The following is a 72,089-nucleotide window of genomic DNA, read 5'->3' as shown; positions in this document are numbered from 1 at the left end:
TACCCTCAAGATGGACACCCTACTTAAATTATTGTACCTATACCAAACCATACCAATCGTTGTCCCCAAATATTTCTTCTCTGCCCTGCGCTCCCTTTCCATTCGCTTTATATGGAATAAAATATTGTCTAGAATTAGATACAAATTACTCACAAGACATAAATTACAGGGAGGCGCAGGCCTACCAGACTGTGAACCATATTACAAAGCCACACTCATGGCTCGCATACTAGAATGGTTCCCATGACCCCTCCAAAAACCTCGGTGATGGTCGAGCAGGACCTATCGCCGGTTGAGCTGTGGGCCCTTCTCTGGGGTTACAGAGGTAATCTCCCAGATTTATCAAGCTCCTCACCTCTAACCACAGCTGCCCTTGTACTCTGGTATAGGAGGGGGTTATGCAAGATCCTATCCTCCGACCCGTCCCCCTTATCACCCCTATTCGATAACTCAGCCTTCCCACAAGGTATAGGTACCAAGGCTCTAGGCTCATTCCATCGTACCACCTGGCCTCAGGCACGCACCTTTATTCACTCTGGGAATGGAACCCCGATCATTCTGACGGGAACGCACGACTGGCTCACCTCCCTACACCTTACAATTTTCATCAAACACTTATTTAGTTCAGCCTAGATCCACCGCCCACTTACTGAATTTGAACATCTAAGCTCCCTTCAAGAACTGCCCAGACACTTGCTCTCACATATCTATGGCCTGATTCAGGCTCTCACACAAACTGACTTACCCACTTACACCAGGATATGGTCGGCAGACTTGGGAAAGACCACCTCTAGAGCGGAATGGCAGACAGCATTCCATTTCACGCACAAGTCCTCCATCTCTTGCTACTCACAAGAAAAGAACTTTAAGGTCATGTCGAGGTGGTACAGAGACCCCGCCACATTACAGAGAATGTTCCCATCTATCCCATCAACCTGCTGGCAATGCAATGCGGCCACAGGCACATATCTACATGTCTGGTGGGAGTGTGACTGGATTCGACCCTTTTGGAGACAGATATTCCAGGTATATGAAAAGGTATACGATGAATCGTTACAATTGACCCCTGAAATAGCCCTCCTCTCTATCCTACCAGGCTCAATAACTTCCCAAAAGCGTTGCCCGCTACACTTTTTTCTATCCGCAGCCCGCAAACTCATACCTCTTTTTTGGAAAACAACCACTACACCCCCATTATCCCTTTGGGCTTCCACCATGAGTGATATCATGTGAATGGAGTAGATACTGGCACTGGACAATAACACCTATGACAAATACACGGTTCTGTGGTCGGTCTGGCAGCACTTCTCCTCAGATTCTCTGGCTGCATTGCTCCCTGCTCCCCCGAGCTCAATCCCCTCACCGCCCTGATCTCTTCCCGCACCCCGTTTACAACCCTCAATTGCAAAATGAATGTCCTTTCTCTCCAATCCCTGTCAGCAGGTCCTCCCCTCTCTAGACCTCCTTCTTTCCATCTTTCCCCTTTCTTTCCTCTCCTCTCATACCTTCTTGTTACTTGACATGAAATAAACATATGACAATGTATGTAAAATCAGACACCGGTGTTGCTGTGGGCGATAGCCATTGGTCACGCTGGTTGTCTATGCCTTGTAAACATTCTGTCAACTGTATTTTTTCCTTTTGTTACCTTTAGAAATAAAAACATTTTCAACCCTAAATATTTTTATGGGTAAGCCCACGCAGTTATATAATTTAATTGAATGTTAAAATTCTGGCATAAGTATAGTTGTGACCTGTGCAGTCACAAGTTGTGTAGCAGGTTTTCTCGTGACACATTTTCTCTTCTTTAACAAATTATTTGTTATGTGTATTGGAAGATATCCAGAAAAATAATTGTCTCTCTGCAGCGAAATTTAATAGCGTTGGTAAATAGGATGTTAACCACTTCAGCCCTGGAAGATTTGGCTGCTGAATGACCGGGCCATTTTTTGCGTCACTGCGTCACTTTAACTGACACATTTTTGGGACCATTGGCATTTATACAGCGATCAGTGCTATAAAAATGCACTGATTACTGTAAAAATGTCACTGGCAGGGAAGAGGTTAACACTAGGGGCGATCAAGGGGCTAAATGTGCTACCTGCTACGTGTTTCTAACTGAAGGGGGAGGAGATTGACTAGAGGAAATGACAGATCGTGATTCTTAGCTATTAGGAACACACGATCTGTCAAGCCTCACAGAACAGGGACGTGTGTGTGTTTACACACACACGTCCCTGTTCTGCCCAGCATTGGCACCCCCGCAGTGCAGTATAGCTACAACGGTACATGGGATCATGCCGACCTGCCGCAGTAAAATGATGGCGGCTGGTTGGCAAACGGTTAACAAATGTCAGAGTACACAAGGCAATCACCCCCCTATTTGTGAACAAATATACTTCTGATTTAATAGGTGAAGAGCTGTGTCTGGGGGGTTGTAGTAACACATGGCCACCAGGTAATCTCTCACAAAGGTTAATGTATCAAAGTTCCAGCTTTTCCAAGCTAGATGTTCACTACCCAGAGCTGCTACAATATGCACGGAAGCATGAAAAATGGCCAATCACAAGGCTCAAAAACTGCCACATGAGAGTGGCTGTGCACATCTCTGAGAAAATTTCAACTTCCTCAGAAAACACATTTTATGGGGTGCAGAGATCAATAGATTAGCACATCAAATTTAAGAGCAAGCTCCTCATTGAGTGTGCTATCAAGACTGTTACTTTGCCTGGTCCAGATTCAAACTGCAAAGACTCAAAAATTCTCCTCTGTGTGTTCCTTGCTGTTAGAGGTACACAAAACATTCTGCCCACTTTGTGCTGCTTTATAGCACTGATACAGTCAAGACCATAGAATGATTCCTCCAGTTAGCTATTTTCTTCCAGCAACATCATTGAGATCAATAGCACAAGTATTGGTCCCTCCACACATGCCAGGATATTAGGTGTAATCCTAGAGAATGACCCCTCCTTTGGGCCCCACATCCAATCACTGTCTAAAGCTTGCCATCTTAATTTCTGCAACATTTCCAGAATTTGGCCCTTCTTAACTGCTTCTGGACTGCCCACCGCATATATACTGCGGCAGGGCAGCCCGGCTGCACAAAATCACATACCTGTACATGATTTTGTGAATGCGGTTTAGGGGGTGCTTGGACACAGCAGGAGCCAATCAGCGGGTCCGGTGGCTGTGATGGCCGGTGCGACACACCTATCATTCAGAGGAGAGACGGAAATAAAGCAAACTGCTGATCTGTAAGGGAGCAAAACAGAGATCTTGTGGTTCAACTAAGCTGAAACACGGATCTCTCTTTTCCTCCAGTGTATCCAGCCCCCAAACAGTAAGTAAGCACCTCCCAGGAACAAACTTAACCCTTTGATCGCTCCTGGTTTTAACCCTTTCCCTGCCAGTGTCATATTTACTGTGACAGTGCATTTTTTTTTTAGCATTGATCAATGTATTGCTGTCATTGGTCCTCAAAAAGTGTCACCTAGTGTCCAATTTGTCTGTCACAGTCCTGCTAAAAATAGTTGATCTCTGCCATTACTAGTATATAAAAATGCCAAATTATCCCATAGTTTGTAGACCGAAATAACTTTCGCGCAAACAATCAATGCACTTTTTGGGATTTTTTTTTTTTACTAAAAATATGTAGCAGAATACATATTGGCCTAAACTGAAGAAACTGATTTTTTTACATTTTGTATTGGGAATATTTTATAGCAGAACGTTAAAAAATATTGTTTTTTTATTCAAAATTTTCTGTCTTTTTTTGTTTATAGTGCAAAAAATAAAAACCACAGAGGTGCTCTAATACCAACAAAAGAAAGCTCTCTTTCTGGGAAAAAATGGACATCAATTTTATTTGGGTACAGCATCGCACGACCGTGTAATTGTCAGTTAAAGCAATGCAGTGCTGTATCGCAAAAAATGGCCTGGTCATTAAGCAGTAAAACGTTCTGGGGCTGAAGTGGTTAACTAACGACACCACAAAACAGCTTATTCGCTCCCTGGTTATCTCTCATCTTCAAAGGCTTCAAATCCCTTCTCATTGGTTACCTTTACACAGGCTATCCTCTCTTCAGTCCATCATGGTTGCTGCTGCCAGACTCATTCCCCTTAGTAATACGATCCACAGCTGATACCCCTCTCTGTCAATCTCTTCACTGGCTTCCACTAGCCCCACATATAGAATTTAAAATACTAGCCACAAAATACAAAGCCATCCACAACACTGCCCCCAGCTACTTTACCAACCTCATTTCAGGATATCACCCAAATCATTCACTCTGCTTGTTCTGCATCCATCAAGATATTAATTAGTTGTTTGCCTGCAATATCAGATTTAACCACACGATGGAGCCAGTGGTAAATTTACAGTTTTGCAGAAACTACAAAACTGTTTACCTTTAATAAACTTCCCATCATTCTTCAGTCTAAGAAAAGAAAACAGGTGCCTCATAGGAGTTTAGATTCCATCTTGGGGACTGAGAGAGAAGGAACCTACTATCAGAGCACATGTTGATTGAGACTTTTATTATTTTGTGCCCTTATTAGCAGCAACATTGGTATGAACCTTACTGCCATCCACTGCTTTATTGCACTGTATTTCTATGTGTTTCACATACTGATTATGTGTACTTTGTTTTCTTCCCATAGTTTCACCCACCTGGTTTGTTACTAAAACTTCAAAAAGAGCTGCATGTCGAGCTACACACAGGGAAATGCATAACAGAAGAGGGAAACAGCAGCTGCTAAAACAGGGGCCGCAATAAAGGTGCTACCCAGCAGGATACACAGTGACTACACAGGGGACAGGAGGATGTAATGTACAGAATGCAGGGGGCAGGAGTATGTAATGTACAGAATTCAGGGGACAGGAGTATGTAATGTACAGGATGTAGGGGGCAGTTCTATCCATTCCCCAAATCCCATCCCAGCTCCATCCATTCCCCCTAATTGCATCCCGGCTCCATCCACCACCCTGATCCAATCCCAGCTTCATCCATCCCCCAATCCCATCCCAGCTCCATCTATACCATTGATTGCATCCCGGCTCCATCCCCCTGATCCCATCTCAGCTCCATCCATTCCCCTGATCCCATCCTGGCTCCATCCACCACCCTGATCCCATCCCAGCTCCATCTATACCATTGATCGCATCCTGGCTCCATCCCACTGATCCCATCCCCAGCGCCATCCACTCCCCTGATCCCACTCGGCACCATTTATTGCACTGATCCCATTACGGCAACATCCATCCCCCGATCCCATTCCAGCAGCATTCATCCCCCTTATCCCACCTGGCTCTATCCATTCCCTTGATCCCATCCCGGTTCTATCCATCCCCCGATCCCGTCCCAGCTCCATTCTTCCCCGTGATCCCATCCCAGCTCTATCCTTACTCCTCCCCCCTCCTTCCAATGCCTCCCTCCTGCAAGTCTTGTGTGCACAGAAATAATCACAGAAGCCGTGGGGGGGGGGGGGGGTAGGTGTTGCTGGCAGAAGAGAGAGAGCACATTCAGCTGTAGGAGCGGGGAGCAGGACTTGGGAAGGCGGAGGACACATATAAAGCAGGAGGAGGGAGAGGGGAGTCTGCTGCTGGTGGGACTCGGGAGAGTGGAGGACACATTCAGAGCAGGAGGGGGGGTCTGCTGTTGGCTGGGGCCTGGGGGTATGAACACACACTTTCCACAGGACTGTCGGTAGTCTAGGCAGCTGTGGTAACCCTACCTCAGATCAGTGGCGTCACTAGGGTTGGTGTCACCTGGTGCGGTAAAACATGGTGTCACCTCCCCAATATTTTTTTCCCCACATAACACTGTATATATTGGCAATAGGAGTTCCATTATGGTGATCTCTGGATCTGATATGTCCCTCTGGACAGCAGACAATGGCATCATTGGCACTGATGATTTGATTTGGATTTTGGAACTGACTTGCTGACATGGTTTGTTGCTTGCTGGATGGAATCTGATCACTGCAGGGAAGATGGCAAGATGCTGTGACCAGGCTGCTGAAAAGGTATGTTGCTTGCTGGACCATGGCCAGTATCTGATGGCCACAGCCAGGGAAGATGGCAAGATGCTGCTGTGACCTGCTGCTTGCAGGATGGATCTAATAGGCACAAGATGTGGGTGTGGGCAGGGCTGGCACTCCTGCTAGATGAACTAGGCAACTGTCTGGGGAACAACTCCTGCCTAGGGAGCACAGCTATGGCAGCTGAATTCCGCATTAGCCTGGCTGGGAAACAGGAGGTGCCCTACACAGGGCTGGGGCTCTGACTAACTCTGCAGAGAAAGCAGCAGCTGTGAAGGACATCCATCACGGCTGCTGCAGAGGATGGGCGGAGTCAGGTGATCAGGGTTCTGTGGCACCTGGACAGCTGTCTGTGTGGACGTGTGTTATGCTGCCCTGGGCTGCTAGGCCGTAAGGTCTGAGGCCTATTCCGGGGACATGTGGCTGCTAGGCTTTCTGAAGGCCTATTCAGAAGCAGGAGAAGCAGCGCAGGGTTGGGACTGCGGGCTTGTAGTCCAACCAGAAGTAGCGGTTCAGCCAGATGGGGAACCAGCTGTGGTCGGAGGTAGAAGGGCAAGCTGTTGCCACTAAGGTACCATCCATCTTTTTACCGGAGACCACTGTGAGTAAGCTGAGGACAGTACCAGAGAAGACTTCTCACCAGTCGGGGACAGTGAATAAGTGGGAAAACTTCAGCAAGTGCCAGGGATCCAGTGGGACAGCAGATGTGTCATTGCCAAGCATCAGTGATTGCCAAGCCAGGGACCAGCGTGTCAGTGGGGGTGACGATTGAAGAGTGAGTGGCAAGGGACCCAGCAGGGATGTGGGGTGACGCTTGAGGAAGATATTGAGTGCTAAAAGTGGAAGAGTTCAGGGGATCTAGTGCCTATTGGATCCAAGGTCTAGTTAAACACTGGGAGTTCGTTGAGTAAAGATCCACAGTGGGTGACTGTGGATTAAGGATTAAGGAGAACAGTGGGTGACTGGATTAAGGAGAACTGTTTGTGTTGCCAATAGTTGAATACAACTACCGTTAGTAATTGCTACAAGAGTGTTGCCATAGGAGACAGCAGTCCTACCTATACAGAAGCAGTGTACGGCTGGAGGTCTGTCTGCCTATAGAAGTCGGAGTTTGCCAATTATCTTTGCCAATTATCTTTGCATCTACCTAAGGGTGTCCTGGCCCTAACCCTAGAACAAAATATTACAGCGCACACATGCAAAAAAGACATTTACCTCCTGCAAGACTTATTTAAAACACCTAAGCCCCGTACACACGAGAGGACTTATGTCCGACAGACTTCCGAAGGAGTTCCGTCGGAGTTCTGCTGGAATTCCGACGGAGTTCTGACAGACTTTTCGGCTGAGCGGACTTGGCCACACACGATCACACTAAACTCCGACGGATTCGAACGTGATGACGTACGACTCGGCTCGAATAAGGAAGTTCATAGCCAGTAGCCAATAGCTGCCCTAGCGTCGGTTTTAGTCCGTCAGACTAGCACACACACGAGCGGATTTTTCGAAGGGGACCGGGTCCGGCGGAGTTCCTTCGGAAAAATTTGAAGCATGTTCCATATTCTAAAGTCCTTCGGACTTTGGCGAGTCAAAAGTCCGTTGCAGCCCACACACGATCGGATAGTCTGACGGACTCAATCCTTCGGACTTTGGATGTTGAAAAGTCCGCTCGTGTGTACGCGGCACTAGACATTTTCAAAAAACATTATCAAAAAATATGGGTATTTGGTCACACCATATTACTATATGGTGCCTAAGCCCACTTACTGCAACAAAGTACCCTTACACTATCCATAGACTGGGATATCCTGCTTGTCTGAACCATGGAAGCCATACACTCAGGGCTCAAGTCCTGCGGGAACGCATGGGAATGGAGTTCCTGTACTTTTTCCAGAACAGGAACTCAGTTCCCGTTAGCAGCCGTGTCCTGCAAGACTTTGAAGTATGTGAGATGTGTGGCAGGTGCTACACCAGCAGCTGCTAACACAGCTTGCAATAGTAAGTGCCGCACACCTGACCATTCAGGCATTGCCAGTAGGGGGCCCCATGACAGCTTCCGCTTCGATCTACCTGTCAATCACAGCTAGCGGGTAGATCAAGTCCCTGCTGCTAAGAGATTGTATTTAGTCAGACCTATCGTGATGCGCTCCTCCCCGCCGGCCCCTCCTGATTTTCTGTCTCCTCATCCCCCCCAGTCTCCTTCATACTTGCTCTGTGTGTCCCGCTGAATCCCCCCCTCCTCTATCTTCAGTGCCATATGATAAGAGAACCCAGAGGAGGAGCACAGCTATTCTGCTCACAGGACATGCAGGGAGAGAGGTGAGCTGAGGGAGGAACATCAGTTTGGGGTGGTAAGCTGAGCACAATACCTGGCAAAGTTTAATGCCAGGAGGGAAGTTTATGTGGAAATATGTGAAGGGTTGGAATAGCAGCGAGTGTGTGTTGGAGCCCTGCAGAGTTTGCAGCCCCCCAAGCTAACATACATCTCCTAAGCAGGAACACATCACTATCTCCCCAAGAATTCTGTCCAGATAATGTGCAGTTCATTTATGACCTTTCCGTTTAACCCTGTGTTATCCAAACTCTGTTCAATGAAAAGTGTAAACTCACCACATAAACACTCTATATACAAAATAAAATTCCCCAATAAAGATCAGAACATGATGTTCACATTTGCATGGAAGCACAATTGAATGAATGCTGATTATTCAGAGAATTACCGTATTTATGTTTTTTGAGGATTGTTTTTTTTTTTCATGTACTAACAGTTAAGCTTCATACACACAATATGAAAATTGGATGAAAAATACCACTTTTGAAGCGTTCGTGCATATGAGCGTATCATTTTTTATTTTTTTTGGTGGGCGAGTGGATCTTGGGTGGGAGTTCCCACACTTTTTTCCCCAGGAATTGACCCCTGCATACACTCCTCTATATAGGAGAACTAGTGGTCTCCACCCATGACACAAGTGGACACTAATGAGAGGCACTGATGAGGGAGTGGGATGCTCCATGCCCAAAAGGATTTGGTCAGAATACATACAATAGACAAACAAGATATTTGACAGAACATACAACAGAACAAAATATTACAACGCACACATGCAAAAAGCACTAGACTTGTGCACAATGGAAAATTTTGTTTAGTTTAATTTTGTTATATTCGTTATGTTACGTTAGTACGTTTTCGGATAATTCGTTATTATTTGTAAGGTATCGATATTCATTATACTGAATCTCGAATCATGTTGAATTTCATTCATTATATGTGCTATAATTTCGTTCGTATTCCTTGAAATTCGATATTTATGTATGTATATATATATATACATTTGTGATAGTGATTCATAGTTTGGAAAGTCGTTTGTTTATTGAATCTTTTAACACACACAATGACAACGTCTCTTCTCCTTGGGTCAAATACAATGCATCACCCTTCTAACTCAGTTCTCAGGAATGCACTTCGCCAGTAATCCAACCTCCGGCACAAAATTAATCAGCTGATTGGACTATAAGATTTACTTTGAGCTGACCTTTTGTTTCATTCGATGGTTAAAGAATTACCGAATCATGTCGAATTTATTTGTTATATCCGCTATAATTTCTTTCGCATTCGTTGTAATTCGTTATTTTTTTATTCGGACATTCGGATGCATCCGAATGTCCGAAAGATGCAAAATTCGGCCGAATTTTTAATTTGTTACGAAACGAATCGCACAAGCCTAAAAAGCATTATATAGCAATATGGTGTGACTAAATCCCCATATGTTTTGATAATGTTTTTTGAAAATGTCTAGGTGTTTTAAATAAGCCTTGCAGGAGGTAAATGTCTTTTTTGTATGTGTGCGCTGTAATATTTTGTTCTGTTGTATGGTCTTATGGCTGCACCATCTTTAATCCATCTTTTACGGTGTGCCCCCCAAATATCTTGTTTGTCTGGCCTTAACCCTCTCTCCCACAGTTCTGTTCGAGAATCAATAAATCTCTTTGCATTCAAAAAGTGTCTCGCGCCCACCATTTCATCTTACAGTACACCAGGCCCGGACTGGCCATAGGGCACACCGGGCACTTGCCCGGTGGGCCGGGCCCGCCGGGATCAACCTTGGGGCCGCAGTCCAATACCTGGTGATGACCAGCGGTAGGTAAGCGCTGACCACGGCCTGTATAGGGTTAACACAGGCCTCCCGCTGTGCGGCTGTGCCTGTGTCTCCTCTCCAGGCTCTCCTGCCCTGCCGACAATGTAATCTATCAGCAGAGCAGGGGCGGGAGGAGCCGGAGACACTGAACAGCATGAGTGCAGGGATCCGTGGTTGCTAGGCAGCAGGTCGGATCCAATCAAAACAGCGATTGCTGTCCGCGCACGTGTGCTGCTGCCGGCGATAGCTAGGCAACGGGGACGCTGCCAGGGCTGGGGCCGCTCATGTAATGGAAACGTATGACGTCTGGAGACCCCGCCCACCCAGGCAGATTACGTCCATTCAAAAAACCAACAGGAGTGAGAAGACAGTAAACGTGAGAAGTGTAAGTGTATAGAGAGAAGTGAAGCCATCAGATCAGGAGACAAGGAAAGGAGACACAGAAGGAAAACAGGTAAACGAGAAAAGGAGTAATGGAGGACACAGGAAAGTGTAAATAGATAAAAATGAATGGCGGCAAAAAGGACAAGGAGGAAGAAGAGGGGAAGGAAGGAAGGAAGGAAGAACAGATAGAAAAAAAGGGGGGATATATAAAGAGAAAGAGAAAAACAAGGAAAAAATAAACAGAAAAAGGAGAGAAAAATATGAGTGAAAAATAAAAAAGGATAAAGATGATAGAGAAATGAAAATAGGAAAAAAGGAAGAAATGAGTGGGAAAAGGAGACAATTTAAGAGGATAAGGTGCAACTGAGAAAAATGGATGAAAATACACTTAAAAAAAACAATTAACTAAGTAATAAAAAATAAATATATAAATAAAGTGTGGAAAAAAAATAATAAAACATAAATATAAAAATAAATATAAATAATAATAAAAGAAAAGGAAAAAAAGGAGAAAAAAATAATAATAAAGGATAAAATAATAAAGGATAAAAATGAAAGAACATGAAGAGTAAGAAACCGGAATAAGGAAAAAAAGAAAAATGGAAAATGGGAAAACCTAAAATATTATATGTGAAAAAAGAAGAGAACAAAGCCTTGGTGCAGAAAGACCTAATCAATGGTAATACAGGTTCAATAAAGTGGGAGTCTTAATATCAACAAGAAGGTAATCACCCGTTAATATAATCCTGATCTACAGCTCCTCCCGCCCCCTACTCTGCTTATAGGAGGACATTGTTGGAGGGGTGGGAGAGACAGTAGAGGACACACAGGCTGAATCCTGCCTCTGTCCTGCCAAAGGTAGGACTGTGCAGGGGAGGAGAGAGTAAAAGGGGCCACTGTGATTACAGAGAAAAATGAGGGGGCATGACTGCAAGAGGCACTGTAATGGAAGGCTGTGATTGGTAGGGGCACTGTGCACTGGGCACTGAAAAGGGAACTGCACTGTTAAGGGGGACTGTAATCATTACAGTTTCATTTACAGTGCAGTCCCCTTTATATCACAGTGCCCCCATTACATTACAGTGCAGAGGACTGACTCCGTGATTATTCCGTCACCAACTGCCCTCGCGAACGGGCGGTTGCTGGAAAATTGGCTGCTCAGTCTAAATTGCCCGGGCCTATTTTTTGTCCCAGTCCGGGCCTGCAGTACACCCACCATGTCTTGTAACCCCACTCTACCCAGAAGGATGTCAGCTGTTCCTAACTCTAGAGGTCACCATGAGGCCTCAAGGGACCCTGGCCTTTGCTACATATCTACATGTGTTTACAAACTATAACTGTCCCTGATTTCAAGGAACTGTCCCTCTGTCCCTCTTTCCTTCTCATTTGTCCCTCATTTTGGTCTGATCTATATAGTTGTATATAAATTCACTATTTATCTTTCAAAAAGTGTTTCCCAGTGCAAAATCTTTCATCCAATTTCTAATTTGCTGCATTTGTAAATTTCAAAAGCCAGTATAAGGGTAGTGGTGAAAAAAAAAAAAAAAAAAAGCACTTGTGGGTTTAACTAATCTTTTTTTGTTTAATTCTCCTTCAATGGTACGTGGCAGAAATGTGTCCTATGCCTACATACTTTTGCTAATAGGTGTCCCTCGTTCCCATCTCAAAAATATGGGAGGTATGATAATGTATATGTGTTATGTGATGTTTTTGCATACTTTTTTTCCATTACCTAGTGTAAATATTGAAAAGGTCCTGAAGAAGCATTTATCGCAAAACATGTTGAACTTGCATCTCTAAAAATGCTATTTCTCTTTCACTCTGAAAAGAGACATCTCCAGTGGTTAATATCCACTGACTCTGACTCAGTGGTTAAAATTTGTTCACATTCATTGTTGTTTAAATAAGTCTGTAACTCTTTTATATGGTTTTAATGCATTTTTTGTAAGTTTGTTATAAATAAAATCATATTTTTATATATTGGTGTCTATAAAGTCCATAATTTCTTCCAAACATATTCTATCTCAGTCATCAGGATGTGCCACTTTATATTTTAGCTTAAACACCCACAGCTCCATACTGTGGTGGTGTATTTCTGTTAATGTCTTCTGTCAATTCAATATTGAACCCTATGGATGAAGACTAGGATGCCATTAAAGTTCATGTGTGTGTAAAGGCAGGCGTGCCAATACTTTTGCCAATATAGTGTATGTACTGCATATGTTTGTTTTTATTTTACTCTGACATACACTTAAACTTGACCAGCACAGTATCGTGGAAGTGACGATTGTGGTGTCTGTAAGGAAAAGCACGATTCCAACTGACGGCTGAATACGGTGGTAGCGCCCTCTGGGTCACTTTTATATGCTTGTTGAATCTGCTTTTATGTACCTAGCTAGTATTAAGGGGTCTTCTACTGTGTGTGGGAATTTGATCATAATAAACAGGATTACGCTATGTGCATCTATCCTTGTGTTTTATGACATTATTGGATCACCAGTGGATCTCTTGGATAGTGAGAACCCAGTGCATAGATATTGATGTACACACAACTCAAGGCTTACTTATTAGAAGCTTCTGGTGAGTTTTGACCCCCTGGGGGAGTGTGCTTCACAAGGTGGATTACGGATTTTATTCTTTGGTGGAAGGTGCATGCTAGAATAACTGATCAAACACCTATTACGCTTTGAACTGTCAACACTACCATCTACTAAATAGAGACTATTGCCTGTGGTGTTTGCCACATGTCTACGAGTTCATCATCATTTTTAATTTATAGCGCTGTTTTAGTATTTGAATGATCCAAGAACTGAATTGTTTTATTGAGATACAATCTTTAATAAACTTAAACTTGTTCATATAACTTCAGCTGCAGATGACGTCAGCTCCAGATGACGTCCGAGTGACGAAATGCGTAGGGCGTGGCCTAATCGACATACACCTTCAGTATAGACGGCGGGGAAGCCGAACGGAACGCTCGTAGCTGCTTTAAAGCAATAAGAATAACTTAACAAAACCGCTACTATTCCTATTCACAATTGTAAGTAGTTTTAATCTTTTTCAATAAAACTGGTTCTCATACGGTATCACACTATGGATGGTCCTCTTTTTTAACATACATACCGTGGCACACTCCACCTGGAAATAACGAGGGATCCCCAGCACTTTACCAGAAGCAAGCCAGAGAGCGACACAATAGCTAATATTGTGAAGGCTGATCCACCCCGGATGGGGTCTTCTTTCCGGTGAGAGCACAACCTAGAAGTGACCACAATGCATGGAGAATAAGATCTGAATTTATTACACCCCCTCCCCCCATTCACGGGACAATCCCATCAATCCTATTTCACCAGAGACTTTTTATTTTTTATATTTTATATTTTTTATACTTTTTCATTTTTCAATTTTTATTTTGCACGGTTCACTTGAAGCATTGATATTTACCACTTATTTATTGTATCATTCTACTTGTTGCATGAATTTTGTATAAACTTCACCGTCACGTTAGTGCACTAACAGTTTTGAAGACAGCACAGTCTGTCTCGGTTTTATACTTACTGGTACTAATTTATCAGCAATGGAATAGCACTAGCACTTTGTTTGTACTAGCAATTGTCACAACCCTTTTGGGAATATCAGTTTTCATTATTTTTCTGTTTTTTCACTTACATAGCCAGCACGCTGGAAAATATTTACTGGTTTTGAAAAAAAAAATTTTTAATTTTTTTAATTTTTCTTATTAATCTTTTTATTATATTTCACCAGTCCTACACTAAGTGGTAGGATGTTGTACACTTTAATTGAGCTGGTTTAACACTTTTTATTTTCATTGGTACACTGATATAACCAATCCCATTTCAAATTACCACCCGCCATTATGCTGAACACTTCGGATAAATGAGTCCCTAGTGACACATTTTCTGACAATATATAGGTATAGCGCCAGATCTATTCACTGCAACCCCCTTTAATAAACTTAAACTTGTTCATATAACTTCAGCTGCTTTGAATGTTGTTTTGGCACTAAAGAAAACCTCTTCCTAGGCATTCTTTCTATATTTTGCCCAAATTCAAACAGGTTTAGTGTAAGGAATCTGTTACATGCTTACGTGGAAGAAATCTGTAAGAAATGGAAATGTTACAGTTGGGGACAGCCCCTTTGGTTGTTGTGTAGTTATATAAACAGAAGTAGGAGGATCCACTCTGTCTTGGTGCTCAACTGAACATCTCAACTTGGTTTGCCTATCCAGAAGATCAGGATTCAGGAATAGGTGAAACAGCCGTACACTGCAGAGTAACAAAGATGGGGGCAATTATCATTGGTCTTCTTATATTGATTTCCTCTCTCTGGATAACAGCTGTTAAAGGTAAGACCTATTATTATTATTATTATTATTATTATGATTATACAGGATTTATATAGCGCCAACAGTTTACGCAGCGCTTTACAACATTAGGGTAGACATTACAATACAATTCAGGATGGGGGAATCAGAGGGCGCTGCTCGTTAGAGCTTACAATCTAGAAGGGAGGGTCAAGTTATACAAAAGGGTAATAGCTGTGGGGGATGAGCTAATGGAGAAAATAGTGCAGTTGTTAGATGGAGGCAGGATAGGCTTCTCTGAAAAGGAACGTTTTCAGGGATCGCCTAAAAGTGGATACATTTGGAGACATTCTGACAGATTGGGATCATGAGTTCCAGAGGATGGGCGAGGCTCAGGAGAAGTCCTGGAGGCGGATATGGGAGGAGGAGATGAGGGCGCTAGAGAGCAGGAGGTCTTGGGAGGAACAAAGTGAGGCGATTAGGTTGGTATTTTGAGACTAGGCTAGTGATATAGCTGGGGGCAGAGTTGTGGATGGCTTTGTAAGTAAGTGTTAGCCCTTGTACACACGGTTGGATATTCCGATGGACTATGTCCGATAGGACCGTGTTGTCGGATAATCCAACCATACGTGGGTTCCATCGGACTGTTTCCGTCAGAGTATCCGACGGACCAAGTTTTCCAGCTGGGCTATAACATTTTCCGACAACATGATCTGATCGGACTTTGTCCGATTGTGTGTAGACAATTACAATCGGACAAAGTGCCACACATGCTCAGATCAAATTCCTAGACCAAAGCTATTGGCTACTAGCCTGAACGTAGTCCCATCGTAACGAAATTATGTCATCACGTTCTGAACGATCGGATTTTCCGACAACTTTGTCCGACCGTGTGTATGCAACAATTTCGGACAAAATCTGTCGGACAAAATCCGTCGGACAAAATCCAATGGATTTGGTTGTCAGAATGTCCGACCGTGTGTACAAGGGCTAAGTAATTTGAATTTAATTTGTTGGTCAAGTGGCAGCCAATGGAGGGATTGGCAGAGAGGGGTAGTAGACACTGTGCGGTTTGTAAGGTGTATGAGTCTGGCAGCAGCATTCATGATGGACTGAAGGGGGGATAGTCTATTTAAAGGTAAGCCAATGAGGAGGGAGTTGCAGTAGTCAAGGCGAGAGATAACCAGGGAGTGAATCAGGAGCTTTGTGGTTTCATTGGTTAGAAAGGGACGTCGTTTAGAGATGTTTCAGAGGTTGAGGTGGCAAGCTTTGGAAAGTGATAGGATGTGGGGCTGAAAGGAGAGTTCAGAGTCCAGGATAACACCTAGCACCCTGATATGTGGGGATGGGTGGATGGTTGTGCCATTGCTCTTGACAGAGAAGTCAGAGGAAGAGGCGCGTGGGGGAGGAAATACTATAAGTTCGGTTTTGGACAAGTTGAGTTTGAGGAAGTGTTGTGACATCCATATAGATATGTCTGTTAGTAAGTTGGTGATGCGTGAGGAGACTGATGGAGTGAGTTGAGGGGTGGAGAGATAGATTTGTGTGTCGTCAGCGTAGAAAAGATATTGAAAACCGTGAGTGGCTATCAGCTGACCCAGGGAAGAGGTGTAGATTGAAAATAAAAGAGGTCCAAAAACAGAACCTTGGGGGACTCCGACAGAGAAGGGAAGAGGAGTGGAGGAAGGAGAATTGTAAGTGACACTGAAGGTGCGTTTGGATAGGTAGGATGAGAGCCACTGAAGAGCACTGTCACAGAGATCAAGGGAGTAAAGTTTTTTGAGGAGGAGAGGGTGGTCAACCGTGTCAAAGGCAGCTGAAAGGTCCAGAAGTAGGAGTACAGATTAGTGTCCGTTGTTTTTTGCAGTTAGTAGGTCATTTGTGAGTTTTAAAAGAGCAGTTTCTGTTGAGTGTTGAGGGTGAAATCCAGATTGAAGGGGATCAAGAAGGTTGTTTTTAATGAGCTAGTCACTCAGTTGGTTGTAAACCAGGCGTTCAAGGAGTTTAGAGGAAAATGGGAGCAAGGAGATAGGGCGTAGGTTGTTAAGATTGGTAGGGTCCAAGGATGGCTTTTTAAGTATGGGGGTGACCAGTGCATGTTTTAGAGCATTGGGGAAAATGCCAGAGGTGAGGGAGAGATTGAAGATGTGAGTTAGAGAGTGTAGGATAGAGTCAGATGGCAACCGTAGTGTTTGAGAGGGAATAGGTTCCAGGGGGCAGGTGGTTAGGTGAGCATTAGAAAGGAGTTTAGCAACTTCGTCTGTAGTAGCAGTTTTGAATAAGGGGAGCGTTAAGAGTACCTGTTGTAGTGGGGTCTTAACTGGGGGAGATACCTGTAGAGTGGAGATTTCATTAGGTATTGTATCAATCTTGTTTTTGAAGTGATTATCAATCTCCTGGGCAGTGAGTGAGTCATTGGGTGGAGGCGGTGGAGGACGGAGTAGAGTTGAAGGTAGAGAAAAGTTTATGGGGACTGGATGAGAAGGTGTTAATAAGAGTTGTAAAATAGGTCTGCTTGGCAGTGTGGAGGAAAGAGTAGTATTTTTGGAGGGCATATTTGTATTGGTTGAAGTCTTTGAGAGACTTGGTCTTGTGCCACAGATGCTCGAGAGCTCGACTAAGTTTTTTGAGAATTCAAGTGTCATCTGTTTGCCAGGGTTGTAGGAGTCAAGGCCTGATTCTGTTTGTAGTGAGGGGAGTGAGCTTGTCCAGGGTGGATGACAGGGATTTATTGTAGATGGAAGTGGCTTGGTTGGGGCAGGACAGGGGAGAGATTTTGTCGCAGAGGTGATCAGCAGCAGAATAAAGGAGAGAAGAGTTGAAGTTGCGAAAGTTTCTACGGGTGATGGTTAGGCGATTGGAGGGAAAGGTGTTGGAAGACAGGGAGAGAGAGAAACTAATTAGGTGATGGTCGGAAAGAGGAAAAGGATTATTTGAGAAGTTGCATGGAGTGCAAAGGTAGGAGAATACAAGGTCAAGGGTGTTGCCAGCAGAATGAGTAGAAGCCTGTACCCATTGCTTCAGATCAAATGAAGAGGTTAGACTAAGACGTTTAGAAGTAGCAGGAGTGTTTGTATTAGCCGGGATGTTGAAATCACCGAGAAGGATTGTGGGAATTTCTGAAGACAGAAAGTAGGGTAGCCAGGCAGAGAACTTATCAAGAAAAGTTGATAATGGTCTAGGGGGCCGGTAGATCACAGCAATTCTTAGGGAAGTAGGAGAGAATAGACGTATACAGTGAGCTTCAAATGATGAGAGAGAAAGGGAGGGAGGGGAGTGAATAACCTGGAAGGTGCATTGGGGGGATAGGAGGAGTCCCACTCCACCTCTCTTGCATCCAGTAGGCCTGGGGGAGTGAGTCCAGTGAAGGCCACCCTGGGAGAGGGAAGCAGGAGAAGGGGTATCAGATTAGTGGAGCCAGGTTTCGGTGAGAGCAAGTAGATTAAAGGAATTAGTGACAAAGAGGTCATGAACAGCCGTGAGTTTGTTGCAGACAGAGCGAGCGTTCCAGAGGGCGCAGGAGAGGGGGAAGCTGGTGTTGGGAAGAAGAGGAACGGAGACTAAATTGCGTAGATTGTGACTACTGCCAGAGGGTGTAAGGTGTTGGGTACAGTTAAAGAAAGGAGGACCAGAGTTAGGGGAAATATCTCCAGCGGTTAGGAGAAGTAGAAAAGTAAGGGAGGTAATATGAGAGTACGATTTGTATGAGGGGACATGCTTCAGTACCCTGGGGGGGGTGTTAGAAAGTGGGCTTAGAGTTAGAAAGAGGTGATGAGTGCAGTAATAAGGAGAGGGGAGAAGTGATGACGATATGCACAGATTGTGGGGTGGAGCAGGGGGGTGAAGAAAAGGGAGTTTGAGGAGTGAGGCTGCAATTGTGAAAAGGAGGAGAGGTAAAGAGTGCATGTTTCAGAGAGGAAGGAGAGATAATTAGGAAATTAGGTCACCTGCAGTCTGCTGTGGGTTGCTTTGTGCAAATTGCTGAAGTGCAAAAGCAGAAGTGCCACTTATTTAAAGAACCCCATTTCTTTAGAAGAACCCCTGTATGTGCAGCCCCCTGTATGTGTTCCCCCGTAAAGAAGGCCTTGTTTTTTATACTGTGTTGGGCGTGGGTTGAATCTGGCAATTAATCAATCAGGAGGTAATATTGGGCACACAGCCAGCAGTGTAAATCTTTTCACATCACATTCAAATTGAAAGAGGAGCAAACGGACAAAATTGTAAGTAAAGTAATTTAGGTAAGACTTAATAGCTAAATAAACATTGAAATAATGTGAGCATGCCTACAGATTGAGTTGAAACAGCAGTGACAAACAGATTTACCAAATAAGCATGTGAGCAGTCAGTCAGTGTTCAGTTTGAAGTAGATGGGGAGTATAAACGCAGATTTACCAAATAAGCATGTGACCAGTCAGTGTTCAGTTTGAAGTAGATGGGGGGTATAAACGCAGATTTACCAAATAAGCAATAAGGCCTATCTTCTGGAAGATCGCCTTTTGCGTTGTGCAATTGTGTAAAAAAAAAAAAATGCAAAAATTGTGAAAGTTACACTATTGTAATGTGATGAAGAAATTAAAATAGGTTGGCAGACAGAGATGAGCTGTGATGTTACTTGCCAGGTTGAGCTGCTCTGTGTTTTTTGTTTGAGGGATAGGTCTGTAGTTTGGGGGGCAGGATTAAAATGTTATAGATTGTAGCTCAGCAGTGACAGTGGGAGCTGTGGAATGGAGATGACAGTGGGGCAGTGGTGGTCCGTGCATTGTGGGCTCATGGACGCCGCCCCCTCAACACCTCCACTGCCCTACCTATTCATGTGCCCAGACACATGAAATACAATGGTGGTTGTGTGTATTTTGAAGTACGTAATAGAGCCAGAGGCTGTAATAGGCTTCAAAATAGCCTATTCCACCCTGTTGTGTGACATAGCAAATGCATTTTTGCTATTTTCACACTAACGTTCCTCCCTGCCAATCTGGAGGCAGGTTAATGAGACCTGCCCCCCAATTGGCCACAGCATTCGGTGTTCCTATTGGATGCCTAACGCTTTGGCGGAAGAGGAGACACAGCGGAGGAAGCCTGAGGAGCCAAGCGGACACTGAAGCCGATGCTTCCTGCCGCTGCAGAAGAGAAGCAGAGCCCCACCACATGAGCGGAAAGTGCTGCCGGACCGGCCATGCGGGGGGGGAGTTGGTCAAATGACAGCCGGGGACAGGCCTGGCTGCATGTGATGGGCACAGTGGCTGCATGTGATGGGCACAGTGGCTGCATTTGATTTTTTTCTTTTTTTTAAAGTATTTTTCAGTTTGTTTAGACCCCCTTCAAGAATTTTGAGCACCAGCCGCCCCCGGGGACTGTGACACTGTGGTCATAGTGGGGATTGTGGAGCAGCAGTGTCAGTGGGGATGTGAAGCAGTGGTGATAGTAAACTATGGAGCTGCAGTGGCAGTGGGGACTGTGCTGGTGGGGACTGTGTGGTGATGACAGAAGTGATAGTGGGGATAGTGCATGGCAGAACTGTAGGTCAATAAAATACTATTTGTAAAGATATCATTACATAGTTAGTCTGCTTGAAAAAAGACACATGTCCATCTAGTTCAACCAATAAAAGGGGGAAAATAAATAAAAATAACCTAAAATAAAAATAAAAGAAATCATACAATCCTATATACACACAGTGATCCAGAGTAAGGGGGAGAAAAAAAAAACTGAAAACCATGATCCAATTTGCCCCAGTAGTGGAAAGAATTCCTTCCTGATCCCCCAAGAGGCAATCAGCTATTTCCTGGATCAACTTTACCTATACATGGTTATATTATATATGTATGTATCAATTGTGTAATGACTTTCAATTGTGCAATAAACAATTTTGATCATTATATTTTCTATACAATATATTTCTGCTGCAAGGAAAATAGGTATTTGACTTACATTAGTTGTCCAATAGATATTTGACTTACATTACCCTACTTTTTTTCACACAGCAGGTAAATAATCATAATATGGAAAATCAAATGTGTAATAAATTGTATGTACACTATCCGAAGGGTTGAAAAGTCTGTTTTACCCGATTGGTGATGTCAGCCTGGTGATATGAATGCTTGGCTAAAATTCATGTAAATTCTTTTAGATGGATTATCTTAAAATTGTTGTTTTGGATACAGCCATTTATGTCTAAGATTGGTTTGCAAAGAAAAAGATTTGTTTATTAATAATGTGAAAATAACAATAAAAGCAGATACTGAACGTCAAAAGATGAGACATGTTAGAAGCTTGTACAGAAAGTCTTTCTAAGTTTATTTTTTTGATTTATACTGTCACGTGATGATCATTGTTTGTCGTCATTCGGTTCCCACAGAAAATGATTTAATACAAAACCCTTTCAACCGTAATGAAGCCACTTTCACCTGCAAAGTTGTCAGAGGAGAATCTCATCAACAATTAGGTAAGTAATTCTAAGATTAAATAATGTCTGCAAAATACTAAACCTCATTTTACAGGTGTTCATAACATAAATTGTCATCAATATATCTCCACTGCAGAAAATCACATCCTGCATAATAGTCCTTCACTTTGAGGCTGGGTTCACACCATTGTGAATTGGATGCAGGCTCTTTTAGTCTTTCAGGTCCGGTTCCCCGCATCCAATTCGCAATAGCAGGAGATTTTGATCGGTTCTCTATGGAGCCATTTCACATATCTCCAGTGTGGCTTCCAGTGCGTCTTTTGGTCTCTTTCAGGTCCGGTTCCCTGCATTCAATTCGCAATAGCAGAAGATTTTGATTGGCTCTCTATGGAGCCGGTTCACATATCTCCGGTGTGGATTCCGGTGCATCTTTTGGTCCCTTTTGGGTCTGAATTCAACCAAAAATTCATGTTGAAATTGGACTAAAACGGTGAACGGGGATGCTCAGGATCCCTGCCGGGAGCCGCATTGGTATTAGGTGTGAACCCAGCCTAACTGCAGTAAAAAGCTTGGGCTCACAGTTTTCATGGGTTCAATGTGAATCCTGAGGAATTGAGATTTGCAATCCTGTCAAATTTTGGTGCAGATTCACCAAGGTGATTTTTCTTAATTTGAAACAAAGGAAGTCACTGATCAAATTGAAACAAACTTGATTTCAGCAGTTTGCATTCAGGATTGATAAATTAATCCACCAAACACCTGCAGTGAATATATACCTCCCAACTTTTGTGAAAGGAATGAGGGACACCTATTGGCAAAAAAATAAAGGCACAGGACACCCAAACCCACCACTCCCACACCCCCTTAAAGGAGAATTATACATAACAATTATAGTTAACCCACAAGCGCTGTTTTTACCACTACTTTTCCTTTATACTGGCTTTTGAAATTTAGAAATTGGATGTCTTTTTAGATACCCCACATATACATCTACTCCTGAGGAAGCGAGTGGAGCTCACGAAACGCATTGAGTATGCAAGCTGTATATGTATACTATGTACTTTTAGTATTGTAACATATATGTTTATGGTCAAGCTATGGTTCATGATGTTTTTTATATTTATTTACGACTATGTTTGTGAAATGCAAATAAAATCTTTATCAATTTATTACACTGATTTGTTATGATCTCTATGAACAACTCATTTAAAGTCCCATGGGCTAACTCATTTTGTATTATATGTGCATATAATGCAGCGCTTCTACAATATTAACCACTTCCCGTCAGGAGGACATCCCTCGGTTTCAGTGGTTATACCTGAATGATGTCTGCGCCAACATCATTTAGCATCGGCAATGATATTGTAGGCCACACCCACATCAAAATACCTTACCCAAATAAACAATGAATTACCACAAAAAACACCTGTCTTGGCAAAAAAATTGGCCGTGGCACCTTTATTTATATTTTAAACAATGTATTATCCATTACTCTTTTATTATTATATAACATCATAAATTTAACAAAACCATTTTCTTTCTGCTCAGTTTTTAGAACTCGAGCAGTACTCCACATATTTAAATATAAATAACAGTTCCCCTTAGAAATCCAGGGTGACCAAACCACATAAACGTGCTCGTGGCTGGGGCGGGAGGGAGGGAGCTGCTGTCTTCCTTCTGTGGCCACCGGAAAAGAGGGAAAACTATCCCAGGTATTCCAGAACCTTCCCAGGGCTCTGATTGGGTCATCCTGCAATCCTAACTACAAATACCCCTATAGCTATAAATGTATTTAAACTAACCTGTGGTGGGGAGGCCACAATCTCAGGAAAGTGGGCCCATATTGTGCCCCCTATATTCATGAGATTGTAGTCCACACCAACATCAAAATACCTTACCCAAATAAACAATTAATTAACACACTAAACATCCATCTTGGCAAAAAAATTGGCACCTTTATTGTTTTAAACAATGTATTATCCATAACTCTTTTAACATCACAGAACATCATAAATTCAACAAAACAGTTTTCTTTCTGCTCAGTTTTTAGAACTCGAGCAGTAATCCACATATTTAAATATAAATAACAGTCCCCACAAGGCGGGCTTGAAAATAAAAAAGACCGGCCCACCCCCACTGCCACAGCCAACTCAATACTGTACTGCATCCCCAGATTGAAAATATCGAGACCCACATCCGAGACGTGAACTCCGTCAGGCCTGTATAACCCTGGAATGCCACCTTCAAGACCCACGTGCTGATATGACAAACCACCAATCCCGGCATGAATTTTTTTTTTTTTAGAGCCCTATTAATTATTTTCCTAATTTTTTCCATAACCCTCCTCTGAACAGAGGAGAGCCAGGAAAGACAAGGGACAACTTCAGCAAAAGACTATCCTTGTACCTGGAAAAGTAATACTAAAACGATTTAGGTCCCACTTTATCATGAACAGCAAGTCTAATGTTCTCATGTTCCCCAAATCATTACCTCCTAATTGAATGACTAAAATAGTAGGTGCGGGCCAACTTTTACATAACCTGGATAAATAAAAATAAAGCTGATACCACTGAAGGCCTCTTATACCCCTTCCAATATAACTGAAAAGATTCCGGCTGTAAGGACAAATTCAATGAGCTGCTCTTTTTCGAGCCCAATACACAAACAAATGTCCCAGAATCCACATCGTATGTTGCATACCTAGAAAATTGAAACAAACAAATTAGGTTGAACATATAGCCAAAAAACATTTTGCTTTCCACCTCCCCAATTCCTTAATGTCTGATTCCATTAATCCCCTATGGGTTGCCTCTGAAGCTGCGCCTATCCTAAAAGAGTGTGGAGAACCTAAATTTGCTTAATCCTATATGCACTAAGCATTTATGGAAGACCACATCAAACTGGTACTTGGTAAGGAGTGATAACTTAGTATGAACAAGGAAGTTACGAACAAACTGAAGCTATCGGGCACAGAGAGACGTCATGGTTCGACCAGAGGTTGACCCACCTGCCCTTGCCACATTGATCTGTTTTGGAACTTTGTAGCCAAATATGTACTCCCGAGTGGTCAACCAACACTTGGTCATGCCAAATTCCTACCCCGCTTGTTTACCGGCACCAACTCTGAGATGCGAAATGCACCAAAAAAGGTGAATGCAAAGGCAGTTTTGAAAAGTAAAGCTTCATAGGCTGAGAAGCAAACAATCTGTGTAACTCTGCAAAGGCTACCAAGGATGTCCAGAGATCGGTCTTCTGTTATCCGAGACAAAAGTCATCCTCTTGTATTCCTTCAGTGCCTGTTTCACAGAGAAATAAGACGTACAAGGCCGCAAACTCATCAGCCTACAGAAAAAGGAAATGGCAGGCAGTGTTTTTGTCACCTGACTACAAGAAAGATGCTGCCACATTAAAAGGGACAAGAAATCCAAAACTGATTCCTCAAATAGTTTAATAGCACTGAATCCTTCAGAAGTGACAAATGCCAACCAACTTCTCCAAGTAGCTGAGTAACAGGACCAGGTTTTGGGGGCTAAAGAACCCCTAATTGCAGTTGACACCTCTGTCATATCACTTTCCACAGATGCTCTGGGCATGTGATGCCTTCCTCGTCTGCCTCAGGAAGCAAAAACCAGAAACGGTCCATCTGAAACCGAGACAGAGAATCATCAACATTATTTAAGACACCGGGAGTAACTTTAAGCCAAATATTGAATTTTAAACATTGAAAAACAACCTGCCTTGAGCACTTTGATCACTTGACAAGAGGCAGTTTACTGCATATAACTGCATATAACACACCCTTATCTGTCTCCACCAGAATACGTCTATTCGCAAAATCAGGCCCCCATAACTCCAACGCCACTAGAATTGGGAACAACTCCAACAGGACCATGTTATTGGTGGCCCGCATTCTCACCCATGACGCTGGTCATGCCGCACTGCACTAATGCGATTTCCAGATAGCACCAAAACCTTTGGAGCCGGCAGCATCCGTAAACAAACGGAAATCCGGGTCAAGAATAAAGTCTGAAAAAAAGTCCATTATAACAAATCAAGAAAATTGGACCAAACCACTAAATCCCCCTTTAGAGGATTGGTCAACCTAATATGGGCTAGGGGCGATTTCAGACCCAAAATGGAAAGGTAAAGGTGATGGGAAAAGATCCAGCTAAGCGGCATAATCCTACACGCAAATGCCAGGATGCCTAAGAGAGATTACCCGTATCTTCTTCATCAAGCCCCTGCTACTAAAAACATTTTTTCTGTTTTGCCACAGGCAAACGAAATTCCATCCTACAGGTATATATTTAGATTCCCAAGAATTCCAACGATGGGCTAGGCAAACATGTTGTTTTTTCCTCTGCCAGCGGAACACCAAAACACTGAGACATAGAACGGAATGTCTGCAACAGCTCCAAACAGAGAATGGAATCCGATGGCTTGATAAATAAAAAATCGTCCAGATAGTGTATTGCACTGGATCGCATGCAAAGAACCCAATGAAGAAACATGGAAAAGGCTTGAAAATATGAGAATGACAGCAAACATCCCATAGGGAGACAAAAACCTAATGAATTGAAAGCCGATGGTGAAATAGGTAAGAGGTGAAAAGCCGATTTAATATCGGCTTTCGCCAATAGCACCCCAGGGCCGAACGACCTGATTTTGCTGATTGCATCCTCAGATGTTGCATACAAAACGGAGCATGCAGCACCATCAATTTCATCATTCAGAGAATCGCCTTTCCAGAAAAACAAATGATGAATGATGTGGAATGTGTTGGGCTCTCGCTTAGGAAACACCCCTAAGGGGGAAATACGAAAATTATTGAATGGCGGTTGCTCGAAAGGCCCTTCAATTCTCCCTTCTTTGCACAACTTATCCCGAGCCACCTAAGGAAACAGATCTACAAATTTTAAATTAACAACCACTTTACTCCCAAAAAAGAAGGTAATGGAAAGCCGTTAGCAAATCCCTCAATTAGAAAACATGCCTTCTCCTTGTTTGGGTATCTGTCCAACCATGGGCGCATTTTTTCCAGCCTCACTGGAGTTCAGGCTTTTGGGAAAAATATCCCTTTGCGCTTGACTCGAACCAACATTCGCATTCTTCTTAAAGCACTTTGCCACCTGATGCACTCCCATACAGAACGAGCATTCGTGCTTGTATTTGCAATAAGCATTCCAACGGCATTGGCTGTCATTGAATGCAAAACAACAGCCTTTTCTAAAGGCCGTATTTGAAGGGTTAACCGTGGCTTACTTAGGTGCAAATTGCTTTTGTGGCAGTATCAAGTTGAGCCACAGACCCACATCTTTCATTCCCCATATAAGCGATGGGTGAATGGATAATTTTTGTCTGAATCACTCATCATAATAGAACCACCCAAGCCCCCCAAAATTCTTGTAGGCTTCCAAAAGGTGGTCCAAATGCTGGAAAAGCCCCCCCGCATAATTTGGGGTGCTTTTCCGCCTTAATGCCCAAATAGATACAATATGCCTGTAGCCAATTATTAAAGGACCTGGGGATTGGCCTGCGCCTGTCCCCCTTGCTCCACTCCTCCCTTTTTTTTGTCAGTTCTGGGCATGAAATCCTTATGAAAAGGCAGAAGAGAAAGGATATCTACAAACTCGACTTTTCAATTTTTTTTTCTTTAACCGCTAAACTTAAGTGATAACCCAGGGGAGACATCTCGCAGGGCATAGCATCCTTCCTGCATGCTTCGGGGACATTAACCCTTGCAGGCACAGCTGAGTGTAATGGCTCAGGGACTAAAATCATGTCTTTGTGATTGCCAACATTAAGACCAGGACTGTGTTGAAAAGGTAAACTGACAGGATGATTAGTAAGGACATCAGCAGGAGGGTTAACTGGTGTAGATACCAGAGCTGGAAAGACAGCAGGAACTGACACATAAGACAAAGATTGAACAAGAGAGGACAGTGAGCCCATTAAGCCAAATAAAACAAATGTGTTAACTCACCAGCTGCTGGAGGCTGCACCATGTCCTGCTGAACCTTCCCCTCCAGCAGCAACCTGGAGTCTGAGACTTGTAGTGCCTGCCCGAGCCCGACCTGCACCTGCTGTGGCACCTGTGCATACTGAGTGCCGTGCTGCAATAAATCTTCTGCATACTGTACTGGAGGCTGCAGGGCAGGCTGCCACCCCCTTGCCGTACTTGCAGGCTATTGAGGCTGTCCCCTCCATCTACCCCTGCCTGCAAGCGACTGAAAAGTCTGCCTTTTTTCGCTGACTCAGCAACCCCGAGTCGCCCGGCCACTGCCATCTTCCTCGGCTCTTCCCGGCGGCTCAAGAACATCTTTGGCTTCTTCCACAGCCTGACTGCTCCACTCCGGAGGCACGCTCCTCCTCTGTCTCTCAAGCAGGGCGGCAGTGGTTGCTGGTGCTCCAAAATTTTGGGGGGCGCAAACAAACTGAAAAAAACCCCATCAAGTGCAGCCACTGTGCCCATCAAACACAGCCACTGTACCATTAAACACAGCTACTGTACCCATAAATTGCCGCCACTGTGCCATCAAACACAGCCACTGTACCCATCAATTGCTGCCAGTGTGCCCATCAATTGCCAACACTGTGCCCATCAATTGCCACCAATATGCCCCATCAATTGCCACCACTATGCCCCGTCAATTGCCACCACTATACCCCATCAATTGCTGCCAGTGTGCCCCATCAATTGCTGCCATTGTTCCCTCTCAATTGCCGCCAGTGTGCCCCCTCAATTGCTGCCAGTGTGCCCCATCAATTGCTGCCAGTGTGCTCAGTCAATTGCCATCAGTGTGCTCCATCAATTGCCATCAGGGTGCCCCATCAATTGGCGCTACTGTTCCCTATCAAATGCTGCCAGTGTGCCGCCCCCCGGCCTGGCACTTACCTGTCTCGGCACTGTCCTCCACGCTCCCAAGTCCACCATGTCTTCTCCCGTCCTCTTTCTGTCATCTCTGCTATGATTGGAAGCCTGATAGGTGTACAATCACAGCGCCTGTCACTTCAGCCAATCAGGTGACAGGGTAACCAGACCCAAGCACCTGATTGGCTGAGAGGTGAGTCAGTGTTAGGGAAGCAATGTATTCGCTTCTCCAACACAACACTGTGTAAACGGCAAACGCACAGCATTAGGCACTTCCAAAAACACCCCTGCCGCTGTAATTCAGATGCCTGGAGCCCGACAAGGGGCCGGACACCTGAATAGAGGGCAGCAGCAATGCAATGCATGAATCTATCTATTGGTGATAGAGCGGTGCAGGAGAGAGGGGCGGTGCTCCTCCTCTGCCCTCTATGGACGCACCGCCACTGCTGGGCAGGCTCCTGCTCTCTACGCCCCAAACGAATCAGCTGTGCCCGCTCTCTGTCTACAGCTATGATGCCTCTCCTGCTTCGCTCAGGCTTTGCGTCTTCCTCTCCTTCGGCCAGAGCCAAGCAGCATGGCAGCCATGCTTTTCCTCCTTCCCTGCCTGCCTTCTCCAGGAGCTGACTGACTATGGACATCATAACAGCAACGGTATGAACTCCTGTCTTCCTTATGTGGCCACCGGAAAAGAGGGAAAACCCCTCTCCTGGTACCCTTTTATAAACTATCCCAGGTATTCCAGAACCTTCCCAGGGTTCTGATTGGGTCCCTTGTTTTTTTCTCCTTAAATGGGCAGCATCCCTTACTACAAATACCCCTATAGCTATAAATGTATTTAAACTAACCCGGAGTGGGGAGGCCACAATCTCATGAAAGTGGGCCCATATTGTGACCCCTTTGTTCATTCTCCTTCATGCAGAAGTAATCTGAGTGGCTAATCAGCCCCTTGATCACTTCTGTGGGTGGTGGAAGGGGATCCCATCCCCTCCTACTGCCCCTATCCTGGGCTCTACCGTACGATCGGGGTGCCCAGGAGATATGCGGTCAGCAGCGATGGCAGCCCTGAACATAGAGAGAGAAACCTACATCGTTCTCTCTCTGTGACCCCAGAAACTAGGAGCGATGAATTATGCCGTCACTTCCGGTTCCACCTCTTTGTTTACCTGGCCACTAGCAGCCAGGGATGCATCCGATAAGAACGACCTGTGTCTGATTGGCTGCATGGGAGGCCAGAGGAGAGACCCCAGATCTCTCCATAAAGAGTGCTAAAGTGAACGCATCCATTACTCCTGCACGTATATGTACACAGTGATCGCATCACACATGTGAGGTATTGTTGTGAATGTAAGAGCAAGAGCAATAATTCTAGCACCAGACTTCCTGTGCAAATCTAAACTGGTAAACTGGTAACCTGTAAAGGCATTTAAAGAGTCACCTGTGGAGAATTTTAAGTCTGCCTCCATTCTATCCACGGGCAGATGCAATTTTAAAGCATGACATGTTAGGTATCTATTTACGGGTCATAACAAAAAAAATTGGGCTAACTTTAGTGTATTTATTTATTTTTTAAATTGTGTTTGAAAAACCCCTGCACAAACACCGTTTGATAAAAAAAATTGCAACACCCACGATTATAGGGCCTCTGCTTAAAAAAAATATATAATGTTTGGGGGTTCTAAGTAATTTTCTAGCAAAAAAAACATAGATTTTTTACATGTAGGAGTGAAGTATCAGAATTGGCGCAGATGGCAAGTGCTTAACATAAACAACATCAATATAAAATAGCCTAAAAGTATTGTTCATATCTGTGCAACTTCAAGTCATAGTGACTTCAAAGTAGTCCCTGCACTACTTTGGTCCCACTTTGACCCGACTTGAGGTCCATAGACCTCAAGAATACACAGGCATTGCTTCAAGTTGCATCAAAATCGCGGCAGAAAATTTTGGCAAAATAGCGCAACTTTCAGGTCGCAATAGTGGAAACCTAGCCTAAAAGTCTGAGTTAGCCCGCGTTCACACTGGTACAATATGACAGTCATACCACTTTGGATCCGACTTTGCCCTGCGACTTGAAGTTCCGACTTCAATGAAAAGGGATCTGACTTTTATCCCCGACAATACCAAGCACTGAGTCTGGTATGAATCTTTAGGGGAAATTCCACGGCAAATAAAAAAAAAATGGCATGGGTTCCCCCTCCAAGAGCATATCAGGCCCTTCAGGCTGGTATGAATTTTAAGGGGAACCCCTATGCTGAAAGAACAGCATGGGGTTCTCCCCAAAATCCATACCAAACCCTTATCCGAGCACACAGCCTGGCAGGTCAGGTCAGGAAAGGTGGTGAGGATGGGAATCTTTTGCCCGGTCTTCTCCGCTGTCTTCTCCCTCTGTTCTTCTTCTGATGTTGACTCAACGCTCTCCCACTCTAATGTCGGGTGCAAGGTGTGCCACTACTTATATTGGCATGGGGCGGGGTCACCGGAGGCCCGTCCCCTATGATGTCACTCGGTGACCCAGCCCTATGCCAATATAAGTAGTGGCACACCGTGCATTCAGCATTAGAGCAGGAGAGAGCGCTGAGTCAAAATTGGAAGAAGAACAGAGGGAGAAGACAACAGAGCAGAAAGGGCATAAGACAGCGAACAAAGGTAGAAGGACCGGATAGAGAGCTAAGAAGAAACGGAGAGGGGAGAAGACGTCAGCGGAGGACACAGATGAGCTGGAGAGGGGAGAAGAGATTGGAAGAGAGCTGCCTAACAAATTACTTTAAAAACATGTGTAAGATGTTTTATTTTTGATAAGCCCCCCGCCTACAGCCCCTGACAACTAACAGCCAGAGTGGTCAGGAAGAGGCCCTGGTCCTCATCAACGTGGGGCCAAGGTGCTTTGTGCCCCCATGCCCCAAAGCACCCTCCATGTTGATGGCATTTGGCCTGGTACAGTTTAGGAGGGGAGGCACTCGCTCGTCCCTACACCCTTTCTTGACCTGTCAGGCTGTATGCTCGGATAAGGGTCTGGTATGAATTTTGGGGGGCTCCCCACGCTGGTTTTCAGCATGGGGGTTCTCCTTAAAATCCATACCAGACTGAAGGGCCTGGTATGCTCTTGGAAAGGGAATCCATGCCATTTTATTTTCAATTTGGCGTGGAATTCCCCTTCAAGATCAGAGCATGCCAAAGTCGGATCAGTCAAGACGGCGATCCGACTTCAGTGATAGTCAATGGGCTGAAGTAGGATCAAAGTCGGACCAAAGTAGTGCAGGGAGCATTTTCAAAGTCAGACCGACTTGTATCAGACCAGTTAAGACGGCTCCCATAGGGAAACATTGATTTTCACACGTCATGTGGAATGAGCTCCCAATGTCGGAGCATTTGTCGCTCAAGTGTGAACACGGCCTTACTCTAACATGTCTAATGAAGTCTAAGTATAACACCTGTGTACTTCAACACCCTGCAGCAGTGATCTTCATGTCCAAGCCTCTCTCCGACAATTAGAAGGTTTACCAGTGTAAAAACTTCACTTACAAAGATATTGTGCATCCAATCCTTTCATTCCTATCAGACACACCCCCAATTTAATGTATATCATAAGGGGCAAGAGAAAACTCTCATAGTTTAGTAAATCCCAACTTTTATTTATGTGAAAACATAAAACCAAGTATAAAAGCTGGCAAAAAAAGACACTTACCTGAGCAGCCTCCACCCAACATGTTTGGTCCAATAGGACATCTTCAGGGTTTGGGCAAACTGACTGAAAACTAGAATATAATGAGAAGTGCCAGCATACGCCCCTCTTCCAAATCAATCTTATTCTCTTGCATTGCTCCCATATACAAGCCGTCTACACTGATTGGCAATAATATAAGTGAATATTATATCATTTAAACTCCAAGGTAAGTAATAACAAAATAAAGACTACATAAGAACAGCAAATCATCGCAAATTCCAAAACATATTACCACCATCTTAACTCCCATATGCTATCCAATCAATATGGGTCGAACAGGTATTTTCCTCAAGGCATGCAATTCAAACTCAAAATACCTTATAGACTTTCCAATTAATCAGGATTGAGAAAAATTGCATAATTCAAACTTAACATGGAAAATGGGGGCAGCAGGTCTTTGCATATCCCTTGCATATTAACTGGTATCACATAATATAAAACTACATGAATATAATAATGATAAATAACCCAAATAAAATCATACATGTAAAAAGTAAAAACATACAAAGTAACATTCAACATGTAAAAGAGCAGTGAAATATTGCACATCTAAGGGCAGCAAATCATCAAATATTACAAACCAAAATCCCACTGTCATATCTCACACAGACGTTCTAATCAATATGAGTTGAACAAATATTTTTCACATGGTATGCAATTCAAACTTGAAATACCCCATACACTATCCAATTAATTGGGATAAAAAAAAATTGCATAGTTCAAACCAGGATAAACCTGAACCAGAATCCCACAGTCATAACTCCCATACATTATCCAATCAATATGGGTCGAACAGCTATTTTTCACATGGTATGCAAGTCAAACTCAAAATACCCCATACACTATCCTATTACTTGGTATCAAAAAAAAATTGACAAATACATAGTTCAAACTTACCGTGGAAATAGGGTCAGCAGGTCTTTGTATTTCCTAGCATATTACCTGGCATCACATAATATAAAACTACATAGTGTAAAACTGCATCAGTATAAAATAATGCATAACTCACATACATTTATACATGTAGAAAGGATATACAGTATCTTACAAAAGTGAGTACACCCCTCACATTTTTGTAACTATTTTATTATATCTTTTGATGTGACAACACTGAAGAAATTATACTTTGCTACAATGTAAAGTAGTGAGTGTACAGCTTGTATAACAGTGTGAATTCGCCGTCCCCTCAAAATAACTCAACACACAGGCATTAATGTCTAAACCACTGGTAACAAAAGTCAGTACACCCCTAAGTGAAAATATCCAAATTGGGCCCATTTAGCCAATTTCCCTTCCCTGGTGTCATGTGACTCGTTAGTGTTAAGCCCCATACACAAGATCAGACTATCCGGCGGACTTAGTCTGGTGGACTAACCTCCGTAAAGTCCGCCAGACTGTTCGAACGAGCGGACCTGCCCACACACGGGACTTTTCTGGCGGACTATCCACTGTATAGTCTGCTGGACTATCCGCCGTACTTTTGAAATGAATGGACTTGCCCACACACGGAGGAAAGTCCGTTCATTTTGAACGCAGCTCCAGGTAGCCTGGAGTAGTGAAGGAAGTCAATGGTGGCGAGATTGACATGTTGCTGGCCCCCGTCACCTGGTATGGACTTAAAGGGGAAGGGGTCCCCCTCAGATCCATACCAGACCCTTATCCGAGCATGCTACCCGGCCGGCCAGGAAAGGGGCGAGCCCCCACCCCAAAGCACCCTGTCCCCATGTTGATGAGGACAAGGGCATCTTCCCGACAACCCTGGCCGTTGGTTGTCAGGGTCTGCGGGCCAGGGCTTATCGGAATCCGGGAGCCCCCTTTAATAAGGGGGCCCCTGGATACCGGCCCCCCACCCTATGTGAATGAGTATGGGGTACAATGTACCCCTACCCATTCACCTGTGAAAAAAATGTAAAGGGGAACAACAGCGGTGGTGGTTGGAAGGTATTATCACAGTCACTGGCATTACTACATTAGGCATATAACATTGACTCGGCTCCTCGCTCTCCCTGCCTGCCTGACTCGGGTGACCTGTTCTCCAGGCTCCATCAGCAGCTCCGCTCAGTCTGTGCCTGTCTCCTCTCCGTCCCACGTGACTCACTCTGTGACTGACCGTGACGTCACTCGTTGCTATACGCTAGGCGGCCCAGGCGTTAGCAACGAGTGCAGGAGAGAGGCTCCACCCACCACTGTTCCTCCTCCTGGTATCTGTCAGTGCTGGGCGTAACTACAAGTCTCTCTCTCTCTCTCCGCGCCGCTGATCGGGTTATGTGAGAGAGAGAGACTCGGACAGAGGAGGCAGCGGCACGACAACGCAGACAATCACAGAGCAAGTGAGAATGTGACAATGACATGTCACTGTCACAGCTACTATTTCGGGGGGGGGGGGGGCAATTGCCCTGTTGCACCCCCCCTGGATCCGCCGGTGACTGGAGGCACACAACACCCACTAACTACTGCAGATGGCTCTATTAGAGAACAGCAATAAAGGGTAAATACAAGTGTATACTGCACTGGAGGCACACAACACACACTAACTCCTGCAGACGCCGGAACACTACACAAGGCCGCTACGCTGGCAGCCTTATATAGTGTGGGGCGTGTACTAAACCCCCTGAGCTATAATTGGCCACAGGCATCCTGCCTGTGGCCAATTATGGCTCTCCTCGCTGCTGGCACTGTGATTGGCCAAGCATGCGGGGTCACAGTGCATGCTTGGCTATGCATGAGCCAACAATGCACTGCGATGGCGCAGTGCATTGTGGCCGTGAGCGCCACACAGATTTGGCGCGAACGGCCCATAACGTTCGGTGTTCACCGAACGTGGGAACAGCCGATGTTCGAGTCGAACATAAGTTTGACTCGAACATCAAGCTCATCCCTAATGGTGAGTATTTTGCAGATCTCCCTTCTTGTCACAAAGTTTTGAACATTGCAAAAAGAAAAAAAAGTTTTATTTTTTTTCTTCATTTTCAAAAACAAATGAGAGTGCAAAATACCATGCCTCTCAGCAATAGCTTTTTGGGTGTCTACTTTCCAAAATGGGGTCATGTGGGGGAGTTTTGTGCTATCTTGGCATTTTATGGCTTTCAAAACTGTGATAGGTAGTGAAGACTGAAATCAAAAATTTATGCCCTTTGAAATCCTGAAGGCAGTGATTGGTTTTCGGGTCCCTGTACGCAGCTAGGCTCCCAAAAAGTCCCACACATGTGGTATCCCCGTACTCAGGAGAAGTAGCAGAATGTATTTTTGGGGTGTAATTCCCCATATGCCCATGGCATGTGTGAGCAATATATCATTTAGTGAAAACTCTGTGCAAAATAAAAATAAAAACAATTTGTAATTTCCCGCAACTTGTGTCAAAATATAAAATATTCCAAGGACTCAACATGCCTCTCAGCAAATAGCTTGGGGTGTCTACTTTCCAAAATGGGGTCATTTGGGGGGTTTTGTGGCATTTTAGCATTTTATGGCCTTCAAAACTGTGATAGGTAGCGGTGAGTGAAATCAAAAATTGACTCCCTTAGAAATCCTGAAGGTGGTCCTTGGTATTCGGGGGCCCGTACTCGGCTAGGCTCCCAAAAAGTCTCACATATGTGGTATCCCCATACTCAAAAGTAGCAGCAGAATGTATTTTAGGGTGCAATTCCACATATAACCATGGCATGTGTGAGCAATTTATCATTTAGTGACAACTTTCCAAAATGAGGTCATTTGGGGGGTTTTGTGCCATTTTGGCATTTTATGGCCTACAAAACTGTGACAGGTAGTGAGGAGTTGTCAGAAACCATGAAAAAGACTGAGATAAAAGTACAATCAAATCGCACTTGTTTATTAATAAAAATAAAAAGGTAAATAGAAAAAAGCGTAGTCAAGCATAGCCAGAGTCCAGTAGCCAGATCGGGTAGTCAGCTAGTCCAAAGTTCATAAACCAGATCGGGTAATCAGCCAGGCCAGAAGTCAGGGATCTAAGGAGAGAAACTGCAAGCAGGATAAGAAGCCAGGAGGGATGTCAGCAAGCCAGTCTTGAAACAAACAGCAGGAGATGGTTCCTTGTGATGTGACCACGCGAAGGCAAAGGAAAGAGTGAGCTGGAAGGCTTTAAATAGGCAGGTCAGACGAGTATCATCGGGAACACCTGGTAACTGTGGAAAGCGAAGAGAGCTGTCAATTAGCCGACAGCTGAGCGGCCAGCCCAGAGGAGGAAGGGCTAAGCCAGCCCTGACAGGAGTGAAATCAAAAAATTACGCCCTTAGAAATCCTGAAGGCGTGCTTCTTTTTCGGGGGCCCTGTACTTGGTTAGGCTCTTGGATAGGCTCCCAAAAAGTCTCACATATGTGCTATCCCCGTACTCAGGAGAAGCCTCAGAATGTATTTTGGCAGGCAATTCCACATATAACTATGGCATGTGTGAGCAATATATTATTTAGTGACAACTTTTTTTTTGTCATTATTCAATCACCTGGGACAAAAAAATTAAATATTCATTGGGCTCAGAAATTTCCTTGGGGTGTCTACTTTCCAAAATTGGGTCATTTGGGGAGGATTTTGTACTGCCCTGCCATTTAAGCACCGCAAGAAATGAGATAGGCAGTCATAAACTAAAAGCTGTGTAAATTCCAGAAAATGTACCCTAGTTTGTAGACACTATAACTTTTGCGCAAACCAATAAATATACGTTTATTGACATTTTTTTTTTACCAAAGACCTGTGGCTGAATACAGTTTGGCCTAAATGTATGGCTAAAATTGAGTTTATTGGATTTTTCTTACAAAAAGTAGAAAACAAAAAGTAGAAAATATATTTTTTTCAAAATTTTTGGTCTTTTTCTGTTTATATTGCAAAAAATAAAAATCGCAGAGGCAATCAAATACCATCAAAAGAAAGTTCTATTTGTGGGAAAAAAAGGACACAAATTTTGTTTGGGCACAAATTACCAGTTAAAGTAGTACAGTACCAAATTGTAAAAAGTCCTCTGGTCTTTAGGCAGCCTAATGGTCCGGGGCTTAAGTGGTTAAACAAGCTTACATATATGGGACGAAATTGTCTGCAGAAATGTAATAAAATCTAGGTGGCCTGGTTTCAGGCTAGACACCTTACGATATGAACAGCTGTTGGATTATCCCTGTGCTGTATCATGAGCCTAAGCTAATTTAATGCATGGGCTCCCTCTCTTTGCATATATGGGTGCCTTTTATGTTTGCCATTGTTTTCTACTGGCTGTACCCTCCGGTCCTCTCCTGACCTCCTGTTCCCATCCCCTTTACTACCCCTCCCTCTTTTTTTTATTATTCTCTGCGGAGGTTTGGGATGCTATGGCAGCTCACTTTATCTGTATATGATTTTGGTTTATGGATTATATGATGCCCAACATCTGATGGAGTAACACATCACAACAACGGAGTTATGTGTAACCAATCAGTTGTATTGTGTACTTTATTCTTATTATTCTGATGACTTACCTTGGAATTTTCCCAAATTGAGCTTCTGTATACCATATTTATGTTTCTATTTACATGTGTATTGTACTAATATTTTAATAAACATTCCTTCTGTTAAAAAAAAAAATGATGCACATGACCAGTGCAACCCAGATATTTCCCCCTTAGTCTGTTACAGCCCCTCCACACTGCCTTCCCACCTTTTCCCTGAATAAGAGACCACACCGTTCTCATGGAGTATAATGGTCATAATAGCCTTTATTAACCAAATAACGTAAAAACTCCAAATTAACTTTAATATAAAACAATGTAATTACAACCATAAATAAATAACATATTTCAACCCCAATTTATTGGTCAGTGACGGAGCTACCTCCTCTTTCACCGAATATATATCACCAGTATACTGCAGGACCTTTACCAACCATCATAGGCCTCCAGCTGTGCCGCTCGGAGACACCCCTTTTCCCGTAGTGCAACCAAGCAACCAAACCAGTATTCATCAATCATTTGATGAATACACGGGAGGAGCCATGTTACCGATGAGCCCCCCACCCCTTTTACCACATCTGTTACAGCTACCGTCGCTGACCAACAAACCAAACACTGCCACCGCCTGAAAGGATGAAACCTCCACCTAGAGGGCCCCTCCACACCCACAGGGCTGCCTGTATCCCATCCTGCAAGCCCAGCGACCCAAGATCGATTCCCACATCCGTGAGGTGAACCCCATCCCTCCTCAGGTAAAGGCTGACATTCGTCTCTAATTCCCTGTGACGGATAACCAGACACTACAGAGGGAGGGCCCACCCACAAGAAATCATCCAGGTAATGGATAACCGACTCGACGCCCGCCACGTCCCGCACAACCCACTCCAGAAAAGAACTGAACGCCTCCAAAATGGCGCACGAAATGGAACAACCTATGGGCAAGCACTTGTCCACGTAAAATTGTCCCTGCCAGCAACAACTCAACAAGCGAAAACTCCCCGGGTGAACAGGAAGAAGCCGAAATGCCGATTCTATGTCAGATTTCACCATTAAGGTCCCTCTGCCGTAGCGCCGTACCCAATGTACTTCCACATCAAACGACGTATAGGACACCGTGCAGGCCTCCGGGTCGATGAAGTCGTTCACCGACCCCCTCTTTTGGGAAGGACAAGTGGTGTATTAACTGGAATTTGTTTGGTTCCTTTTTCGGGAGCACCCCTAAAGGTGACACCACCAAGTCTTCCAGCGGTTTCCTCGCAAACGGCCCAGCCATTCGTCCCAAAGCCACTTCTTTGGACAGTTTATCCACCACCACCTCTGGATGTTGAAATGCAGATTTTAAATTCCCTGCCTGCTGGGGCACCACCTTCAACCCACAGGGTATTTTAAAACCATGTTAAAACCCCAACCTGAGCATCCCCGCCGCTGCCCCATCCAGGTACCTACTTAGGAAAGGCTGCATCCTTTCCCACATCACTGGCGTCGTCCCTCTTGTGAGCAGTTTCCCCGGCACGTTTTCATTTTTTTAAATACCTGGCGAGGGTGTGGGCACCCCGAGCCCTCGTGCTTAAACTTACATGTTCCCCCGAATTTGCACAAGCCCTCATTGAATTGCCAGCATACTCCCCTTTTTTTCTGGCCGGCGATCTCGAGGAGTGGCTACCCCGGCCCCCCCTTGAAATAATTGAGGTGGGGTCCTAGCCAAACTTATGTTCGACTCGAACATCGGCTGTTCCCACGTTCGGTGAACACCGAACGTTATGGGCCGTTCGCGCCAAATCTGTGTGGCGCTCACGGCCACAATGCACTGCGCCATCGCAGTGCATTGTTGGCTCATGCATAGCCAAGCATGCACTGTGACCCCGCATGCTTGGCCAATCACAGTGCCAGCAGCGAGGAGAGCCATAATTGGCCACAGGCAGGATGCCTGTGGCCAATTATAGCTCAGGGGGTTTAGTACACGCCCCACACTATATAAGGCTGCCAGCGCAGCGGCCTTGTGTAGTGTTCCGGGTCCTAGCCAAAGCCATGAGCCTCATCCAGAGGCTAATGTCTTTATGGTCCCACCGCAATGTGGGCCGGACCACCCTCCTTTGACGGAACTGCTTGTCGTATCTCAACCAAGCAGTACCCCCGTACACCCTATAAGCCTCCCTAATGGCGTCCATATAACAAAACAACACCGAACCGTGTTCGGGGGTTCTTTTCACCTATGACACTTGCCATAATGGCGAATGCCTGCAACCAATTGGCAAACGTCTGCGGTATCAACCGGTATCGCCTCTTCTCTTCATCTTGCTTCTTGGAATCATCCGGCTTCACCCAGTACAAGTTGAATTTCTCAAGTGGCAACAGTGAAAAAATTTCCACATATTCCCCCTTGACAATTTTATCTCTTACCTCCTGCTTCAAGTGCACCCCTAACGGTCCCTCGAAGCACACGTAGACCTCACATTTGGCCATATCCGCGATCCTCACAATGTACGACTGTCAGAAACCATGAAACAGACTGAGACAGAAGTACAATCAAATCACACTTGTTTATTAATAAAAATAAAAAGGTAAATAGAAAAATCGGGTAGTCAGCCAGTCCAAAGTTCATTAACCAAATAGGGTAATCAGCCAGGCCAGAAGTCAGGGATCCAAGGAGAGTAACTGCAAGCAGGATAAGAAGCCAGGAGGGATGTCAGCAAGCCAGTCTTGAAACAAACAGCAGGAGATGGTTCCTTGTGATGTGACCAACACGAAGGCAAAGGAAAAAGTGAGCTGGAAGGCTTTAAATAGGCAGGTCGAGCATCATCGGGAACAGCTGGTAACTGGAAAGAGAAGAGAGCTGTCAATTAGCCGACAACTGAGCAGCCAGCCCAGAGGAGGAAGGGCCCTGACAACGGCCTGGCGACGGCTCCGTGGCCCCTTTAGTATTCTCCCCTGCAGCCCCCACCACGATACAACCAGGGGCGCTTGAACCACATCCCCCGGAGGGGGCTCACCCAGCTCCCTGATCAGGACCACTCCCGGCAACCTCCTGCGCACTTCCAGAAGACTGCACCTCCTCCCGTCAAATCGACCCACCAACACCCGTAAGCCCTCAAGCAAATCCCGCAACTGCCCCCTGACCCCCCACCCGCAGGCCTGCTCCCAGCACACGGTTGGCCAGTGGTGTCCACCCGCGGTGTGGGAGGAACCACCTGCCCCCCGACACCACCCCCATTAAACATTGTAAAGCATTGGTAAAAGCAGCGTTATCACAGGACTTACCGGGCTGACCGGCACCTTCCCCACAGCCGCTGTGCTGACCTCCATCGGCAGCACCGCCCGTCCAGATTCTTCTCCATCTTCCGACAACTCTCCCTCCGATCTGCTCTCCTCCCCTTGTCCCCCTCCTGCTGGAAGCTCCTCAGGTGACGGGGTCCTGGACGGCGGGCGTATCCCTTCCCCGCCCTGGTGCACTGACTGCTCAACACTACTCGTTGGGTGCTCCCCTTTCTTGAGTCTCGGACAGAAGGACCGACCCCGGCTCCACTCTGCCCATGGGATCCATCCTGGCCACCGCCGGGTGGCGTCCGCCTCCCCGCTGTGTCTCCATGAACCCTGCTCGCTCATCCCGCCGCAACCAGTGATTTTGGTGTGCTACTATCCCCTCCCCTCCGCCTGTGCAGGGCTGCTGGGAAAAACAATCCATGCGAAGGTCCCTCCAGAGCCCCCCCTTCACTGCCTTGCCATGCGCGGCCTTCCGCCCTGCTGCCCCCCACCCTCCCCCCTCTGCTCGTGTGGAGCTGAAGGGGGGACCCCCCGCTGGACCACTAACTTCCACAGCCCCCTTGTCCATCTTCGCCCCTGAAGACAGTATTTTCGTCCCCCCCAGGACTGCTGGGGGAATTTCCTGCAATCCCTGTCCTCTGCTCTGAGAAGGGGAAGCGGCGCCATGCTGGCCCGTGGCCACACCCCCCAAGCTGGCTTCAGGGCGTGCAGGCCTCCTCTGCACCACCATAGGAGAATATAGGCTCCGTTTCGCCGGGGGTGTGGATTCCTCTCCCCTTGGGGTCCGATCAGCTCTAGAGGGCCCCCCACCCCTGGGTGAATACCGCAACAGCGGCCGTGACACCCGGCCATGCGCCGCCTCCCGCCTACCACCCCTGACCTCACTGATCTCCCCCAGCACCGCCACGACCTGTCTCCGAAGCCAGGTGTGCCCTCGTGCCTCCGCAGCTGCCCTCAACTGTTCCAATAATTCCGCAATGTCCGCCATGATGTGAAGACCCACGCGAGGAGCAGTATGCAAAACCGCCTCCTCTCTGCTCTTTCTTTTTCCGGCTGGCTCCCGCTCAGCCCCACCCCTCTTATATATGGCCACTCCCCCACCCCCTTAGCTCCGCCTACCCACCCCTATGGGCGTAACTGGGCACCCTGTCAAGCCCAGCCCTGAGCTAACATTCCCCCTGACGTTCCATTATCACTCCAGTCCTCCCTGGAAAGCCTGCAAACCATTTGCTGAAGACAAGCAGACTAAGGACATGGATTACTGGAACCATGACCTGGGGTCTGATGAAACCAAGAAAAACTTATTTGGTTCAGATAGTGTCAAGCGTGTGTGGCGGCAACCAGTTGAGGAGTACAAAGACAAGTGTGTCTTGCCTACAGTCAATCTTGGTGGGAGGAGTGTCATGGTCTGGGGCTGGGGCTGCATGAGTGCTGCCGCCACTGGGGAGCTACATTTCATTGAGAGAACAATGAATTCCAACATGTACTGTGACATACTGAAGCAGAGCATGATCCCCTCCATTCGGTGACTGGGCCGCAGGGCAGTATTCCAACATGATAACGACTCCAAACACACCTCCAAGTAGACATGTGCAAAAGGAAAAAATGTGTTTAGTTTTGTTTCGTTTTAATTCGTTAATTAATTAATTTCATTTCGTTATATTCGTTAAATTCGTTTAATTTGTTTTCGGATTTCGTTTAATTTTCTACCGAATTCAAAAAATCGTCGCATTTGAAAATATTTCAACCAAATTCGAAAATATTTCTACCGGATTCGAAATTATTTCAACATGATTTGAAATGATTTCAACCGCATTCGAAACAATTTCAACCGGATTCGAAAATATTTTGCGACCTGACTTTAGGGCCACGTATCTTGGGGTCACTTGGTGCTAGTTCTATTGTGTTCTATTGTGTTAAATACCAAATTTGGGGTTTCCAGCTATAAGTGGCCTTGAGATACGTGGCCCCAAAGTCGGGTCGCAAAATGTAATTCTCTGCTGCAGAAAAGTACTTGGCATATTGCCCATATCTTGGGTCACTTGGTGGCAGGTAACATGGCAAGTGGAAAATCCACAACTTGGTCACGTGGCACTCCTGGCCGGTCACATGGCACTCATGACAGGTCACGTGGCACTCCTGGCAGGTGTCGTGGCAAGTGGACAATACACAACTTGTGGCAGGTGACGTGGCAAGTGGACAATAGACAACTTGTGGCAGGTGATGTAGCAAGTGGACAATACACAACTTGTGGCAGGTGACATGGCAAGTGGACAATACACAACTTGGGGCAGGTAACATGGCAAGTGTACAATACACAACTTGTGGCAAGTGGACAATGACATACAGCATATGTACTTGCCTTTGATCGACATCCGTGATTTCTTCAATCAGGCATGCTGACAACTTCATTGATAAAATAAATATAAATGAAATAAGATGTGTGTGGTTTTTTTTGCACTGGTACACGGCAAGTATGAAAATTTGATCTGACAGATGTATATAAGTAAGTAACTAAACATCTTCCAAAATTTCTAATTCAAATAGAATAGATTAGAACAGAATAGGAAAAAAATATAATTTAATAGAATAAACTAGAAAGAATATACAACCATCTTCTGAAATTCGAATTTCGAATAGTATGAATTCAAATTTTTAAATTAATTAATTTTAAATTTGGATAGAAAAGATTATAATAAAATAGAAAATTGACTAGAAAACAATAGAACAGAATAGAATATATTATATTTTATTCTATTCTATCATATTGTTTTCCTATTCTTTTATATTCTATTAAAATCTTTTCTATTAAAATCGAAATCATTATATAGATAGAAGATGGTTATATATATATATATATATATATATATTTCTTTCTGACATTCGAATTTCGTATAGAATGAATTTGAATTTGAATAGAAAAGATTAGAATAGAAATAGAGAATAGACTAGAAAAACAATAGAACAGAATAGAATATAGATACTATCTATTTCATTTTTATTTTTTTTTGCAGATTACTATTTGTTTCCATAAGATCTCCTGCAGACTATTAGCATCTATTTCATTTTTTTGCAGATCTCCTGCAGACTATTAGCATCTATTTTGTTTTCTCACCAGATCTCCTGCAGACTATTAGCATCTATTTCTTTTTTTTAGCAGCTCTCCTGTAGACTATTAACAACCATTTCACTTCATTTTTTTTTTTGCAGATCTCCTGCAGACAGACTTAGACTCAAATTCTTTTTTTTTTGTTATTGCAGATTACTATTTATTTCCATCAGCTCTCCTGCAGTATATTAGCATCTATTAAATTTTTTTGCAGATCTCTTGCAGACTATTAGCATCTATTTAATTTTTCTTTTGTTTTTCTTTTTTTGCATTAGAGCAGCCTTTTTCTTTATTTCAGCAGATCTCTTGCAGATGAAGTGAATCTGGGATCAACAACGACAAGCAGTCTTTTTTTATCTGTGAAATTTTGACAATTCAGGACCAAGGAGTGCATGAAGGCAATGGAGGAGAGGAAAGGTCAGGGTAGGCTATGAAGAGGGTGCAGGAGATGATAACCAGCACCGTGATAGAGAGCACTGACACCAGCACCGTGATAGAGAGCACTGACACCAGCACTGAGATAGAGAGCACTGACACCCGCACCAGCACCGAGATAGAGAGAGAGCACTGACACCAGCACCGAGATAGAGAGCACTGGCACCAGCACTGTGATAGAGAACACTGGCACCAGCACCACACCCGCAACAAGATAGAGAGAGAGCACTGACACCAGCACCAAGATAGAGAGAGAGCACTGACACCAGCACCGTGATAGAGAGCACTGACACAAGAACTGAGATAGGAAGCACTGACACCAGCACTTAGATAGAGAGCACTGACACCACACCTGCACTGAGATAGAGATCACTGACACCGCACCAGCACTGTGATAGAGAGCACTGACACCACACCAGCACCATGATAGAGAGCACTGACACCAGCACCGAGATAGAGAGCACTGAGACCACACCAGCACCGAGATCGAGAGCATTGACACCACACCTGCACCGAGATAGAGAGCACTGACAGCAGCACTGATACCAGCAACTCGCTACTAGGCCCCAAAAATATGACACCGCTTCAAACAGGAGGGTACGGGCATATTTTACGGTGTGCTTTTTTGTACAAGGAAGTGAGCCAAAGGTAGAAAAAAGGTCTGTGTGCTTTATTAAATAAATTGTTTATAGAGATATACATGGTCTACTGGTCATGTGTTGAATTTCTCCGAGATCCATGCCTCATTCATTTTTAGAAATGTGAGTTAGTCAACGCTGTCGTGAGCTAGGCGAGTATGCTTATCGGTCACGATCCTCCCTGCTGCGCTGAACGTTCTTTCGGACAGGACACTGGACAAGGGGCAAGCCAACAGTTCCATTGCAAATTGGGCAAGCTCTGGCCAGAGGTCAAGCCTGCCCACCCAGTAGTCCAGGGGTTCATCACTCCTCAGAGCGTCCACATCGGCTGTTAACCCGATGTAGACGGACACCTGTCGGTCTAGGCGTTCCCTGATGCTGGATCCGGATGAGACCTGTCGATGGGTCGGCTGAAAGAATGACCTCATATCAGAAGTCACCAACACATCTTCAAACCGCCCTCTTCTTGTAGGTGCTGTTGGATTGGTACCCGCAACTCTTTCTCTGGGAGTGGGAATTCCTCCTCTGCCAGCGCACGCAAAAGCAGAATGCAGCATTTCTCGGAGCAAGGCCTGGAAGTGCTCCATTCTGACAGCCCTCTGTGACGGCGGTAACATTTCTGCCATTTTTTGTTTGTACCGGGGTCTAAGTACGTTGCCACCCAGTACTGGTCCTTGACCCTTATGCTTTTTATATGGGGGTCCCTGTTAAAACACTGGAGCATGAAGGCCCCCATTTACACTAAACTGGAAGCGGTGTGGTGGCCTGGCTCCTGCTCATCATCCAGGATAACATCCAGGATAATGTCGTCCTCCTCGTTCTCCTCTCCCCATCCACGCATAACAGGGATCCCAGAAAGGTGTAAAAGCATGCTCTTCTTGCTCCTCCTCATCCGCCCCGGCACCATCCTCCTCTGACTCCTGTTGTTGACTTGTCTCAGATAGAGTAGCCCCCCCCTGGGAATTCATCCAGCATTGCGACTTCCTCATCTTCCTGCTCCTGCTCCTCCATGGCTTGATCAATGACACTACGCAATGCTCGCTCCATAAAGAAGGCATAAGGTACCATGTCACTGATGGCGCCATGGCTGCGACTGACCAGTTTGGTGTTTGTGTTGTGTTTTATTTAAAAAAAATTTCACCAGGTGAATGGGTAGGGGTACATGGTACCCCAATACTCATTCACATAGGGTGGGGGCCCGGTATCTGTTTGGCCCCCTTCTTAAATAAGCACCCACCCCCCCATGTTGAGTGTACGCGGCCTGGTACGTCTCAGGAAGGGGGGCACTCGCTCGTCCCCACCCCCTTTCCTGACTGGCCGGGCTGCGTGCTTGGATAGGGATCTGGTATGGATTTTGGGGGGACCCCTACGCGTTTTTTTTCTGCGTAGGGGATTCCCCTTAAAACCTAAGACCCAAGGGCCTGGTATGCCTCCGGAGGGGGAACCCATGCCGTTTTTTGTTTTTTTTATTTGGCGTGGAGTTCTCCCTTAAGATTCATACCAAATACAGTGCCTGGTATTGGCGGGAATCCAAATCGGATCCCCGCACCAGTGTGAACCTGGGAAACATTTTTCCTTTTCCAATGCGAGCCGGCTCGGTGCTGGCTCCCGTGACGGGGCTCGCAGGGTGTCAATCCCACCGATAAAAGCGGCGAGATTGACACAATATCGCGGTCACGTACTGTACATAGAGAAAAAAAGGACTGTTGGGTCTTATGAATTTATGAGTGCAGGGTTTTTTATGAATGAAACAGTTTCTTTCAAAAAAAAGTTTGAAAAATCATATCATATCAAGTAACATAAAAAGTTGCAAAGACCACCATTTTATTCCATAGGGTGTCTGCTAAAACAATATATAATGCTTGAGGATTCTGAGTAATTTTCTAGCATAAAAAAAAAATCATTTTTACATGTAGGAGAGAAGTTTCAGAATGGGCCTGGGCGGCAAGGGGTTAATTATCATAAGTAATATACGTTGAAAGCTGGCCGTGGGCCAGCCTGTATTTGTAGGAGGAGCCTGAGAGGGCTATTTAAACCTTCTCCTCTGTCAGGGCCAGTGTTGTTAGGATTTCTGGGTGGAGGCAGCTGGGGCTCATGGGGGGAGGGCGTTCTATCTATCCTCCACCACTCTATTCTCTGCGTCCATGTCGGCTTCCAGTGTGGGGGCATTTCTTCCGGTATGGGAGGAGGGGAGGGGGTGATCGGCTTCCCCCAGCTTCTCTCTCTCCCATGCGTATAGCTCCATCTGCCCGCCGTTTCTGCCGGTGTGGGGGGAGAGGAGGGGGGTGATCGGCCACCCCCAGCTCCTCTCTTCCCCATGTGCATTGTGCTGTCCCCCTGTCATGGCTCCTCTTTCTCTCCCCGCCTGCCCTCTCCCCATGTTCATGGCTCCACGTGGTTTTCTCCCGTTGTGGGGGGAGGGGGGTCGGCTGACTCCGGCTCCTCTCCCTCCCAATTGTGCTTTTGCCGATTTTCCTGGTGAGGGGAGGGGGAGATAGTCGGCTGCCGCCGGCTCCCCTTCTTTCCTCGCAGGTTCGGAGCACCCGCCGTTTCTCCTGGTGGGGGGAGGCGATCTGCCGCCTCCGGCTCCCCCTCTCCCCTCACATGTGCAGAGTACCGGACGATTCTCCTGGTGGGGGGAGGGGAAGGTGATCGGCTGCCGCCGGCTCCCACTCTCCCCTCACACGTGTTCCAGCCTGGCCATGCCTGCCACCCACAGTCTCCCCTCAGCTCTCCTGCAGGGGGAAGGGGGCGAGCGGCCATCCTCCTCCTTACGATCTCCCCTCAGCTCCGGGTGGCCAGTGTGCAGCCACCCAGCGCTCATGGGGGGGGGGGGGTTTGGTCATCCACCTCCGCGCACCTACTTCCTGGGTTCAGTCCCCCCCGGAAAAAAAAACAAAAAACAAAAACATTTTCATGGATGGATTTCTCCGTCCATGCGTTCGGTCCAGAATTTCTGTCACATCGCTCAGTCCAGCATTTCTGTCATAGCGCTCAGTCCAGCATTTCTGTTATAGCGCTCAGTCCAGCATTTTTGTCACAGTGTTCTGTCCAGCATTTCTGTCACAGCGTTCTGTCCAGCATTTCTGTCATAGCGCTCAGTCCAGCATTTCTGTCATAGCGCTCAGTCCAGCATTTCTGTCACAGCGCTCAGTTCAGCATTTCTGTCATAGCGCTCAGTCCAGCATTTCTGTCACAGCGTTCTGTCCAGCATTTCTGTCACAGCGCTCAGTCCAGCATTTCTGTCATATCGCTCAGTCCAGCATTTCTGTCACAGCGTTCTGTCCAGCATTTCTGTCATAGCGCTCAGTCCAGCATTTCTGTCACAGCGTTCTGTCCAGCATTTCTGTCATAGCGCTCAGTCCAGCATTTCTGTCACAGCGTTCTGTCCAGCATTTCTGTCACGGTGCTCTGTCCAGCATTTCTGTCACGACGTTCTGTCCAGCATTTCTGTCATGGCATTCTGTCCAGCATTTCTGTCACGGCGTTCTGTCCAGCATTTCTGTCATAGCGCTCAGTCCAGCATTTCTGTCACAGCGTTCTGTCCAGCATTTCTGTCATAGCGCTCAGTCCAGCATTTCTGTCACAGCGTTCTGTCCAGCATTTCTGTCACGGTGCTCTGTCCAGCATTTCTGTCACGACGTTCTGTCCAGCATTTCTGTCATGGCATTCTGTCCAGCATTTCTGTCACGGCGTTCTGTCCAGCATTTCTGTCACAGCGTTCTGTCAAGCAGTTCTGTCATAGTGTTCTGTCATAGCGTTCTGTCCAACTTTTCCGTCATAGCGTTCTGTCCAGCTTTTCCGTCATAGCGTTCTGTCCAGCTTTTCCATCATAGCGTTCTGTCCAGCATTTCCGTCATAGAGTTCTGTCCAGCATTTCCATCATAGCGTTCTGTCCAGCATTTCCGTCACAGCGGTCTGTCCAGCATTTCCGTCACAGCGTTCTGTGCAGCATTTCCGTCACAGCGTTCTGACCAGTTTTTCCTGTCATAGCGTTCTGTCCAGTTTTTCCTGTCACATCGGTCTGTCCAGCATTACTGTCATAGTGGTCTGTCCAACATTACTGTCATAGCGTTCTGTCCAGCATGTCTGGCATAGCGTTTCTGCCCCTGGATGCCTGTCATAGCGTTCTGCCCCGGCATGTCTGTAATAGCTTTCTGCCCCAGGACTTCTGTCATAGTGTTCTGCCCCTGGACTTCTGTCATAGCGTTCTGCCCCTGGACTTCTGTCATAGCGTTCTGCCCCTGGACTTCTGTCATAGCGTTCTGCCCCTGGACTTCTGTCATAGCGTTCTGCCCCTGGACTGCTGTCATAGCATTCTGCCCCTGGACTGCTGTCATAGCGTTCTGCCCCTGGACTGCTGTCATAGCGTTCTGAACCAGGATTTCTGTCATGGTGTTCTGAACCAGGATTTTTGTCATGGCGTTCTGAACCAGGATTTCTGTCATGGCATTCTAAACCAGGATTTCTGTCATGGCGTTGTGCCCCAGGACTTGTCACAGCATTCTGCCCCGGGATTTCTGTCAGTGTTTCACCCCCAGGATTTCTGTCACAGTAGTCCGCCCAGCATTTCTGTCACAGGGATCCTTCCCAGCATTTCTGTCATAGCGTTATGCCCAAGGTTTTCTGTCTTTTTGTCTCTACCCCAATGTTTCTGTCATAGTGTTCTGCGCCAGTTTTTTCTGACTCAGCGTTCAGTATTAGTGTTCTGGCTCGGCATTCAGTCTTAGCATTTCGTTCATAGCGTTTCTGCCTCAGGATTTCTGTCTCAGCGTGTTTTCGGGCTTTGCATTTCTGGCCAGGATTCTGCTGTTGCGTCGCTGTCTCAGTTTTTCTGTTATAGCATTTCTGCCCCAGGATTTCTGGCATTTCATTTATGCCTCAGCGTTTCAGTCTTGGTTGTTGCTGTCATTGCGTTTTGCCTCTGGTTCTGTCACTACGTTTCTGCATCAGCATTAAGTTTCAGCGTTTTCTGTCATGGTGTTTTTCATCATGGCGTGTTGTGTTTCTGTCTCAGCGTTTCTGTTTCAGCGTTTCTGTCTCAGCGTTTCTGTCTTTGTGTTGCTGCCAGCATGTCTGTCATAGTATTTCAGCCTTGGTGTTCAGTCTCAGAGTTTCTCAGAGGGGCATCGTTCACTCATGGCATACTCTGGTAGTCTTTCGTCTTTGTTGATTATCATGTTCCATCGTGTCTGTGTCATGTTTTGTACCTGGGTCAGGTAGCTAGGGCTCACACGTCAGGATCTGTCACGTCTATAGATCCATACGGGCTGAGGTTTCGTTTGTTAATTGATTGTTGTCCACAATCTTCTCGCTCGTATACCATACGTCATACGTTGCATGTTCATTCACCACATCTGTATGACTACCCACCATTGCCTGTGGGTACACTAGCCCTGAGTTTTCAGTTAATTACCTGTCTCTGCACTGCAGGTTACTCAGGCTCACTTACCACTTACATGTGGGTGGGGGGGGTCTGTCTGTCAGGTTCTTTTATTCGCAGTGGTCTTGACTTTTCTGCTCATGTTTCATTCTTAGTTAGGCAGGGGGGTATTGTTGTTCTCATGTCTGGTTGTCTGTCATTTCCCTAGTTTGCGTTTCAGGTTGGGCCGTCTTGGCATCCATACCGATATCAACCATGCTTGCTATCACTTCCATCAGCCGTTGTTGGGGGCTAGTTGATTGGTGCTGATGTCATTTCACCATGGGCTCACCCTTGGGTCAGAAGCAGTCGCAATTTTTTCTTCAGTTGATGTCCTGTTGTGTTGAGGCCCTGGTTACCGCCCAGGGAAATATAGTCTCTCTCAGGGTGTTTGCTAAGCCACGTCCCCGTGACAGCCCTTGGGGGTAGGTTGGGCAGATGTCATAATGGTTTTGGATTCCACTCTTGGCTCTGATCTTGTTTAAACTTTTTGCCTGGAGTTCTACTTAGGGACATCAGTCCAGTCATCTTTTCCGATCCCCAGCTTGTTCCAAGTAGGGGGGGCATGGGTATGACTGTATCATGCCATGGGACTATGTCCTCAGGAGTGTCTGGCCCTCCTTGGTTCAGGATTCTGACCCAGCTGTTAGGTTCAGGCTGTAGCATGACCCGATCGTATCCGGTGGGACCTGGGTCCTGCGTCCAGCATGGTTTCTCCATGTTGACAATATTATTGCCATGGTGCATGGGCCTTATCCGCTTACTCCATCACATCCATCAGGTATCCAGCTTTTCGCACTCCTGCTAGTGGTCTTTTTGCCACTCACCCTCTTGGGGGGGTATGTCTCTGGGCTATTTCACTGGTGTTCATTGAGGTATTTCACTATCATTTGCAGGGGTTCCTCGGGCCAGGCCTTGTTCCTTTCCCCTCACGTATCCTCTCATTTCACAAGCAGTTCATTCTCAGGTCTGGGTGTTGTGGGCATCAGGCTCAATTCAATCTTTCAGGGGATGTTCAGTTGGGTTCAGGGTAGTGTCACAGGTTCGATAGGGGGTTCCTTCTCATCACCAAGTCAGGAGTCGGTGTGTTCTTTTGCCACATCGAACACTTTCCGGTTACTTGCTGGATACGTACTGTTGCCGTCCGGGAGCACACCTTTATCCGTGATGGTTCATTACCTTCCCTTCTTCACCTAAATTTTGTGTCTTTTTGCCCTCTTTTCAGGCATACTGACCAGCTAGGCCAAGGCACACCTCAGGCCTTGGTTCTTAGGAGTATCGCATTTCCCGCTTGAAGACTCTGACTACAAAAATAATTATTATAAGCATCCTCTCAGTGTGCTGCAGAGTGCTCCAGCTTGTATTTAAACTGGTCACTCTATGTTGCTTCTGACAGGCTGCGCAAGCAGCCCTGTATCTCCGGAACCATAGATGATAGCAGATGATGGGGTCTCTGTGACTCCTGATTGCTGAGCTACAATCCTTGAAGTCAATCTTTTTTTTTTTTTTTTTGGGGCAAATGGGCCTATCTTGAGAAAGGGGCCTGGAGCTGCAGCTCCAATAGCCTCTATGTTAATCCAGCCCTGCAGGGGTGCTCAGCCTCAGAATGAGGGCCATTTAAATGATTTCATAATTAGGCACAGGCCACAAGGAACTATGGGGTTTTAGCGCAACCACACCCTTCTCCCCCAAATACAAATCTAAATGAGCCCTTACTGTCCTGAGCTCCTTAACCACTACAGCCCCGGAAGATTTGGTCCCTTAATGACAATTTTTTGCGATACGACACTGTGTCCTTTTAACTGACAATTGCTTTCTCGTCACTCTCGATGGGGATATCTGCTGCTGGGGAAACAGCTCATGAAGATCATCTCTTGGACTCTCCGGATCCAACTCTGAGGGAGGGCAGAGGCCAGCAGCGCTCTGCCCCATAGCTAGACATTCAAATAAAACAAGTGGAGGCACAACAACTAAAACCATAAAAAAAAAAAAAAAACTGCAATAAAACTGTAAAACGATCAATCATAGATCTATGGTCAATCCATTTTGTTTTATATACACAGTCTATGTAAGGATGGTGGGAAGGGGTTAAAAGTCCAGAGCAAGCAGGGCTGCCATCATATTAGAACAGAAACCATGTTCCAGGGAGCTGCAAAAAAACAAGGAGAGAGGCGCCTCTGGATGCAGATGTTTTTAACAAGCTTTAATTCACATAAATTAGTCAATTAAGATGGGTGTGCCGGCTCCGGAAGACAAACTCGGGACGAGGGATGAGGCACAGGGAACAGCAAGCTGCAGGGGATGATGTCACCAGTAGTGGACACGTTTCTTGAGTAGGCGCGCTGCTGTGTACTGGCAAGCCGCACTCCTTTATCAACAGACATAATCGTTTAACCAGCATAATCATCTTAACGGCGGACACTTCTCTGACCAGACTGTTTTGACAGATGAACTACAAGTCCCAGGACTCATGATCGCCACTGTGACATAACCATGTCTATACATTTATGCCTATCATTTTCTGCTGAAATGTGAGTTTGACTCATTTATGTGTATTAAAGCTTGTTAAAAACGTCTGCATTCAGAGACGCCTCTCTCCTTGTATTTTTATAGCTAGATATTCTGCTGGGGCACCGGATGCGATACTCTGGATTTGCTGCTGATAGCCATCTAACCGCCTTCCATCAGCCATCTCTTCTGAGACCTTTATGCCATCAGCTTGTCTCACTGCCTGGGGAACCTCCGGTTTGTTATGGCATTCTAGTACTCGCAGTGCCCTCTTTATCATTACCGCTTCTTCCATTACAGTTAGGATGGGAAAACATAGCAGCACCCCGGGCCCCATTTCCTCCGCATCTTCGCCACTGTCCACTACTTCTCCCGGACAGTCCCAGGCAATGGGAACCAAGCCAGGCTGCTGATCACCGTTGAACAGCCGCTTGTAGGCAACCTCGAGCTCCGATTCCTGCTCAACCAGGAACTCCAATTCCTCCAGGTCACACACCTCTTTGGGGAGGTTCAGCATCTCATCTCAGAAATCCAGGATGTCTTCCAGCTGCCACTCCCCATCGTCCCAAAGTCTGGGTCTCTGTACATTTTTTTATGGAGCAGCCCCACACCGCCATAGCCAACGCCTTCTGTCAGGCTGCCATCTGCTGTACCTGGCCACAGTTGAGCCACGAACCACCGGAGGGCTCTGTAGCTAGCGTCCTGCCTCATTTCCAATCTTCTGAGCTCCGTCTTCCACTTATCTCAGGGTCATTCCCTCAGGAACACCTATCGCACATGGTAATGTATCAAGTATATCAATGTAGAGGAGGGAAGGATCTTCCCCTGCTGGTGCCACTCGTTGCTTGGCATCTCTTGCCAGAGTTGGCAGTGGATCACATTCCCCCAGCTGAGCATGGTGTGATCCATCACTGGTCCCTGATGTTGCTTCCATATGCCTTACAGCCTCCTCCCGAACTCCACTCTCATGCTGGCCGATCCTCGTACCACTCCTCGGCGACTGCCCGGATCTTGAATCCCAGTGGTGGTTTGGATGTTCCAGACTGCAGGAGACATCCCACTGCTGCCACCGATGTGACGGATTTCGAATAACCCGGCTGGGCCCCTCCACCAGACCTTAGGGCCTGGGCCCTTCATTGTTGTGGGGCCCATAGCAGCTGACTCATACTTGCCAACTATCCCAGTTTAAATTCCCTTGTCCCTTGAAATTTTACTCCTATGCTGTGTCCCGATATCTCAGTGTGAAGTGCTGCTACTAATGCTGCCCAGCTCTGCCCTATTTTTGTGTACAGATGACTCACCTGCAGACCTTGTGTTTACATGTAAATAACCAGAATTCATATGTAAATAACTGTGGCTGGCAGCATTGATATATAAATAAAGGCAGCATTTATATGTATATCATCCTCCCCTGCAGTGAGGAGATGTGCTGTAACCTCTAGCAACTAATCAGTGAGCCCTAATGTGTGCTGTAACCTCTAGCAACTAGTCAGTAAGCAGTAATGATATGCTTTAACTGCTGGCAACCAATCTCCCTAACGGGTACACAGACAACAATGAAAGCCAGAGGTTCTATTCCCTCTCCACTCTATCCAAGATGAGAAAAAAAATGCCTTTAGGTAATGTGACAGACCTAGCCGGGACAGAGGGTTTTGGAGAGGACTGAAGGCTAGCCTCTTGCATTCTGATTAAGGACCATGGATTTTAAGGTAACAATACTCTTTGCGAGGTGTATGCCTGGGGACCTTGAAGTAAAGTTACTTTGTAAGTCCATGTCCCCCCAAAACACACAGACTCTGGGAATCCCGTATATGCCATATTATAGTGATGGCTTCATAATGTTGATGATTATAGAAGGTGCTGATGTCATCAACTCCAGCCACCTGTCTGTTGTCTGCTAGAATGTGTTTATTGTAAATAAGTCTAGTATGGGATCTAAGAGTCATTAGATCCCCATTGTTGTTTGGTTGTTTGTGTTAATTAACTCTGCTATTGTGTGAAGGAGTTCTGTGTTGATTTGTGATAATGTTGATTTTGTCTTCTGAGCTACAAGCTGGCAAGTCTGGCCTAAAGGTCATGTCTCTGAGTCATCTAGGCTGTCTAAAATTATTCGTATGGGTTTCTTGTTCGGCTGATTGGAGTGTTCGATAGCTGCCTTTGTGTTCAGGTATGGAATGTCCTAAACTACTTTAACCCCTTTCATACTCGGGTCTCGTTACAACTGGTGGCAAAAAGCGGGATGATTCTCTCAGCCCAGAAGGACAGCTACAAGAGGACACAGACCAATGGAAGCACAGTATGAACGGCTAAAGCACTCTTCCTTCAAGGACTTGCTGGAGAACCAGGGCCGACTGGCCAACAACTTTAAGAAGAGGGACACTATCACAGAACTAGTTGAAATGGATAGAGCCGAAAGACCCAACATAACCGAAAGGCCCAATGTAACAGACAGGACACCCCAAAGAGGCAAGTTTTGATTGGGCTGTTAACATGAGACTGGCACATTATGGTCCTAACCATACAGCGGAGATCATAGACCGAGTCATAGTGGCTGTGGAGGCAAATTGACTACAGCAAAGTGGTGCTGCAGCAGCAAAAGTCACAGCAGCACCAACTGAAAGGAGAGGAGAGGTACAGATACCAGCCACCATGGAAGAGAAATTCATAAGGAGGTTGCGAGAGATGCAGATACAGCATAGAGGACCAGTATCAGAGAAGGTCCTGCTGGGATGGTCTGATTCTATCCGCTGTGAAGAAAGCGCCAGCTCTCGAGCAGCAACACCAGAGAAAAGATCTCCCCTCCATCCATATAAGGTTCTAGTTGCAATATGAAGTACGAATGCTGTAATTGGGGGAACAACCGAAGCAGGAGTGGACAGTTGAGTTAAGCAGGCTGATCCGGGCAGAGATGCAGTTGGATGAGAGCTACAGAGCCCTCCAGTGGTATGTAGCCCAAGAGTGCCTGTGGTCAGCGGATGACAGTCCCGCGGAAAGCTTTGACTATGATGGCCTGGGATTGTTGTATTGCAGGCATTTGGAGGAAATAATGGAGCACAGAGAGCGAAGACTGAATGTCTCAGAAGGGCACTGGGCACAGGAAGATTTGGAGTTTCTGACCGTTCAGGAATGGGAGCTGGAGATCGCCTACAGACAGCTGCTAGACTCTGCTCAGCAGCAGGCTGGGGCTCCCTTTGCCTGGGACTATCAGGAAATACCAGTTGACAACTCTGAAATCCTGGTTGAAGAAACGGCAGTGGAAAATCTGGAGATTGCCATCCCCAAAGCGGAAGTGCTGACAACAGGGCAGACCTCTAACCTCTGCCCAGCACTGATAGAATCTTCTGGGTCCCACAGACAGGAGATTGTGAACCTTTATCCCCAGACACCAGTTGCAGAGACAGGGGATTTGATAGACGTTTCTGCTGAGGAAGAACAACCTGATTAGCTTCCGGCATAAGAGCTGGTATCAGGGCTAAACTTTAGTGTGCTCTGCCCAGCACCAACAACAGTATCTGTGGAGTTGCAAGGAACCTCCACAGCTGAGGTGCTGGTCACTGGACAGAGGGTCCAGGACCTCTGCCCCACACCTGTTGCAGTTCCAGAGGCTCATGTTGAGAAGGTGGCAATCACTTCCTAGCAGCCAGATGAGGGAACAGAAAAGGAAGCAGCTCACCTCTCCAATTGCAGCTGCACAGTTTGGGCGGGGAGGAATTCAGCCTCCTGCCCCAACGGTTAGCCAAAGCCGATGATGTGGAATCCCCAACAGAAGTGCTGGCAACAGAGCAGAGTGCTACCAAACTCTGCCCAGCAATGGCAACAACTGTGGAGTTCCAGGCAGCTGGGGCAGTTGGCTCATCTCTCCAGCCACAGATTACAGAATGTATGGACTTAATGGACTTTTCAGAGGATGTTATAGATTGTGCATCGCCTACTCAAGTACTGGCAGCAGGACAGAGTACTGCAGACCCCTGCTCTACACCCATGGCAGTAGTGGAGGCCTGAGGTGACAAGGTGATGGTTCCTCTATCTCAGTGGATTTCGGAGATGCAAGGAGGAGAAGCAGCCATTTTCCCTCCCCAACAAGGGTTTGTGCACCTGGGAGACAATACCAGTGAAAGGGAGTTCCAACAGCAGATGGCGACCCAGAATGATGACACCAATCCAGCTGAAGTGCTGGCAACTGGGCAGAGTGCTATCCACCTCTGCCCAACACCGGCAACAACTACAGTGTTCCAGGGAGCCGGGGCAGTCGGCCTCCCTCCCCAACAGTTTGCTGGAGCAGATGGTGTGGGGTTTCCAGCAGAAGGGCTGGCAACAGGGCAGAGTGCTGCTGGCCTCTATCGTCAACTAACAGAGGACGAATTTCCTGTAAAGGTGAATGGGGCTTTAGTCCCCACCTGTATACCCTAAGGATGAGCCGAACACCCCCCGGTTCGCACCAGAACCTGTGAACAGACCTAAACTTCGTGTGAACTTTTGAACCCTATTAAAGTCTATGGAACTTGAACGTTCAAAATCTAAAGTGTTCATTTTAAAGGCTAATATGCAAGTTATTGTCATAAAAAGTGTTTGGGGACCTGGGTTCTGCCCCAGGGGACATGTATCAATGCAAAAAAAAGTTTTAAAAATGTCAGTTTTTTCAGGAGCAGTGATTTTAATAATGCTTAAAGTGAAACAATAAAAGTGTAATATTCCTTTAAATTTCATACCTGGAGGGTGTCTATAGTATGCCTGTAAAGGGGTGCATGTTTCCCGTGCTTAGAACTGTCCCTGCACAAAGTGTAATTTCTGCAGGAAAAAAGTCATTTAAAATCACTCGTGGCTATAAAGAATTGTCGGCTCCCTGTAATACAGAGAACAGTCACTGAAAGTCATTTAAAAAAAAAAAGTGTGAAGGGACTGGTATGGATATTATTGGGAAATCCCAGGTCAAATTAAAAAAAAAAAATTACATGGGGTTCCCCCTAAATATCCATACCGAAGGGTCTGGTATGGATTTTAAGGGGAACTCCACGCCAAATTTAAAAATAATGGCATAGAGTTCCCCCTAAAAATCCATACCAGACCCTTTATCTGAGCACGCAACCTGGCAGGTCACAGGAAAAGAGGGGGGAGAGAGAGCGCCCCCCTCCTGAACCATACCAGGCCCCATGCCCTCAACATTGGGAGGATGCTTTGGGGGTCTGTGACCCCTCAAAGCACCTTGTCCCCATGTTGATGAGGACAAGGGCCTCATCCCCACAACCCTGGTCGGTGGTTGTGGGGGTCTGCGAGTGGGGGGCTTATCAGAATCTGGAAGCCCCCTTTAACAAGGGGACCCCCAGATCCCACCCCCCCTGTTTGAAATGGTAAGGGGGTACAAAAGTACCCCTACCATTTCACAAAGAAAGTCTAAAAGAATGATAAAAAAACACACACACCGTTGCAAAAGTCCTTTATTAAAAATATTTTTTTTTTTAAAAGATTCCAGCGGTGGTAATCCACTCTTGCTATCCAGCGACGGATGATCATCTCTCTGGGGTCTAGCGATGGCTGATCTGATCCAGCGATGGGTGATCCATCCAGCACAGCGCATCCATCCTCTGTCTCCAGACACAAGGACCTGGAGCATGCACATCGTGTTTAACTGCACGTGCTCTTTGTGGAGAGACGGGCCCGGTGACGTTGATGCTGGACGTAGGTCACGGCGTTCGTATGGACTTCCGGGTTGTGGGTTTTAAGGCGATCGGTTGATCACCTGTGTGGGACGGCATCTTCTACACCCAGGACTTGCTATGCTATACACTTTTAGGGTAAGCTTGCATAACCTTAATAGTCTCCACTAATGTCCTAGCTATTTTTTAGCCATAGTAATCATTTTGATTGCTCTCAATATGATCTTTTTGGTCGGCATGAGAAGACTTTAGTTACTGCCATTAATACAACCTCTATGATTGTCCATCCATCCATCTATATATTTCTTTATTTCCTGTGTTTTTTTGTTTTTTTTTGCCATGTCATCAGGCACCATGTGAGATGCATTTCTTTTCTCTTGTGTATTAGCTTTCCACTGTTCATCACTTATCAACATCATAATTCATGTCCGGGTGTTCTATATCTAATTGTATTGTGTTATTGGGTGGGTCATTTTCTGTGTACCATACTCACGCTTGGTGTCTGTTCGGGGTGAAGGTCCATTTCCTTTTCCACATTATTCACCATCCCTTCGTTTTCCTCACTGTATCCCTTCCCCCCCTTCTTCCCCCCCTTAATCTAGCTTTAATCCTTCCCTAATCCCTATCTACCCCCACCACCCCATACCAAACCCCCCCCTTTCCCTTTTTCCTCTTTCCCAACCTTTTCCCCCTTTTCCCCCTCCCTTTCTTCTCCTTTTTTGCCCCCAATTTTCTCCCTGTTTTCCATTTCCCCCTCTCATTTTCCAACATCTCCCCCTTCCCCTTTTCTCCCTTGATTTCCCTTTCTTCCTTTCCCTTTTCTTCTTCCCCCTCTTCTACCCTTTTTCTCTCCCCCATTTCCCCCCTCTTGTCCCTCTCCTCCCCCCCCTCCCTCTCCTCTCCCCCCCCCCCCCCCCACACACTCCCTCTTTCCCCTCCCCCTCCCCCTTTTTCTTTTCATGGTAATTCTTTAAATGTAACCCCCATGAGATTTATTTTTATTTTATTTATGAAAATGTTTTAGTCTTCTCCTACACCCCCCTGTGTCCACCCCTAGGGGGAACACCCATATCTGGGTGTCTCAGCTATGCCACCTGCTACTGGTGAGTCACACTGGTTTAACTCAATACTCCAATGTTTTGCTACGTTTGGCAGCATCACTGTCTCTTGATTTTTTGTTATCATATTTCTGTATTGTATATCTTTTAGATGTTTGGGTTGACGCCTCCTGAGGAAGAAGGCATTGGCCGCAAAACTAGTTGAGGTCCATGTCTATACCAACACCATTTGTACCCCTTCATACCTGTGGGGGCTACTACCTTAGAATTTTATTGTACTGGTATATGTAACAATTATTTTGATGTTGTTGCTGTAATTTATGAATGCTTTTGTATATTTTCTAATAAATATTATTTTTATTAATTATTTTCTGCTTCACTGGGTACCATAATAGTCCAATCTACTTCAGGTGATTAAGGGCAAATATGTCCGTTGGAGTAGCCCTTGCTCAATCCCCTTCTCCCTTGTCATAGTCTGCCTAAAGGATTAGTGTTAATTAGGTCCAGTCACAGGTGTATTTTCAGAGTAATATGAGCAAGAGGTATGCACCTCCTCTTTTACTGTATATAAGACTTGTATGCTGTTAAATAAAGTCTAATTCCTGCTTGACCCTCAATACAGAGCCTCATCTCGTACTTGGGGGAGAATTATTCATATGGGTTTCTTGTTTGGCTAATTGGAGTGTTTGATAGCTGCCTTTGTGTTTGGGTATAGAATGTCCTAAACAACTTTAACCCTTTTCATAATCGGGTGTTGTTACAGTTAAACTTTAAGTAGGTAAGTGAATCCTGTTGCACATTGCTTGTAGTTTACTTCTGGGTATTATCAATCTTTCCACAGATGGACCTTTAATGATGAGTGTACACATGTCTTCAACCGGCCATTTTATGTTTTTACAATGCTCAATCAATGGGTTTTATAGTTCATCTACTGAAAATGAACTATACTGGATGAAGAATGGCAAGATCGTACCTGAAGAAGAAGTAAGGAGGACAACACAACAACTACCTGACCAGACCTCTGTGATCTCACTGCACATGAATGTCACTGTTTAACCACCTCCCATTAAGCCACTATAATTAAACACTGCTCACTACTAGGCATGAGAATGTGTATTCCTTCTGACACAGCGGATCACATATTAGGGTACAGGGCCAGTTAAATTGGCCCCGTACCCTGTGATTTCTGTGATCAATCCAAGCAATCACACTTGTAAACAAAGACTGCATGTTCAAAACCATTGATCTACAAGTAAATCTGCCTGCACCTGTAATCCCACCACTGCGCTCTTGGATATATGCAAAGACAATCCTACAGCTGCCACTTAAATAAAACAAATATGTGAACAAAATTCAAACCTCTATTAAAAAATATTGGAATAAATGGTGGCACTAAAGTGATACAAATACACTGTATATGTAGATAATATATTGAAACAGTGTTTGTTTAAATAAACAAACAATAAACCAATAGTGTTAATAATAGAGTCACCCTGTTACAAGTGAAAAAATTTAAAGAATAATGAATATCGAGCTCCAAAATTAAATGCAGTGAATAAGCAAATTACTATCACCCTGTGACAAGTGTGAGCTCTTTATTTATATACTTTGTAGGAGTGATATTAAGTCAATAAACTGTGTGAACAAAAGTCCAATTTGTGATAAGATCTCCGATATTCAATATGTGATTCTTGTAATCATTAGAGATGGCCTTGCGGTTCGCCTCACGGTTGGTTCGCGGCGAACTTTGCTCGTTCTCTGTTCGCCAAACCGGCGGACTTCTGGCTCTGTTCGCGGCGGACATATTTGTTTACATTGTGAAGAACTTTGACCCATGACATATCCGTCATGGGGTACAGGACAGCCAATTGAGATATTTCAGCACATGGACATACCCCCTACCTTATAAATAGACCTGATCTGGCGGCCATTTTACATTCTGTCTTTTGTCAGTGTCGGGAAAGGACGCTGTGTGGAGCAGGGACAGTCAGTCTAATCACTAGCTAGCTAATTAGCTATTACTATTAGGTCCACAAAAGTCCTTTTAAGAACTGGTATAGGTGTATAGTATATAGGGTTATAATACACTTAATATACTTTCTTTCAAATATAGAAAGTATATTATGGTGCACTGCTGACTGCTGTGCTGCTGAGGGCTGACCGATTCTGCAGCTGTCTTTTATCAGTGTAGGGACTGAGGGAAGGGACAGTTTGGTGTTTGGAGTAGGGACAGTCTGCAAATACTAGCTACTAGGTCCACAAAGGTCCTTTTAAGGACTGGTATATGTGTACAGTATATAGGGTTGTACACGTATAATATACTTTCTTTCAAATATAGAAAGCATATTATACTTCACTGCTGTGCTGCTGAGCTGAGTGCTGACCGATTCTGCAGCTGTCTTTTATCAGTGTAGGGACTGAGGGACAGTTTGGTGTTTGGAGCAGGGACAGTCTGCAAATCACTAGCTACTAGGTCCACAAAGGTCCTTTTAAGGACTGGTATAGGTGTACAGTATATAGGATTGTAATACACTTATAATATATAAAAAGGAAGGAGCAGCAGGTGGGACTTTGTATGAGGCACAATTTTTTTCTTTATTTCTTTTTATAACTTCCTATTTCGATTTATTTTAATATGAATTTTGTCTGTGGGTAGAAACAATTAATTGGAGATTATATTTTTTGCTAGTTTGCTAACTTCACTGTATGTGCGCATTTATTTGCGGTGTCGGGTACTGTGTGTTTTGTGGCCTTGCTCGTCCTTGTCATGTCCCGGGGTTGCGGTGCAAACTGGGGATCTCCCCCCCACCCTGTTCTCACCTAGGGCGGGCGGGGTTTCCTCCACTGCTCGTCAACGTCATGCTTCCGGCGCCAGTTAAGTGACGTCTTTTTGGCGTGCTTGCTCTGGCTGCCGTGTTTACCATCTCCAATCATCGGGGGGCTGGGTTTGACGCTTGCGGCTGTCCAGCTTGATCCGTACAGCTGGCGGCTGTGTGGCGCCTCCCTTGCCCCCTTGGATCTCGGTTGCATGACGCTGGGGGCGTGCAGGGTCTCACCTCCGATATTCCCCCTTTCACTCCCCCCATTGCAACCACAAGTTCCTTGGCTTCTTTGCCCTTATTAAATCAGCACTAGGTATTCTTAATTTCTTATTTCCCCTTTATTTTTATCTCTTCCTTTTTTCACTTTAGTTTTTTCATTTCTTGTCTTCGTCTTTACATCATTGCCCGAGGGCCCCATGCCACTAGGGGGCCCCATCAGGGTTGCCAGCCTCAGTAAAACCAGGGACAGTATGTGTCTGTGTGCGTATACTGTATGTGTGTGTGTATACTCTTTGGCCCCATAATCTCCTATTGCCCGGGGGCCCTATAATCTTCTATTACCCGGGGGCCCCATAATCTCCAATTGCCCGGGGGCCCCATGAATTGTCAGACCGCCCCTGTATACTTTCTTTCAAATATAGAAAGCATATTATACTTCACTGCTGTGCTGCTGAGCTGAGTGCTGACCGATTCTGCAGCTGTCGTTTCTCAGTGTAGTGAGGGACAGTTTGGTGTTTGGAGCAGCTACTACTAGGTCCACAAATGTCCTTTTAAGGACTGGTATATGTGTACAGTATATAGGGTTGTAATACACGTATAATATACTTTCTTTCAAATAGGTCTCAGTGCTCTCTATCACTGTGCTGGTGTCAGTGCTCTCTCTCTATCTCGGTGCTGGTGTGGTCTCAGTGCTCTCTATCATGGTGCTGGTGTCAGTGCTCTCTCTATCTCGGTGCTGGTGTCAGTGCTCTCTCTCTATCTCGGTTCTGGTGTGATGTCAGTGCTCTCTATCTCGGTGCTGGTGTCAGTGCTCTCTATCACGGTGCTGGTGTCAGTGCTCTCTATATGGGTGCTGGTGTCAGTGCTCTCTATCATGGTGCTGGTGTGGTCTCAGTGCTCTCTATCACAGTGCTGGTGTCAGTGCTCTCTATCACGGTGCTGGTGTGGTCTCAGTGCTCGCTATCACGGTGCTGGTGTCAGTGCTCTCTCTCTATCTCGGTGCTGGTGTCAGTGCTCTCTATCACGGTGCTAGTGTCAGTGCTCAGTCTCTATCGCGGTGCTGGTTTCAGACAGTGAGGGAGATAGCAGCGGAGAAGCCAATCAGCAGGCAGTGCCAGCACCATGGCTGAGGATCAGCACTGGACTAGTACCACTGGACCACCGCAGTGGAGCCCTGCATAGGTGGGGGTAAGGGCCGGGGAGAGGGAGGGGCTCAAGCACAGGTTGGCACACTCGGACACTGGCACAGCACTGCGCTGCCCTGACTGTGGCACTGATCATCTCCTGCACTCCCTTCATAGCCTGCCCTGACCTTGCCTCTCCTCCATGGCCCTCATGCTCTCCTGAATTGTCAAAATTTCACAGATAAAAAAAGAATGCTTGTTGTTGTCGCTCCCAGATTCACTTAATACTTTTGTTATGTCAGTGTCCATGTTGTGGGACTATGTGTGCACTGCTAATAAGTATTTTGTGGCTGAAAATATGACCTGGAGTTTTTTAAGGTTCGTCTGCCATTAAAGTCAATGGGGCCCGCCACCAACCATGCGGTTCGCAAACTTTTGGGCACGTTCTCGGTTCACGTTCACGAAACGTCCCGTCGGAAGTTCGTCCATCACTAGTAATCATCCACACACCTCTGTGCCAGTGATTCCACTCCCCTCAAAGAAACGCATTCACCAGCTGCTTTAGCCTCACACTCTCCTGTTTGGCCAGAATCGCCTCAACCCTCTCAAATAGGGGTTAAAATCCCCTGGGGTGTGGCTATACGGCAATCTAGCATGTGTGACGTAAGACGTTGTGACGAGACACGATTCATTGTGATGTGGAGGATTGAATCGAGGAGCGGGTGAGATCATTACCAGCAGCTACACACCTTGGGTTCGCCGCGACCATAATATAGTGCTCAAACCACTGCATGGAATGCCTTGATGGGATTGCCTTTTTTGCCTGCTGTGAAATGGTTTTATGTGAGTACAATGGTGATGGATTACAGAAATTTGAATAATTTTTTTTGTACGGTATCATACTATTGGAATGCTTTTTCTCATTTACATGTGGAGCAATTGCTTCATGGAGAGTGCTTGAAATACACACAAATGGATATTGGAGATCTGATTTTAACCCCCATTTGAGAGGGTTGAGGCGATTCTGGCCAAACACAAGAGTGTGAGGCTAAAGCAGCTGGTGAATGCGTTTCTTTGAGGGGAGAGGAATCACTGGCACAGAGGTGTGATGGATGATTACAAGAATCACATATTGAATATCGGAGATCTTATCACAAATTGGACTTTTGTTCACACAGTTTATTAACTTTATTTATATCCTTTTTAGGAATGATATTAAGAGCTCACTTGTCACAGGGTGATAGTAATTTATTCACTGCATTTAATTTTGAAGCTCGTTATTCATTTTTCATTGACTTTTTTCACTTGTCACTATTATTAGCACTATTGGTTTATTGTTTGTTTATTTAAACAAACACTGTTTCAATTTATTAGCTACATGTACAGTGTATTTGTATCACTTTAGTGCCACCATTTATCACAATATTTTTTAAAAGAGGTTTGAATTTTGTTCACAAAGACTTCATGTTTCAGCCTTTATGCCATTTTCTCTCACAGCAATCAATTGTTAGAGGAAACTGCGTGTTTTCTATAGTGCTTGGAACTGTAGGAAACATACAGTGTTTGTAAAAAAATAAAATAAATCAGAGCTGTACAGTGCCCCAGTTGTGACATTGTAGTGCTGTGGCTAGTTCATATAAATGTAAAGGCTGCTCTGATATCACTGCCAGTACAGCCAACCAGTGTCTCTGATCACTAACCACAGCAGTACATTGTCACCAAATCAGTGCATCTAATCACAGTGTCCCTGAACACTGCCACACCAGTCCCAGTGTCACCATACTAGCACAGCCAGTCACAATGTCTCAGTCCATGGTGTTGGGGTGTAATTCTATGCACATACTTCATGTTAGAAAGATTGTATTAATCAACTTTGTTAAAAACAAAAAAAATGTATTTCTTTATGTTCCAAAAACATGTATCAACAGGGGAATTCTTCAAAAGACTCTCCATCAGTGGTGGCTGGTGCTCAATATTTTGGGGGTGGGGGGGTAAGCAAAGGTGACCTTACCTTTCTGATGATGAGGTGGTGCTGGATCAAGGGTAGGGCTCCTCAAAGAAGCTGTTGCTGCCCCTCCGTCCGCTGCTCCTCGCTCCAGCTTGCAGAGGGAAGAGCTGGGTCAATATCTTCTCCTCCAAGCCAAACAGGAAGTGGGTCCTAAGACTCCCTGGCTAATCGGGTCTCAGGACCCACTTTCTGATTGGCCAGGAGGTGAAGCATGAAGACATTAGCAAATATGAGTTTGCTAATGTCACCCTTTTTTTAAGCCAATTAAAGCCCCAGGCTCTAATCATGTGCTTCTAAAAAACAAATCAAATAAAAACCATTGAAATCTTTGCATCCGGCACACTGTATGGAGATTAGGGACCGGGCACATGGATTGAGGGGGGGGGGGCAGCGCCCCTAATGGAGTGGCCACCACTGCTCTCCATGTCCTTAAAAAAATACTTTTGGGTGTTTGCTTTCCAAAATGTGTATCCATGCTGTGTGGTAGATGTATCAATTACTATTAGTCTTAATTTACAACTTTGTGTAAAAGAATGTTCATTTAATTTCTGCATTTTTCAAAAAAAAAGCTTGTGGCAGAAAAATCTAATCTTCAAAAGACAAATAAATTACCTTGTTTACTCTCCAAAATGTTGTCATTTTTTGTGGGTTTCTTTTGTCCTGGATCTACAGGAAAAGAAAATTTGAACTGCGCTAGCCTGTGGTAGGTAAATTAATTATATGTAGAAAGTGACCTCACTATTGGGGTCAGACTTATACTGCCCACCAACCGTGAAAAAGTCCCACAGAAAATAGTCCAGAAAAACTTATGTACCCATATGTGAAAATAGGTGTAAAAGGATGAAATGAAAGTCCATCCACAGAAATCTTCAAAAATTGTGAGCCGTGTCAAATCCACCACCACCTATGTGAACATTGGCTCCTTACAAGAAGATTCTGACCCCCAATCCAGAAGGTCACAAACAGCATAAGAATGATATAGCAGCTTCTCCAACCATCACATTCCTCCACTGGTATATATGGTCTCCACCGCATAAAACATGGACAACTGGCCTCTGAATAAACCCCAACCAATCCAAGCTCATGGGTGAGTATCGATATATATAGAAAACAAGAAGGCTCCAAACAGTGTAAAACTCAAATTTTAATCGTGTTAAAATAAATGAAAAAACACTTACAAACGCAGATTAAGTCAGGCCTTAAGTTGGTTGTGCCGGCCAGGCGCACACCACAGCAAACCTGTCCTCCCTGGATCATACACAGACACGAGGTGATGTCACTTTTTTTCCTCTGCAAGGAGAGACAGAGATATGAAGTATTTCTCTCCTCCATTCACAGAGAAAGAAAACACGAGGCGGGCTTCACAGTGACTGATCACTGTGATAGCCAATCAGAGGCTATCACTGTGATCAGGTGACCCAAAATTGTGAGTTCTGGGTCCCGATTGTTAGTACAGGGCCCGGGACTCATGGTGAGACCCCGGTATCTGTGCTGGGAGTGCGCCATGCGGATCGCTCCCAACACAGTGGGTGATACACAAATATGCCGCACAGCAAAAAGCCCAGTTGGGCTGCATATTATTGTTAGGTTGGCATGAAGGGGTTAATGCGGAAGTAAACCCATCGATCTAACAGTTTGAAAAAACAGTTACATTCCCGGCATGCCGGAAATGTTAACTGTCACATTGGTTGTGCTCTCAACCAAACTGTCAAACCATCCAATGGCTGGTGTCATAACTGATCACATGTGCAGCTTCATGGCAGTTAAAGATTAAAGGGAGGCCAAGATGGCAGCTTCCTTAGCTGAAAATGATAGGAGGGTTAACTTCCACTTTAAGGAGTGGGTGGCCGCCATGTCCCTTAGGTCTGGTATAGATTTTAAGGGCAGCCCCATGCCCATTTTTTTTTTAAATGACACAAAATCCATGCCAGACCCTCATTCAATAATGCAGCCTGGCAGGCCAGGAAATGAAGATGAGTGAGTGCCCCCTCCTGAACCATACCAGGCCACCTGCCCTCAACATGGGGTACCTTCGCTGGCAGATCCTCCCAAGGCACCTTGTCGTTATGTTGATGAGAACAAGGGACTCTTCCCAACAACCCTGGGTGGTGGTTGTGGTAGTCTGTGGGCAGGGGGGCTTAACAAAATCTGGAAGCTCCCTTTAACAAGGAGACATGCATATCCCAGACTCCCATGTGAATGAATATGGGGGTATATAGTACAAAGTTTTTGAAAAGTCTTTAATTAAAAAAACAAAACAAAAATAAATGTACCCAGAAGTAGATCCAACACCAACCACGATTAACACTGACCTGCACATGCTGAATGGCAGCTAACCGCACACACTGCATGACTAGTGTCTCTCCATGGGACACATCACTCGCCGCTTGGCAGGTAAAATGGGAGCTTCCAAAGGTATATAACGCAATGAATCCCAATTAAGACGGACCAACACAATCAAACAGAATAAACTCATTTTCTACTTAACTAATGCATCCAAAATTAAGATAAAATAAAACTTTCATGCACATGCCTAGTAAGTATTAAGTAGTTGTAGCGGCCATAATCCTCAATGGGGCGGCCTTGACTTTTGGGCTTACCGGTTACCTCTGCTTGGCTTGTTCTTCCATGTCTAGGGGTTCCCAGGGTTAGTACCCAACAACTTTGGAAGCTGACACCATAAAAGTCCTTTAGAAAGGTTTTTATTTACAGGGGTAACATCCGACAAACACAGCCTCGTATGGCAACAGAGGGCAAGGGTGAAGAAACTCAGGCACCTTGAACTGCTAATAATCAGAAATGTCTCTAGCGCAACCCAGAGAGTAGCCACTCGCAGCTGGACACTTCAAAGCTGAACAAATCTCTAGCCAGAGATTATGGCAGTCAGCACTTTAATCCGGAACTTGCAAAATCTCTGACCTTGAATAAATTTTCAACCGAAAGTGAACAGGAACCTTGACTCAGTACCTGGAAGGTTCTCTGTCTTCTTGGCAGTACTGGAAAACGTGGACTCGGCAGTGTCTTTGACAACCCAGCAACCAGGCACTTCTTGGGATGCCAGCTTGTTGGCCCTCCTCCGAAGAGTCCTCCCCGGGTCGCTTACACGAGCTGCGGTGCCCCTCCAAGTTGAGAGCACACCCGGACGCCTTGAATCCTCCCTCAGTTACTGCGCCTGGCACACGCTCCCGTGACTGGGGCCCCTCGTGGGGCTACCCCGGTCCAGCTACAGGAACAGAACGACCCCAAATACGTGACTTCAACATCTTGAGTACCCTTCCCCAGACTCCTCAGCGGGGCCAGACGCACCCACTGATTGGTTCTGGGAAATGCCGATATCCAAAGCGTCCAATCAGGCCTAGTTCTGAGCCTCTCATGTGCACCCACTGTACACATGACCAGGTAGAACCCTAATACAGTCCAGTCAAACTGACTTGCGGGTACCAATCCAACAGCGCCTGCAAGAAGAGGCCGGTTTGAAGATGTGTTGGTGACTTCGGATATGAGGTCATTCTTTCAGCCGACCCATCGACAGGTGTCATCCAGATCCAGCATCAGGGAACGCCTAGACCGCCAGGTGTCCGACTACATCGGGTTAACGGCCGATGTGGACGCTCTGAGGAGTGATGAACCCCTGGACTACTGGGTGGGCAGGCTTGAATTCTGGCCAGAGCTTGCCCAATTTGCAATGGAACTGTTGGCTTGCCCCTCATCCAGTGTCCTGTCCGAAAGGACGTTCAGCGCAGCAGGGGGGATCGTGACCGATAAGCGTACTCGCCTAGCTCACGACAGTGTTAACTACCTCACATTTCTAAAAATGAATGAGGCATGGATCTCGGAGGAATTCAACACATGTGACCAGTAGACCATCTGTATGTCTATAAACAATTTTTTTAAACGAGCACAAAGACCTTCTTTCTTCATTTGGCTCACTTCCTTGTCCAAAAAAAGCACACCGTACTATATGCCCGTACCCTCCTGTTTGAAGAGGTTGAGCGGTGTCATATTTCTACTGGGGCTGCTTATTATGAGGGGCTCCCACCATCCCTGTGCTGAGCTGACTTCCTCCTGGGGCTGCTTATTATGAGGGGCTCCCACCATCCCTGTGCTGTGCTGACTTCCTCCTGGGACTGTACCTCTGCTGTGCATATTATAAGGGGCTCCCACCATCCCTGTGCTTTGCTGACATCCTCCTGGGGCTGCTTATTATGAGGGGCTCCCACCATCCCTGTGCTGTGCTGACTTCCTCCTGGGGCTGTACCTCTGCTGTGCATATTTTAAGGTGCTCCCACCATCCCTGTGCTATGCTCATTATGAGGGGCTCCCACCATCCCTGTGCTATGCTGACATCCTCCTGGGGCTGCTTATTATGAGGGGCTCCCGCCATCCCTGTGCTATGCTCATTATGAGGGGCTCCCACCATCCCTGTGCTATGCTGACTTCCTCCTGGGGCTGCTTACGGTGCAGGTGTCATTGCTGTATGTCACGCTGCTGATGTCAGTGCTCTCTATCACGGTGCTGCTGTCAGTGCTGTATATCACGGTGCTGGTGTGAGTGCTTTATGTCACGCTGCTGATGTCAGTGCTCTCTATCACAGTGCTGTTGTCAGATGACTCCATCACGGTGCAGGTGTCATTGCTGTATGTCACGCTGCTGATGTCAGTGCTCTCTGTCACGGTGCTGCTGTCAGTGCTGTATATCACGGTGCTGGTGTGAGTGCTTTATGTCACGCTGCTGATGTCAGTGCTCTCTATCACAGTGCTGTTGTCAGATCACTCTATCACAGTGCAGGCGTCATTTCTGTATGTCACGCTGCTAGTGATCATCTCCTGCACCCTCTTCTTTGCCTACCCTGGTCCCAGACCTTCCCTCTCCTCCATTGCCTTCATGCGCTCCACAGTCCTGAATTGTCACAACATTTTCCCATGTAAAAAAAGAATGCTTGTAGTTGTCGATCCCAGATTCACCTCATACATGTGTTATGTCATTGGCCATGTGGTGGGACTATGTTTGCACAACTATTAATTCTTTTGTGGCTGCAAATTTGACATCTAGGTTTGCGAAGTTCGCCTCCCATTGAAGTCAATGGGGCCCGCCGCGAACGTTCCGGTTCGTGAACTATCGGCCGCGTTCGCGGTCCGCGTTCGCGAAACGTCCCGTCGGAAGTTCGTCCATCACTAGTAATTACATGCCTATGTTAAACAGGGGCTGAAAAATTTGGCCATAGGCACTGGTTGCTGGTGCCATGACACTGAAACCTCTCCCAGATACTCTAGTTGGAGTGCAGAAATGAGCCCTGCTGCAAAGCATTGCATCAAAAATTGTAATTACATGCCCCTGTTAAACAGGCGCTGGAAAATTGGGCCTTAGGCACTGGTGCTGGTGCCACGACACTGCAAACTCTCCCATATACTCTAGTTGGAGTGCAGGAATGAGCCCTGCTGCAAAGCATTGCATCAAAAATTGTAATTACACGCCCCTGTTAAACAGGGGTTGAAAAATTAGGCTGGTGGCATCACCCAGAACCAAAAATGTTCTTCCGAGATATCAGCGGGATCATTGAGGAGGAAGAAGATAGTCAGTCAACATAACAGGACAGTCACTCAGCATCAGCATAGGCAGTCTTGAAGGGATGTGACATTTTCAGAAAAATGATTCGGTTACATCAGCTTCAGGTGCTTGGTAGCTGATGGTGATCCAAGACTGATTAATCTTTATGAAGGTCAGTCGATCAACTGAGCCGGTGGACAGGCGCACCCTGTGATCAGTTACAAAGCCACCAGCAGCACTGAAGGTGCATTCTAAAAGAACGCTGGATGCAGGACAGGCCAGTAGCTCAATTGCATACTGTGCAAGCTCTGGCCAGTGATCCATCCTCAAGACCCAAGTAAGCCAGAGGATTTTCAGTGGGAAAGGTGTCCAAGTCTGACCTTGCCCCTAGGTATTCCTGCACCTTGTAAATCAGACGCTGGCGATTAGGGATGAGCCAAACACCCCCCGGTTCGGTTCACATCTGAACTTTAGAACGGACCGCAAATTAGTGCAAACTTTAGAACCCCATTGAAGGGATTCGAACGTTCGAAATAAAAAGTGCTAATTTTAATGGCTAGTATGCAAGATATTGTCCTAAAAAGGGTTTGGGAACTTGGCTCCTGCCCCAGGGGACTTGGGTCAAAGTCAAATTTTGTTTTTAAAAACTGATGTTTTTTCAGGAGCACTGATTTTAATGACGATTAAAGTGAAAAAAAAGTAAAATATTCCTTAAATATCATGCCTGGGGGGTGTCTATGGTATGCCTGTGAAGTGCCACGTGTTTCCCATGTTTAGAACACTCCCTGCACAAAATTACATTTAACTGAAAAAAAGCCATTTAAAACTGCTTGCGGTTTTAATGTAATTTCTGGTTCCGGCAATATGGATGAAAATCATTGAGAAAAATGGCATGGGTAGCCCCCCCTGCCCATTACCAGTCCCTTTGGGTCTTGTACGGATATTAAGGGGAACTGCGTACCCAAATTAAAAAAAG

At 45.7% G+C, this 72,089-nt stretch overlaps 1 long non-coding RNA gene across 1 annotated transcript; it reads left to right on the top strand.

Moving 5' to 3' along the window:
* The first annotated feature begins 14,741 nt into the window (after window positions 1–14,741).
* Window positions 14,742–61,042, top strand: LOC143983904 (uncharacterized). The gene is made up of 3 exons (XR_013274690.1): window positions 14,742–14,923; window positions 21,237–21,323; window positions 60,235–61,042. It is a non-coding gene; the product is annotated as an uncharacterized LOC143983904 (long non-coding RNA).
* Window positions 61,043–72,089: the final 11,047 nt, after the last annotated feature.

Source organism: Lithobates pipiens, unplaced genomic scaffold, assembly GCF_037356315.1.
Source record: "Lithobates pipiens isolate NorthernLeopardFrog02 unplaced genomic scaffold, aLitPip1_a1.2 Scaffold_1, whole genome shotgun sequence".
Lineage (NCBI taxonomy): Eukaryota > Metazoa > Chordata > Amphibia > Anura > Ranidae > Lithobates > Lithobates pipiens.
Note: the sequence above shows the minus strand (reverse complement) of the source record. Positions and strands in the feature narration are given on the sequence as shown.